Source organism: Panthera tigris, chromosome E1 (assembly GCF_018350195.1).
Source record: "Panthera tigris isolate Pti1 chromosome E1, P.tigris_Pti1_mat1.1, whole genome shotgun sequence".
Taxonomy (NCBI): Eukaryota; Metazoa; Chordata; class Mammalia; order Carnivora; family Felidae; genus Panthera; species Panthera tigris.
Window position 1 is genome coordinate 22,072,997 of NC_056673.1, and position 70,035 is coordinate 22,143,031.

At 56.1% G+C, this 70,035-nt stretch overlaps 1 protein-coding gene across 1 annotated transcript; it reads left to right on the forward strand.

The window, feature by feature from the left end:
- Positions 1–21,157: 21,157 nt before the first annotated feature.
- TMEM132E (transmembrane protein 132E) lies at positions 21,158–46,902 on the forward strand. Its single transcript, XM_042967276.1, has 9 exons — positions 21,158–21,299; positions 35,134–36,064; positions 37,514–37,660; positions 37,937–38,129; positions 38,929–39,072; positions 41,381–41,586; positions 43,123–43,411; positions 44,330–44,521; positions 45,487–46,902. The coding sequence occupies exons 1-9, from the start codon at positions 21,158–21,160 to the stop codon at positions 46,540–46,542; spliced, it is 3,300 nt and encodes a 1,099-aa protein (XP_042823210.1). The 3' UTR covers positions 46,543–46,902.
- Positions 46,903–70,035: the final 23,133 nt, after the last annotated feature.

Genomic DNA, 70,035 nt, shown 5'->3' on the forward strand with positions numbered 1-70,035 from the left:
TGTCACGGGGAGCTCGCAGCACAGGCTCACGCTCACATGTGCACCCACATGGTCATGGGCACACCCAGACATGCTTGAGAGATCAGGCAGTCCTTTGGGGTTCAGATCCACAAGCTCATCTGAGTTCCATGGCAGGGGCGGGGCGAAGGCAGTGCTTGCGATCCCCATTTTACAGATGGCAAAACTGAGCCTCCACAGAATCCTCACCACACCAGCTCTACTTTCTAACCCTGAACAGGGAAGTCTTCTTTGCTGTACCTGTCTGTCTCTCACAGGGAATAAGCACGGACATGGACAGACAGACACGTGGGCTCCCTCATCTCGAGCTCCTCTCCCCTTACTCTCTAGACCTCTTTCAGTCCCTTGAATGAATGTTCTTTTCCGTGCCAGAGCCTCTGGACATGCTGTTCCCTCTGACCAGAACACCCTTCCATAGCCATCTCCTTGCTCAGCCTTCAGGCCAGAGTCTAACCACACTTCCTCTTGGAAGCCCACCCTGATTCTCAGGTGGGCAAAGACCCACTGCCTTCTGCAGCTCCTTGCCGATTTGCCGTGCGCATAACTGTGCTGTGTGGCCTCCCGGCTGGCCATAAGCATGAGTGGACCTGGAAAGTGGGTGGCCTCTTCCCGGCCGCTGTATTCCCGTGGTCTGCTGGGAGGTCTGGGACAAAATAGGCGTTTGGTGATTTGTCAGGTGAGTCAGTGAACATACCCTAGTGCGCATACTTGTGTACATAGACACCTTCCCCGTCACTCCGTGAGTATTCAGTCGGTGCTTACTGTGGGCCAGGCGTTGTCTTAATCCGTGAATTTAACAAAAATCCCTGCACTCATGGAGGCTGTGTTCTTGTGGAAGGTGGTGAGGCACGCAGACAGCAAGTAATAAATATACTGTATTAAATAAGTGAATTGTATGTTAGAAGGCAAAAGGGGCTATAAGGAAAATAAAAAAGGTAGGGTATGGGGAATTGGGAGAGTGTGTGTGTGTGTGTGTGTGTGTGTATGTGTGTGTGTGTGTTTTGGGAGGGGTTGTGCAGTATAAAATGAATGCTCACTTGATAAAGTGTCATTAAGCACACTTGAAGGAGGTAGGAAGCGAACAAAGCGAGTAGGGGAATATTACAGAGGGTAGGCCCTAGGGCAGGAGTGGGCTTGACCATTCAGATTCAGCAAGGAGGCGAGACTGGGCTGGACAACAATGCAGGATGAGGACAGCTGCGGCAGATGGGTGGCTCTTGTAGGAACATTGACTTGTAGGCTCAGGGAAATGGGGAGCCATAGCAGGGTTTGGAGCAGGGGTGACCTGAGCTGCAGGCTTGCAGAGCCCCAGAACCTGTGGGGTCAGTGCCGCAGGGAGGGACCTCTGTCTGCTCCCTTTGGCCCATTGACCCTCACAATCCCGGCTGTGGCTGCCTTTCTGGCTGCCCCACAGCCACCCCATCGGGGGCAGGCCCAGGGTGCGGAGGGGGCAGGCTGCAGCAGAGACGATCCAAGCACTGGCAAAGCTGATTTCCAGACCCGCCCGGCCGAGGAGCCGTGTGGCTGTCCGGCCCTCCTCTGATGGGCTTGGACCTCTGGAACTGCAGCCCTGGATGCTTCCGCGGCCTCTTCTTGCCAGGCCCCCACCATCGCCTCCGTGATGGATGCCAGATGCCAGTATCTTCATCTCAGCTGGGGCATTTGGGATGCTAAGTTAGCTGCAGTTTATGTCACAGATTCTGATTTTTTTTTAACTAATTATCATCCCTTACCAAAAAAAAAAAAAAAAAAAAAAAAAACCACTCCAGGGGTCAGGCGGATTATAGGCACTTGCTTGGACAGCGATCTTCTAGACCACTCTGATTTGGGAAGGAAGACAGCCAGGATGTGTGCCGGCTCTGTGTTCCAGGAAAGCAAAACCCAATTTCCCTGGATCCCTGAACACCCTGCAGTGACTCCAGATTACCTGTTGCTTTGACCTCTCCCTCTCTGTCCCTGTTTTATGTCCGCAAGAGCTGGGTTGGTGGCCCCTCCTTCCACCACCAGCCCCCTGCCACCGCATGACCTCTGCAGCCCACGCCCCTTAGGCAGGGAGGCGACCCACCCCAGGGTGGGTGTTGGGGGACCGCACTCTCCTGGGCCCTGCCCCTCCTGGGGAGAGAGAAGTGGTAGGAGGCCTTTGTCCAATAGGAAAGAACTCTTGGATTGAAAATAGGAAAAATTACCATTTTCTCAGCTGCCAACACAGCAGAGAAATGATCTCAATTTTCTGTGGCTGTTCTCGGCAGGAGGAACACTGCCAGCCGCCTGCCCCATGCATGAGAGGTCTGAAATGCTGGAGGGAGGAGGCAGGAGCCGGGGGAGGTAGTGGAGTGAGATGCGGGGGAGGGGGGACTGGCATAGGGCAGAGGCCTGCAGCCCTCTTCCAGCGCGGCCCCCACTGACCACAAGCCTGTGTCAGAGGAGCTGTTGAATTATCTAACTGCCTCGCTCATCACTTCTGTTAACTGAGTACCTACCTTGTGCCACTCCCTGTGCTGGGCACCAGGAATTGTCCCCGGGGAGCCAGGAGTAGACTTTGGTCCGTTTTGTTTCAGCCCTGATGCCCACAGCTCTCCTCCCCTACCCTCACTTTTTCCCTGTGCTTGACTCTAAAACCAACCTGCCCGGCATCGTCACTTCCTGTGTGACTTCAGGCAAAGCCACTGAACCACTTCGTGCCTCAGTTTCCTCGTCTGCAAATGATTATAAAAGTACCCAACTTGTAGGGTTGTTATGGCTTGATAAATGAGTCATTGTTTCATGTCAGATGTTAAGAATAGTGACTTGGGGGCTCCTGGGTGGCTCAGTGGGTTCAGTGTCTGACTTCAGCTCAGGTCATGATCTCACGGTTCGTGAGTTCGAGCCCCGAGTCGGGTTCTGTGCTGACAGCTCAGAGCCTGGGGCCTGCTTCAGATTCTGTATCTCCCTCTCTGTCTCTCTTTCTGCCCCTCCCCCACTCACACTCTGTCTCTCTCTCTCTCTTTCTCTCTCTCAAAAATAAATAAACATAAAAAAAATAGTGCCTTTGGGGCACCTGGGTGGCTCAGTCAATTAAGCATCCGACTCTTGATTTTGGCTCAGGTCATGATCTCATGGTTCGTGAGATTGAGGCCTGCGTTGGGCTCTGCGCTGACAGCACGAAGCCTGTTTGGGGTTCTCTCCCTCCCTCTCTCCCTCTCCCCTCGCCTGCTCGCACACAAATGCTCTCTCTCTCAAAATAAATAATTAAGCATTAAAAAAAAAAATAGTGCCCGCCCATATACCAAGTGCCAAAACTGAAGGTTGTCAATGTCATTGTTGTTACCATACTAGCACATGCCCGGCACCTTGTTAAATGTAAAAATGAAGAAAATACGGTGCCTGTCCCAAGGGGGGCTTCTAAAGGGGTGCCCTGAGCAAATGAACCATGTCTGCACAGACTGATAAAATGCAGTCGTAGGTTGTCGGGAGGGATAAAGTCGTAGGTTGTGGAGGGAGAACTCTCATAACTATTCAAGAGGTCAGGGGAGGCTTCACGGAGGAAGTGCCGCCCCTGAAGACCAATCAGTCAGCATCTACTGTGTGTCTGATACCCTAGGGAAGACAGAAACGCAGGGCAAAAATGGTTGCTGGCCTACAATTCAGTCCAGCGAGGGAGAACCAAGCTGCCTGGGAAGGAGTAGCAGGATAGGCAGACTAAATGCAGGGTATATGGTTGGTAATTCTTTACCTGGATGATCTTTAGAGATCTCTCAGAGCTTTGACTCTATGTTCCATTGAGTGCTGGGGAGCTACTGAGTGCTCTGGAGTGAGGGAGTGACATGATCAAAGCGGGGTTCTCAGTAATGAGTTGGTTGGGGCAGTCTGCAGATTGGAGCAGTGCTGAAGAATGCTGTTGGGTGAGGGCTCTTGGGAAGGATGGTAAGTGACCCTAGCTGTCCTAAGAGGTACCACCATATGGCAAGGAGCCCAGCCTTAGAACAGATCTGAGTGCTGGCTCTGCCATTCTTCCGTGGCCTGACTTCTTTCTACTCCTTGGTTTCCACCTGTGAGGCCTGATGGCAAATGTGAGGTACAGAGCCTGCAGCGTAAGGCTCAGTGTTTGGAACTATCTTGATTATTTTAGCAGCTAAGGCCCAGGGAGGAAAGGGCACTTTGGCTCACAGCCATTTATGACCCCTGGGAGGTGGGGGGGAGTGGGGGGGGGGGTAGTCAGGAGTCCTGGAGAAAGTGGCTGGGTAGGAGGAGAGAGGCAAGATCGCCCTCAGTATTTTCAGCAAAAGCCCAGCCTCCCTCCTGTTCCCCACCTCCACTAGCAGCCAGGGCCAAGGGGACAGATCACAGGGATCCCTGCCAGCTTTGGGCTCCAGGGAACTCTCAGACGAAGCCCTGTCAGGTCAGAGAATCGGGGTGGGTTTTCAAGTCATGCAAATGTAGGTTGACATCTCAGCCCTTGCCGCAGTGCAGCCGGGTGACCCAGAAGCCTCGGCTTCCCCCTCTGCAGAATGGGAGTAATGGCATTGTCTCTCTTGAGCTGGGCTGCTGCAAGGGTATAAGGGTGGACATGCCCGGAACAGGAGCTGTGAGCCTGCCGGAGGGCTCAGCCCAGTAAATGTGGTAGGTTCTGTTTGTTTCTTCCCTCTCTTGCCTGGAGCCAGGCCTCGCTGCTGGGAAGCATGGTTAAGACAGTGCCAAAGACTTCCCGGAGATCTGTTTTCTGGTGGTTGAGTTTTTTCATTTCGTTTTGTTTGGGGTCTTATTTTTCTTACCCTTATGCCTCCTAGCAACATGCTGCCTGTTTGAAACACAGGAGTGGTCAGCAGCCGGCCCCTCGTCCTCCCTCCATTCCTCTTCCTTTCCCTTCCCAGGAAAGCCCCCATTCCCAGTGCCTCTCCAGCCTGGGGCCAGGGGAGGCGTTCCTGGGTCCCGCAGCCGGCCCCGTGGCACTGCCTGGGTCTCACTGGGCCGGTGAGGCCGTGGCTTCCTGATATTTGATTGCATTCTCAGCAGGTGGCCAGAAATGGGGTCTGGGGTTATAGACGCGGAGCCAGGGAGGTTCCCGAAACACGTGCTCTGGTGCGTCCTGCAGCCCAAAGCACGTGGAGAACCTGGTCCCAGAGCTGCCTCCTCCCAGTCCTCCGGCTCAGATTGCCCGTCTGCAAACAAAGAAAAGCAAAACCGTCCTGTAGGGGCGTTGAGGGCAGGGTAACCGAGGTTATGCACCCTGCCGGCACAGTCAGAACTCGGTACAGGTCGCGGTAACCATTTCTTATTCATCTTGAGCCCCTAGGAGTCCCCTCAGGGCCCCGGTCTTGCCAGCCTCCCACCAAATCTTCCTCTGCCTCTGGGCTGTCTCCGCCAACCACCGGCCTTAGACACAGCCTTCTTCCCACTGGAGTTCATTCTCCTTGTCTCTGAAATCGGGGCTGCTATACTGGGTCCCTGAAATCAGGGCTGCTATATTGGATCATTGCTGCCCAATGGAAATATACCACATGTGGAAGGTACGTTTTCCTAGTAATCACGCGAGAAAACAGTGAAAAGAAACAGGAGAAATGAATTTGAACATACTCTAACCGATATATTCAAAAGGTTGTCATTTCAACATGTAATCAGCACGAAAGTTAGTGAGGAATTATTTTACATTGTTGGGTGTTGTTTGTTTTTTTTTTTAATTTTGTGTTAAATCTTCGAAAGCCCCTGTGTCTAACTCTTACACATCGCGATCCCAGCCAGCCGCGTTTCAGTGGCTCAGTAGCAAAGCCTAGAGAGTAGCCACCACTCTGGACGGTGCAGGGATAGATGCTCCCCAAGGACCTTACCAAGTTCTCCCCTGGGAGGTTCCTTGGGGAGCCTTGGAGTCAGCCCTCTGGGACTGATGAGCTGGGCCACTGTCCTTTCCGCAGTCCTTGGAGATTCCCTGCCCATGTGGAGTCGACTCAGTTCCGCCCCAGCCCTGGGGTGATTCGTGGGGGACCTGGAGACCCATCCATGCAGGGCCCGGCAGCTCCCGGCAGCTTCCCCTTCCCGCTCTACCGGGAGATCCTGTAAACCACACATCACACCAAGTCCCTCTCCGGCTCAGAGCCCTCCACCTCACTGAGAGTGAAGGCCAAAGTCCTTACTGTGGCTGACAAGGCTGGCACGATCTGTCACTTTTCCCGACAATACCTCTCTGACCGGATCTTCCTTCTCAGCCACTTGGCCCCCACCACACTGTCCTCTGCTGTCCTCATACATGCCAGGCACAGAGCCTCAGGGACTTGGCCCTTGCTGTCCCCCATCTGGCCTTTTCCCCCCAGATAAGGATGACTCATGCCCCCACGCCCTTCAGGCCTCCACTCAAGTGCATGCTGCGGGAGTGCCCCTCCCTGGCCATCCCCTATCCAAACTGGCCCTGCCCACACCTCCGTCTGCCCCCCACTGTTTCCCTTCACCGACAGGTCATGTAGTTACGTGTCTGCTTGTTCATAGACTGACACACCCTTGGAATGGAAGCTCCTGAGAACAGGAGCCACATCTCTTTTGTTCCCTGCTATATTCCCAGCACCTGGCTCGGGGCCGCACAGGACAGACGCTCAGTACAAATTTGTGGAAGGAAAGAATTAAAAGCTTGCTTCTTTCTCTCCTCTCACCTTTCTCCCCAGGGACCCACTGGGAAGAGAGATCTAGGAGTTAAATGGGTGACAGAGACCAGAGGGAAGTAATTTCTTCCTCCCTGCCTCCCTCCCGCCCCTTCCTGCCTGCTTTCCTTCCTTCCTCCCTCCTTTCTCCCTCCCTCCTCCCTCCCTTCCTTCTTTCTTTCCTTCCTTCCTTCCTCTCTACCCTCCTTCCTCCTTCCTTCCTCCTTCCTTCCTTCCTCCTTCCTTCCTTCCTTCCTCCTTCCTTCCTTCCTCCTTCCTTTCTTCCTCCTTCCTTCCTTCCTTCCTCCTTCCTTCCTTCCTTCCTTCCTCCTTCCTTCCTCCCTTCCTTCCTTCCTCTTTCCTTCCTTCCTTCCTCCTTCCTTTCTTCCTCCTTCCTTCCTCCCTTCCTTCCTTCCTCCTTCCTTCCTTCCTTCCTCCTTCCTTTCTTCCTCCTTCCTTCCTTCCTTCCTTCCTTCCTTCCTCCTTCCTTCCTTCCTTCCTCCTTCCTTCCTTCCTCCTTCCTTCCTCCCTCCCTCCCTTCCTTCCTTCCCTTCCTCCCTTCCTTCCTTCCTTCCTTCCTTCCTTCCTCTTTCCTTCCTTCCTTCCTTCCTCCTTCCTTCCTTCCCCCTTTTTCCTTCCTTCCTTCCTCCTTCCTTCCTCCCTCCCTCCCTTCCTTCCTTCCCTTCCTCCCTTCCTTCCTTCCTTCCTTCCTTCCTCTTTCCTTCCTTCCTTCCTTCCTCCTTCCTTCCTTCCCCCTTTTTCCTTCCTTCCTTCCTTCCTTCCTTCCTTCCTTCCTTCCTTCCCACACTCATCTGCCACATCCTAACTTGGTGGTCTTACAAAAATTACTTCACTGCACTGTGGCTCAGTTTCCACGTCTATAAAATGGGAGAATAAGGGCACTGGTCCCATAGGGTTGTTGGGGTGAATAAACACCTTAATGCCAGTAATGTGCTCAGAGCAGTGCCTGGCTCGTAGTAAGTGCTCAGTAAATGGTAGCTCCAGTTTTACTCTGCACACATTTTTGAGCACCTACTCCACGCCTACTGTGACAAGCAGTGGTCATGCGCAGGGAAGACGTGTTCGCCAGCTGATGTGGGGGACAAGGGCGGAAACCTCCAGTGCAGCAGAATCGGTGCCAGGGCGGTAGAGGTGCCGGTGACTTTGGAGACGCGCAGGGTGTGGCTTCCCGTCATTTTGCAACAACCGCTCTCAAAGGCTCTGCAAACTGGTGACTTGAGCTCCGGTAACAACAACTGGGGCGGCCATTCTGTGCAGAGTCTTGCCCGCCCAGTGACTGTGGCATGCTCGAGAGAGTACAGCAGAGCGGTTCGAGAACCCCGTTATGAACAACACCCACCTCTTAGATCATGGGGTCCGATGGGCTCGTGTACGTAAAGGAGCCAGCACTGCCTGGATGCAGAGTGTAGACCAGAGAGACCAGACCTATTATTACCCTGGCTATTGATGTACTGGCCAGAGGGAAGGCAGACAGTGTGAATCTCCCTGCACACGGCGCCCTGCCTGCAGCTGGCACTCTGTCAGTGCGTGTTGAATACACGGAAAGCAGGTGTCCTCTGATGTCCTACCTGCACCGTGGCACAGAAGGGCCGCTCAGTAGGGTGAGATACTTAAGGTCAGAGAAGCTTGGGTCAGGGAAACTAGATGGGAGCTACGTGCCCCTCTCATGCCTCCCATCCATATTTGAAAGATAGGGACACTAAGGTCCAGAAAGGGACAGATCTTGGCTCAGCTCACACAGCGGTCTGTGATGGCAAAGCCACACCTAAGACCCAGGTCCCTGATGCCCAGCCCAGTGGGCTTGCCAGGGTGTCTTCAGAGGTTTTGCATGAGGGCATTAGAGGCGAGGGCGTGGCCAGCAATCACTGGAGGAAGCCGGTTGGTCAATAGCAGATCAGGGTAACCCCGCCATCTCCGGCTTCCCCCACGGCTGTATCTGGGGGGTAGGTCTCAGCGGGCATGGTGTTTACACCGAGTAACCAGATTCCATCTCCAATAATCACATCACAAACAGCATGAAATGCGAACTGTGGGGAAGGCTTTGCTAAATGTGCAACCGGTTTTCTGATTTTCCCTCCGCTCGCTCCCCGCCCCCACTTCTCTCGCCGCCGAATCGCACGCCCGCACATGGATGCACACATACGTGACCTGCATTCTCCAGACATCCAATTCAGGCCTCTGATCCCAGCCCAGCCAAGGTCACTTAGGTCCTTGTTCGGGAGAGCAGTTTCCCCTGTCTGGAGGGCTGGGCAGGAGGAGGGGGTGTTTGAAGATCAGGTTCTCATCCCTCAAGACCAAGACCAAGAGTGTGGTACCCTGGGCAGTTCAAAAGTGGCTACCACACACTTTATCACCTCATCACAGGTAAGCCCAGCTTGTGAAATTGGCAATCCTGATCCCCATTGTATGGACGAGGAAACTGAGGCTCAGAGAAGGGAAGTGACTGGTCCAGGTCATAGAAGGGGAAGGCTGCATTTGCCTCTTGAGAACTGTCGTCTGCTCCCCCTGGGCCCTATCTCCTGAGTCTGTTGGTCCAGGCCCAAGGCTTCTCCTCTTGCCCCAATATCAGAGGAAGAGTCACACCCGTTCAGCTTGGTCCCAGAGCCATCAACTCACCCATGCAGGTGCCCCAGTTACAAAAGGGGAAACCAAGGCATACATCCACTGGTGCCGGCTGCCCTCCTCATGTGTCACATCTCTTCGCCCACCATATACTCCCCATCCATCCATTTCCTGGGTCCCTGGCTGCTGCTACCCCAGCCTTGAGAGATTTGTCAGAGCGGGACCCTGCAGGCCCCCTCCCCCTCCCCACACCCCTCAGAATCCAGATTCTCCTTCTTGGCAACCCTGCAAAGCTGATCTGCATAAAACCATCCCCGGGCCCTGCCTTTAAAAGTCTTCATCTTTTCTCTTCTCCCTAAACGGCCCCTAAATGATTTCTGTAAATTGCTCTAAGTAGCTCAAAAAAAAAAAAAAAAAAAAAGAAATAATAATAACTCAGCGAGTGGCTGCCTGACCAGAATGTGGATGGCTCTCCTGTCTGGCCGCAGCTCCCAGCTCCTTCAGGCCCAGCACCCACGCACAGGGTCCTCTGCTCCTTAACCCAGGAAGGGGCGGCACTGCCTCTGAGACCCCACCTTGCCTCCTCCCTCAGGCAGGAGCATCCCCCATCAGACAGGAAGATCCCTGGGACACTGACATTCTCCCTTCCCCTTCCCCCACCCCTCCAGCCTGTGGACCCGCCAAAGGTAGAGCTGTGTCTCCCTTCTCAGTCTGGGGCTCCTCCCCCATTAGACATGAGGCTTTCCCAGGAGAGACTGCACCTGCCCGGTCAGGCAGGGGGTTCTCTCTGGGCAAGACTAACTCTCCTTGTTCTGCAACCAGCTGCCCTGTACAGCCTCATTTCCTTCACCCATGTTAGAAGCTTGGGCCCTGATTCCTAGACTGAGCTCCATTTCCATGACTCAGTCAAGCATGCACACATTCATTCATTCATTCTACGAAGCTTTCTTAAATACCTCCTTTGTGCCAGACACTGACTGGGCAGGTGTCCTTCTGCAGAGTTGACTCCTTTATGGTGCTCCTATAAGCAGGGCCCTCAGACATAGGCCTAGTTCTCCTGGGGATAGGGTATCCAGCCAGAGGGCCAGCCGGGGCGGCATCCCTCATGGACATGAGCCCAGCCTCACCCCTTAGCCACCGTGATGACCTCTTGGCCAAGGTGGACCAGAAAGGGGCCCCTCTTGGGGAGCAGAGGCCAGGGGTGGGAGGGAGGTGCTTCCAAGGAGACCCTGGCCTGCCCCCTGCTTCCCTCCATAAACTCTCCCCAAGCCCCCCACCCCCACCATCTCCTGGCCACAAGGGACTGAGATCAGGGCCAGGAGACCTTGATCCTAGCAACCTAAGTCCTAAAACGGTGGCATGGACTTAAACAAGTCTCTTCTCCCTTCCGGGCATCAGTTTCCCTTTCTAAGAGGTGACAGAATTGGACTCCATCAGTAATTTTTTTTTTCTGACCAGGGAAATACATAATCCATAATATATTATAATATGTAATATATATTGCCAGGGATATACATAGTCTATAATGTATCATATACTATATATTACATATGATACAATTACTATAGGATGCAGTCAAAGCAGAGCTACTCGTTAAATGGAGAAGAGAGGTGTCCCCCACTGAGGGCTCATCTGCCCCACCCTCCCCTGCCACCCCAGGGCAGCCCTAGAGACACCCGAGGGAGCCCAGCTGGCAAGCTCTGGGTCTACTTAATCCACCCCTGAGGCCCCATCCACTCTGCCTTTGGGGGTGTCTGGCTAGAGCTGCCTGATTAGGGGCAGTCCTTCCATCTCTCTGGCCCCAGTTACCTGGGGCCACACTCAGTTCCCCTGTGGGGTGAAGCCCATGAGAAGACTTTGGCTTTTGCCTGGGCCCCCAGCACCCCCTAGGGTCCCTGAATGGGTCCAGCCTCCGGTTAGAAGTGCTGGCATGAGAGCTACTCAGAAGGTGGCAGGTGGGACCGGCCCCAGGACAGCCCTGTCCACCCCTGACAGGAGGTAGATTATTCTAGATGGGATGAATCCCATTTGTCACCCTCCCTGCACTCCCGGTGATGTGCAGAAGTTGAAAGGGGGAGAATAAACAGACATAGCCCTCCGCTTCTTTTCCGATTTAATTGGAACCCAATTAAGTGACTAATTGTTACAAATGTGAAATCACCTTCCACCAACTTGGGGACATGAGCCTATGCTCAGCCTGACCCTGTGGGACCCAGGCAGAGACCCAGCCCCGGCCCAGCAGTGCAGGCTTTCCAGGGGCTGGGGAAGTGGTGACTCACAGAACTCCTGACCGCGCCCCCCAAAGCTGGGAGAGATGCGGGGGATCCCGTCCAGCCCCTGCTGCCCGAGCACAGCCTCTGGCCTCCACCCTCTGGTGTCACATTTGGCTGCCAAACTTGATTGACCCAGGATGTGGACTCCTCGCCCCAGGTCTCACAGACACTTGCTTGGTCCGAATGCAGGTGTGTGGAAGTGTCACCGTCGAGGCAGGGACGAAGGTCCCCAGAAGAATGGGGGTGAGAAGGGGTGAGGAGCAGGTGTGATGACAGTGTCTGTGGATTCAGGGGCAGGGAAAGAAATAGAACAACTCAGGTAGCAGTTCTGAATCTTGGCTGCACATTCAGGAGTTTGTAGATAACTCCTGGTGTCTAGGGTCCCAACCCTAGTGATTCTGAGGCCACCAGCTTGGGGTGCGGCATGGGCTCCCAAGTGATTCTTCAGACTCGCTACTGGGGCAAAAGGGGTCGGGGAGGAGTGAGACAACTGTCCCCTTCCAGGACCCACCCAGACCCGCCCGCCTGGCGTGGCTGGGGAGGGGTCTGGGAACCTGCATCTTACAAAGCTTCCTAGAACCTGGATGATCCCGGTGAGGATGTCCCCATGCTGGGGTCCTCTGGGGAGGGGACACTTGGAGGGCCTGGGGGCCAGAGGCGCTGGGGTCCCTGGGGAAGAGGAGGAGGCTAGAAAAGGTGTTAAGGATGGGCCTGTCTATTTTTAAGTGATTTGAAGAGAAACTTTCTCTGGTTTTCTCTCTTCTCTTTCTCTCTCTCGCGTGATCTTGTTTCAGGACCCAGAACTCAAGGTGACACTCTTAGAACTGCTGTTCAGTTTCATTACACACATAGTAGGTACCCAATAAATATTTATTGAGAGGCGCCTGAGTGGCTCAGTCGGCTAAGCGTCCGGTCATGATCTCACAGTTCGTGAGTTTGAGCCCCCATCGGGCTCTGTGCCAACAACATGGAGCCTGCTTGAGATTCTTTCTCTCTCCCTCTCTGTCTCTGCCTGTCCCCCATGCTTGCTCATGCTCGCTCGCTCTCTGTCTCTCTCTCTCAAATAAAATTTTAAAAATATTTAATAAACACTTTATAGGCAAAATCTGTTGGGTGGGCTAGCCTGGGAATGTAACTGCTGTCAATGATACTGGCTCTGTGGAGGAAGGCATTGAAATGTGTTTCTAATACCCAATTTCCAGCAAACTTTTGATGAGCAGCCATGTAGAAGCTGGTGTGTGTGTATGTGTGTGTGTGTGTGTGTGTGTGTGAGGGAGAGAGAATATTCTGCTCCCAGTGAGCCCAGCATGGACCTCACCCACCTTGGGGCCCACAGTGAGATGTGATATGGGTACCCTGATTGAACTCAGTGGGCATTTATGGAGATGGCAGAGAGAAGTGTGGTCAGACGGAGGAAGGCCTGAGTGGTGGTTGAGGAGAAGGTCAGAGAAGGGCTGAGGCATCCAGGACAGGCAGACGGGCAGGGGTTAGAGTGGCCAGCGCTGAGCTGGGGCCCGGGATGTGGCTGTGAAGGACACAGATGTCAGGGTCCTCTGCACACGGCCTCCTCCACCGGGGCGGGGTACAAGGACAGATCAAAGATTCCAAGTAGAAAAAATGGCTGGAGATGGGGAGCTGTGAAGGGGAGGCCATGAGGTCACAGGACCCCCTGACCTGGAGCTTTAGCCCAGGTCCAGCTCACTGTGGGTCTCTAACAGTGTTTGCTGTGGGAAGAGAGAAGGGACAGTCCCCACCAGGGAGCAGGCAGAACCCAGGAAAGGTTGGAGTGGGGAGGAGTCTCCTTACTGCCTTCTCATGACACAGGATTTGGTCAATGACAGCTGACCAGAGTCCTGGGAAGAGTGTCACCAAAGACCAAGGAGGGCTCTGGCTCATAACCTTCTAGGGGTTTGCAGGAGACCCCAACTTGACCATCACCCCAGCGTCGTTAAGGAATATGGTGGAAAGAAGAGAGAAGCAGAGCCTGGTCCAGAGGCCTGGCCAACAGTGTCCCTTCCCGGAGCCTCTAAAGTGCAAGAATCAGGTAGCATCTCCAAGGAGGAATGACAGTCAGCCTACTGACCATTGGTCCCCAGGGCATCACTGTCACTCCAAGGGGCAGCCATTAAACTCAGAATGAGGGGCTTGGGAGAGCCCCCCAGCTCTCTAGGCTGCCTTATATCTGGGACCAGGCTGTCTTTCCTACAGCCAGGCTCAGCCCGGCAGGGTGCTCCGACCTCTGGCCCAAGGCTGTCTTTGTCCCCATAGTCCCAGCCCTACTTCCTGATGACAGAGGACTCCAGAGAGGCAGCCATTCACAGGAGAGGTGACCCTGATGGCCTTGGGGGAGGGGGCTATCCCTGACCACACAGGGTGACAGTGATTAAATGTACCAGCAGCTGGGCCATCCGGGCCCTCCCTGCTGCTAATTTGGGTCAATTAAGCCAATTTGTCTTTGTCGACTTGAAGTCCCTTCTCTGTAATGGCTGCGGTCCCTCTGGGGCTTCCAAGGGAGGAGGGAGCGGGAAGGGAAGGAGGAGGCAGTGCCCTGGCCTCCGTGGCCATTCTCCCATCCCCATCCCAAAGCCCCAGGCTCAGGGACATTCCTGAACCTTGTGACCCCTCCCATTGCACTGCCCAAGGGCCTCTGCGGCTGTCACCCCTGCAGGGGCCCCATAAGGTAGGTCAGGCAGGGTTAATCCCTGTCCCACAGATGAGCAATTAGAGGTCCTCCAGGGAGGAGATGACTCCAGGTTAGCGGAATAGAAAGATCTGAGCCAGGCATTCAAAGCCCAGTCCAGCGCTCCTCTCCCCAGGCCGTTGGGACTTACAATTTCCTGAAGGCGCTCAGTCTGTGCTCCTGAGGCCCAGGGGAGCCCCGCTGCCATGGTCCCTGAGAGGCTCCAAGGAACACAGTTTGGAAACCACTTCCCCACTCTCTCAGGTTCCACCTTCCACAAGAAAAGGGAGGCAGGGACAAAAATCAGTGTCTCCAAAGCAAAGCCAGCTGCCTCTGCTTGGCCTCCCCGCCAAGGAGAGAACGGCCATCTTCTGGAAAGGGCGATAGTGCTGCCTGGAAGCTGGGCCCTGGGAGCGTCTGGACCTGGCCTCACCCACAAGAGGGGTGGGAGCAGCAGCACTTTAGGCAAGCACGGGGTCAGAGGCCAGATCCCCAGCCCGACATGCAGCTCCAGGTACCTGGAGTCTCGTGAGGCCCCTTCGCTCCTCTGGGCCTTAGTTTACCCATCTGTAGCATTGCCGGACCCGAAGAGGAAATTGGGCTAGGACCCTACGGCTCTCACATTTGACAAGTCCTCCTAGAGGGAGTGGAGGTCGAGGGGAAGGAAATGGAGTGCTCCCTCTCTGCCTCCGTTCTGTCGAGGTGAGAGCAGGCGCAAGAGGTGAGAGCAGTCCTGGAGGACTGGCAGGGAGGAGGGGGATCCAGAACTTCACAGTGTCCCCTGGGGGCAGCGGCTGCTCAGCTTTCATCCCCAGGGACCCAATCTGGGCCTAACACTCAGGGCAGAGGGAGGGCATCGGCCGGAGCAGTGGTTTCCGGGGGAGGCGGCCAGGAGAAGAGAATCTGGAAGGCGCCACAGGCAGGGTCAGCGTCCGGCACGCAATGAGTCGAGCTCCCCGTTAAGCCCCTACCAGGTGGCTTCCTCAACCCATCTCATGACCAGAGTCACTTCCACCAAGGGCAGAGGGTGGGGGAGCACATCCAAGTGGGATGGGGTAAGTGCACCGTCTGCAGAGAGATGAGAGTCCCCTCTCGGGAGACCTCCAGCTGCACAGGGCCACACAGTGGCTCGGCCTCCTTGGGAGTTCGTCCTGTAAGAGGCATCCTAGCCTAGGCCGGGCTCCCAGGAGAGGAGGAGGGCCAGATGGCCGGGGCGGGGCCCAGAGGTAGTTTGTTGGTGCTAAGTTCTTACGTGAAGTCATCTTGGGGCTGTGTCTTGGCCGACAGGAGACGGGATGGGTGAGGGTCAGGTGCAGGACCGTGGCAAATGCAGGAGAGCCTCACCTCCTCGGCATCCTCTCCCGGGTCATTCCCTTTGAGGGAAAGCCAGTGTTGCGTCTCAGATGTGCGTGACCTCAGAGTCTATGGTATTGGGGCCCCCAGGACAGGAGGCTAGGGCAACAGACTCACAGACCACCTGGAGCCTCGGGGCAGAGGATTCAGGGCGGGAAGGGACCCAGGGAGGGGCCAGCTTAGCCTCTCCCTGTTGTTACTGGTGGGGAGACTGAGGCCCAGAGCGGTCACAGGGCTGGCACGCCGTGTAGACATGCTCCGTGAAAGCCAGCCGACGACTCCCAGCCTTGGCCAAGTGTTGCCTTCGGGGTCCTGTTAAATAAACCTCCATGCCATGGTAGGTGGGAAGAAGGGATGTATGCCGTGCCCGCTCCTGCACAGGCATCCATTTGACAGGGGACACACGGGACAAGATGGGTGGTGGAGCTGAGCAGGCTTTGGCCTGGACCTTGGAGGGAGCCCTCAGGGGCCGTTCCTTCCCTGGGTGTGATCGGTGGCACTGTCCTCCTCCAGCCAGCTCTTTCCCCCGGGTGTCCCCATGTCCCCCGACCCTGCTTTCTCAGCCTCCTTGCAGCTTCTGTCCGTGCCCGCCACTCTCAGCCATGTGCCCTGGTGGGCAGCCCTCCCCCTCGGCCGTCTCGGCCACGCTCAGATCTCTGGGCACTGGACCCAGCCATCATCCGTGTCTCCTCACACGGCTTCCTCACTCTGGTCACCCACTGAGCCTGGTCACCCCTGAGCCCTCCGTCATTCACTGCAACTGCCCTCCTTCCACCCAGAAGCCCAAGTGGGCAAACTGCCCACCATCTAGACCTCTCCCCCTCCTCCTCCTCCTCCCTCCCTCTCCTGGCCTTGGGTCTGGTTGACGGAGTTGCTTTAAAGTGACAGCAACAAACACTATATGTTAACCAGCTTGGATTTAAACAAAATTTTTTAAACAATAAGAAAAGAAAAAGAAGAGAAGAGAAGAGAAGAGAAGAGAAGAGAAGAGAAGAGGGGAGGGGAGGGGACAGCAGCTGGTGAACGTGAAGCCAGGACCAGGCGCACATATGCCCTCGAGTCTGCGCTTCACAGTGGCTTCTCTGGAAAGGGCCTCTGCTTCCTCGCTGTCACCACCCCACTCGGGGCTCCACGTCTCTCTGCTGGACCACTGCACCTGCGTCCGGTGTCCGGGGCGGACTTTCAAAATGAAAGTCTGACCGTGTCACCACCACCCTCCCACCTTTCCTAGTTGCCTATGTATGGGGTGGAGGGAATATAGGGTGGCACCCGAGGCCCTGATCTGGCCTTGCTCTTTCTCCTGTGCCATCACCCACCTCTCTGCCCTCTCCCCCTGAACACATGCCCTCAGGCTGCCCCCCCACCCAGATCGCCACTGGTGCCTGAACTCCCCAAGCCTCGCAGGTCCCACAGCGCCTCGCTGACCCGCCCGTCCCTGACTCTTCCTGGCAAAATCCCGCTCACGGGCCCCAGCTGAGGGCCCTGCTGAGTCCCCGTCGGACTCCATCATTCCCTGTTCTGTGCACCCTCAGCAGCTTAGTTAGCTGCCTGTGAGTCTGTCCCTCTTGGAATCCAGTTATGACCTCTCTGGGCCTCACCTGCACATGGAAAGCCTTTGAAGGACCAAATAAAGGAATGGATGCGTTTTCAGGAAGATCAAGTCCTGAGCCTAATGAGAGTGGTTTATTATTAATAACCGTTGCGAGCTTTTATTACTGAGCACGTATCTGTACCAGGCACCACACGCGGAGTTTGCTTCGTATCCTCACGGCACCCCCTTGAAGCATCCACTTTAACGGAGAGGTGGCTGAGGCTCAGCGAGGTTGAGTCGCTCGCTCAAGGTCACACAGCTGGAAAGAGGCAGGGCTGGGATTCAAAGCCAGGTTTCTCCGAGTCCGAACTTGAGCTGCAGACCCTCCCACCCCCACCACTGCTTGCACTCCCGCTGCCCAGAACAGCCCAGAATAATGGGGCAAGGCTGGAGGGGCCGTGCCTACATGGGCAGCACTGAGCGGGATGTGCCTGTCCTCTGCTGCCTGAAGAGCGACTTGCAATTCCGTATGTAATCAGCCATGAAGTCCTAAGTGAGCAGACTCAGGTCCCTTGTCCCTGACTGTCACACGGGCAATTGGGGCCCTCAGAGCATGAACCATATGATGACTGAGGGCTCAGCCCAGCTCCAGAACCACGTGGTTCTTCACAGCGGAGCCCAGCGAAGGTATCTCTTTTTAGAATAAGGGGTCGGGTCAGCTGTGCTTGGCACCCCCATCTCCGTAGCTACGTGGGACAGGAGGGGCTGCCCCTTTTAGGCGAGTTCCTACGGAGACCCTTCCTTGGTCATCTAGAGCCAGCCTGGAGGAGGTGCCAGTAGCCCCCGAATACACCCCCAGCATCAGAACGGCTTGACCCCGTCCCGCTCTCCCACCTGGGCTGCAGACAGGGAACTGCGCTGTGCCTCCAATAAGCCGTGGTCTCGTCCACTGGCAGAAGAAGGGCTGAGACGATCTTTCAAAGTCCCTCATCACCACCAGGATTCCACACATCCAGGAAAGGCTATCAGTCAGCTATTGCCGTGACGATGCCGCGTAACAGACTTCCCCATCTGTCTTAAGGTGTGCCTATTTCTCGTGAGTCTGGCGTCTGGGGTTTGGCTATTCTAGACCGGGTTTGGCTGGCTGGACTCCAAGCCGCTGTTTGGACCCCAGTCTCTCCATGTCTCCCAACACCCTCTTTGGACCAGGTGCTACTTGAGGGCTTACTCTTCTTGTGATGGAAAGTCTCAGTCGTGCAAGCACATCTCAAGCATCTACGTGCATTTCCTTCGTTCAAATCTCACTAGCTAAAGCAAGTCCCGTGGCCAAGCTCCAGATCAGGAGCTGGGGAGGTATACCCCACCTACCACAAGGCCACGGCCAGGGCACAGCTGCACCATACGGCTGCAGGACGTTCAAGAACTGAGACCAATAATTCCATCTGCCACCCAGGGAGAAAGTGAGGCAAGTCAGAGCCGGAAAGGGACCAAGAGATCACAGGCATAGAAACTGAGGCCCAGGGAGGGGATAGGACATGCCCAGGGAGGTGCAGGACCCAGTCTCATGCCCTTAGTTTGTGCTTGTGTTGGACGGACCGGACCACCTGGAGTGGGGAGCAGTGTGCACCCCAATCCCATGACCTCTCCTACCAAGCAGAGACATGACTTCTTCAGTTTCTCCAGCTGCAGTCCTATCTGCCCTCCCTGCCCACGCCTGGACTGCTGGAAAGACAGCGCTGGGCCTCTTATCCCCTCTCTGCATCTCGCACTCACCCCTTCCCCCCCTCCTCCTTTCCTTTCCTCCGCCCTTCCACAGCAGACAGCAGTTCCTAAGAACGGTAGCCTCCCAGAATCTCCTGGTTGGAAGGTCATCCAGGCCAACCCTCTGCCTGTGCGGTATCACCGATGGAGATCGTCAGCCTCAGGTGGTTGGGATCCTTCTGGGAATGGGGAGCTCACTACCCCCACAAGGCAGTCCTTTCTGTTGTTGGGCAGCTCCAACCCCAAGAAATTCCCAACTCATTTTTAGTTCCAAGTCTTCTCGCCCCCCCACCCCAAATTCCATTCACTGATCTTAGTTCAATATGTAGGAAAACATACATGCCAGCCGGGATCTGGGGATACAGAGATGAGAGTCTGCCCACATGTCCAAGGGGCTGCAGTCCACATGGGAGGCAGACAAGGGTACAGGGTGACAGGCATTTGGGTGGGAGGAATCATGGTTGTCCTTGCGAGACGTCCTCACCTTCTTGGAGCGTCAGGACATCTTGTCCTCTTCCCCAGGGCATCTTGAGACGCTCTGGTGTGAGCAAAGACTGTTGAGAATGTGACTCTGTTATCTCCCTTCTGGTTGCTTCCTCTCGGAAATGAGCAGTGTCGTGGGGCCCTGAGAACGACCAGGGGGCATTAGGCCCACAGAGGAGTTTGAGCAGATCTCTTTAGCAGAGATCGGGGAGCAGGTGGCCTTAGCATGGAAGAGAATGTCATCTGCTCTTATATGGCCGCTCCCAGAATCTGAGGGCTGCAGGGAACCTCAAAAATGTCTAGTTGAATATCCATCTGGGTGCTTGGAGTCAGGAGGGGTAGGCACACTACAGACGGACACAGAAGCCACTGTTCCCCCATCCGGCCCTCACAGAAGACATTGTTCATCACGTGTGGCTCTCTTCTTCCCTTGAATGTGGGCTCAGATTCAAGCCACTCTCAACTCCGGCTCCTCTGCAGGAGGGATAAGAATTTCTTGACCAGTCTTGCTTTACAGCAGCCCACACAGGCTTCCTAGAGGAGGCGGGATTTGGGGATTGAAATGAGCAGACATGGGGCGAGCACGTTCCAGATGTGGAGTTGGGGGGACGTCTGGGGAGGGCCCTGTGCTCAGTTCTCCTGCCTTCCCGGCAGGTGCCTGTGAGATCTCTCTCAGAGAGCCTCTGGGAGGCGCTGGCGTGGAGTGGGGCAGGGACAGGGACAGGATGGGAGAGGAGGGAGAAGAAGGCAGTTGTGAGCGGAGGGGGCCATGGGGTGAGGTGAGGGGCTAGGGCAGGTGCCCGCCACAGGGTCTGGCCCCTTCACCTCAGGATGCCTGGAGCCCAGGCTGACCTGACGGGTTGTTGCAATAACATAAGCTCAGGAAATTCTTTGTAATTATGGCACTTGCTTCCCATGCCCTGTATCAGCCCCTCTGAACAGCAGTTTTATCCATGTCTCCTGCTTTTGCCTGCTGTCTTGAGTGTATGTTGGGGGTGGGGTGCCTGGGAGGCGCTGGGAGATAAGGCAGGGCCCCACCTCTGGCCTCCCTGCCTTGCTCCAAATCCCTAGGGGCTCCCCATCACCCGCAGCATCATGGCCCGAACTTTTAAAGGCAATTATTCACGTGAAAGCCTTTGTGAAAATCCCTATCTACAAAACCTGCCGAGGACCTCTGTGGCACCCCCCTTGCATCACCCCCAGGCCTTGTAGGGTCCGGGACCCTTCTGCAGGGCCCCAGGGCCCCTGGGAATACAGTCTGAAAACCATTGGGATAAAATCCCCAGACTCATCCGTCCAGCACCAAAGCCTTTCCCACGCCCTCGCTGCCACCTGCTGTCCACCTCAGCTCCCTATGCCACCCAGCCTAGAGCTGCCTTCACCCCTGGCCCCGTTGCCCACCCCCACTCGCTCCGCCTGAAAGCCCCCCACCTCCCGGGTCTCGTCACACTCCTGGGTTTATGTATTTCTTCTACCCTCCTCCAAGGCCCTGCCACTCAGTCCCTCCTCCCCGTCCCAGCATTTCTTGTGTGGGCATCTGGCTCCTCCTAGAACACCCGGGGTACCCTGCACTCCTCCTGAGCCTTGCAGCATTCTACCTTTTAGCGTGGTTATTTATGTACCTTTCTGGTCTCCCTGTTAGCCTGCAAATTCCTTCCGGGCAGAAACTATCTTCTTTATCTCTGGCTCCCTGGCAGCTCCCAGCAGCGTCTTGAGCAGAGAAGGGGCTGAGTAAATATTTATGTGTTGAATATCTTTATTGAGGACTGTTGTACTGGGTGGTCAGGTTGCAAGGTGAAAGGCCCAGCCCCTGCCCTCAGCAAGGCTTCGGTCTAAGAGGAAGCAAAACCTGTACAGAGAAAAATGCGGAATGGTGAATGCGAGTGGCTCAGAAGTGCCTAACCAGGTCTTGGGGGCGGTCAAGGAGGGCATCATCGAGGAGGTGACCCTTGGGAGGAGTCAAAGGTCAAGGAGCACCCACCAGGCGGAGCGTGTGGGCAACAGCACCACAGGTATAGGGAACAGCATGTGCAAAGGCACAGAGGCAGAGGGCATGGCTGGAGTGGCCCAGACCCAGGTGTGTGGGCTAGGGAGTGGAAGGAGGTGACTCGAGAGCAAGTAAGGACCCACGACCGGGGCACTGTGGGAATGAAACACTTGTGGGGATGTGGGACCGGGAGGAGGAAAGAAAGCATCCCATAAGGAAGAGGAATGGGTTGCACTGAGGCAGAGCAGAGGAGGAGGAGCAGGGTGTCTGTGTTCTCCAAACCTCAGTCTTCTCATCCGTAAAGTGGGTGGTTACAATCAGAGTCTTGAAGACCCCAGCCCTGGATCAGAAACGCCCATGGCGCATCAGGTAGATGACTGACCGTCAATCATTGTGGTGCCAAGAGAAACCAGGCACAAGAGGGCCTAGGCTTCGAGGGGCAGTTAGGGTAGGGCAGAGCAGATCCGGAAGGCTCCATGGGGCCGAAGGGGGACACCCGTGAGCCAGAGTCCGTGAGAGCACTCAGTAGGGATTCCCACACCTGTTCTTTATAACACCCGTATAGAGGTGGGTTTCCTTGGCCCCATTTCGTGGGTGAGGGAGCTGAGGCTCAAAGAGTAAGTGGCTTGAATCCAAGGTTGTGACACTGACCCTCTGCTCTCTTCCCAGCTGGCAGGCGAATCTCATCATCCAGGGCTCCCCACCTCCACCCCCAGGAAACCAGCCCAGGTCCTACAGTCACCCTGCGGGACACTTCCTAGTTCTTTTTAACGCCCTTTGACAACCCTGTGGGGCAGACAGAGAAAGGATGGTTAGTCTCCTTCTTAAAGTGACCAACTGTGTTTTGCCCAGGACGGGGGGTCGAGGGGGGAGGGGGACTGTCAGTATCAGATTGGTTGCACTACTCATTCTGCAGCCCCAGGTCACTCCTGGCAGGGGGCAATGCCCTGGTCCCCAAACTCGCCCTCACACACACATGTTCCAGCCCAGGGGCCAGCTCAAGAAGGGGCCTCCCTCCCCAGCTACCCAGTTCCCAAGGCCCCAAGCTGGGGGCCACAGAAGACTCTCTAGTGAAGACACTAGACAGCTTGTAAGTGAGTCAGGAAGACCAAGGCAAGGCTCAATGCCGAAGGACAATCATGGGTTCCTCCTCCAGGTCCGGATGCCCAGACCAGCTTGGAGTGCGCTCTCTTCCTTCCTGGGTGGCTCTCTCTTCCCCAGCTGGAAACTCCCCAGATGGGGCTTTGGCTGTGCAGCCCCAGCAGACCACCCCCCCCTACCGCCACCCTGCTGACCTGTCCCAGGGGCCAGGAGTCTGAGTTCCAAACCCTGCTCTGCCACAGAACCCCTGAGATCTTGGACAGATACCCTCCTGTCTCTAGGCCTCAGTTAAAACGGGCTCGGGGAAGGCCCACCTCTCGGACCGTTGTCAGAACGTCAGACCTGGGCTGTGGACGGGCCGAAAAGCCCTGTGTTCGTAATAGCGCCAGCCGCCGGAGCTGTTCTGGAAACACAGCTCAGTTGGTCCAGCATGCCAGGTCTCCTGCTTCCATTGCTCCCAGGAAATGAGCCCAGGGCTAGGGAAATCAGGAGGCCTGAAGGAGCCTAACCCCAGCTGTGTGGCCTTGGGCAAGCCTCTTAGCGTCTCTGAGCTTTGGTTCCCTCATAGGCGGAAATAGGGATGTTATTTATTTCCTGGAGTTATCGTGGGGACAGGAGTCTAGCCTAGTGCCTGCGGTCTGTAGGCAGCCTCTAAATATGAGCTGGGCCCCCCCACGGGCTTGCTCGGCCCTTTGGGGCCACTCTGTTCGCTGCAGCCCTGACCCCCAGACTGGGCTGGGCTGGGCTGCAGGGGTGAGGTGGTTCCCCAGCTGTCCCCAGAGCCTCCCTTCCCAAGGCCCAGCTCCAAACCCCACCCCCACCCCCACGGGCAGACACACACACACACACACACACACACACACACACATTCTCTCTCTCTCTCTGTTGTTTGCGGCTAATTGTTTATTAGGAGATGCGGGGCGGCTGCGCCAGTGGGAAGGCTCAGCTTGCTCCGCTATAATTAGGATAATGCCCACTAGTCATTTAGTGAAACTCAGAGAGCAGCCCCTCCCCCGCGGCTCCTGCTGCAGCTCCCAGGCCCGGCTGCCCAGCGTGCTCCAGTGCCAGGCCGCCCCACACCTGCCCTCGGCCCACCTCCTTACCCCTCCATCCCCCTGGGCACCCGCCAGGCTGAGGTTTTCCTCCCTCCCTCTCCTGGTTTCTTTCTCTCTGTCCTCTTCCTCTACCTCCCCCCTGCTCTCCTGACTCTAGCTTCCTCTCTCCTTTTCTCAACACCAACCCCCACCCCCCCCACCCAGTTCCCTCATCCTTGCCTCATGTCTGCTCTCCCCCTCCCCTTGCCCTCCTGGGAGCCTGAACCAGATTGGGAGGGTCAGCAGAGTAGGTCAAGCCTGGGTTTCCAGGCCCCAGGCGGGGGCAGTTCTAGTGGAGGCTGTGACCTCCTGGGGGACCCGCCTCCCTCAGGCCTGCTCCCTTGGAGGGGCCCTCCTTGCAGCTGCCCTCCCCTCTTCCCTGCCCGAGGCTGGAGGACTGGACTGGTAGAGCAGGGCTTGATCTCCAAAAGCCCCCTCCCAGGAGCACAGCAGTATGACTCTATTGCCCTATCCCCCATGCCCTTAGGGTCTTCCTGAAATCCCAGAAACAGGGGTGTTTGGGGGGTTAGGGGCTTAGGGTTCTGGGTGTGAAGGTGGGGACCCCCACAGGAATGGCCAAGCAGGGAGCCGTCCGCCTCACGTGGCCCGAGGTGGGGAGGGGCAGTGGGCTGCTGAAGAGTATCCATTAGTTCACCAGCAACCAGGGGCTCTTCCAGCAGCTTCCTTTTGTTCTGAGCCCCACAGCCACCAGTGGAAACCAGACCTGGCCACATATGAACCCCAACCCCTCTTCCTCCACCCTGGACCCCACCCCCCACCCCCACTCAGCCCTTTCCACCACAAAAGAGACCTCACATCAGACCCATTACAGCTGGGCAGACTGAGGGTTTCACTCGCCCTGATAGTTGTTGCAGGGGGCAGAGGTGAGGACGGGGTCCCTTCCAGCTTTTCAGAAGTCAATAAAAGAGCTGTTCCCCAGGGGTGAGAGATGCTTGCCTGGAAATACAAGGCCTCCTTGTCCTCACAAGCCTGTCTGAGCCTCTGGTCCCCATCCTGGGATCACAGATGCAGACAGACTAACAGACAGACACACACTCACGACTCATAAGGGCAGGCTCACAGAGCAGGCACTGGGAGGGGGGCCTGGGACACTGGGCATCTCTGGAAGGGGCCGGGCTTCTGTCCCTCCTCTCCTGGGCTCCCCCAGCCCAAGAACCCTGTCTCTGGGCTCAGGCTCCTCCAGCCCAAGGTCACCGTCCCACATCTTCAAGTCCTTGCCCCCAAGAGGCCTGTATCACCCTCTCTAGGGCTAACGCTTCTCACCCTCCCTCTCTTCATGGGCCCCAAGGCTCTGGACCCCCGGGCCATCTGTAGCTTACAGCATCCCACAGAGAGAGCAGAAGCTGGAAGGGAAGGGAGTGAGCCTGGCTCAACCAGTCCCTCGGGACCAGGCTTGGTCTTGCCCTGGGACTGCTTCCCTCTGGCTGCAAGGCTCTGGGGCCAGCAAGATAGTGCCCCTGGGACCAGCAGGGAGCCGGGGAACAAGAGCCCTGGCTCCAGCGGGTCTCCCATCTGCCTTGCTGTGCACCCAGGGTGTCCTCCCTGCCTGGGCCTCAGGTCCCCTGCCAGGTGCCCAGGAGCAGGACTGGATAGATGGTCAGCGCCAGCATGCAGGGGCCACAGCAGCTCCCTGGGGGGCATGGCTACCCAAACTTCCGGTGCCCTGGCCCTCCTTTGGGCCCCTGAGAAGCACTCCCAGCCCCCAAGTTAGCGGAGCTTGATACTGTCTCTCATTCACCAATACTCTCCTCCTCCCCTCTGTTTCTGCCTGCATCGGATTTCTCCCCTTGTTCTCAAAGATGACCGGTCACAGCTGAGCGGCAGGCAGCCACTGGTCTCATGGAGCAAGAGTGGCCAGGTCAGAATGCCGGCCCGGGATAGGGCTGGAGCAGGGGGCCTGGAAGCAGGAGACTGGCCCAGACTGCGTGTGTGCGCGTGCATGCGGGCGTGCGTGGCTGTGAATCAGCACACACAACCTCCCAGGGCCCCCCCCCCCAACCCCGGTCGTTCATTTGTTCATGGCTCTGTGCAAAGCACCAGAAGGCTCAGACATAGTGAGGAGGGGGAACAGTCACTGGGTTTCAGAGGCTCTCTGGGCCCTGACTCAGGAGGCTGTGTGGGTTCCCTTTGGTGATGGGGACAATGACTGCCAAACCATAGCTGACATTAAAAGAGGCTGACTGTTGGGGCGCCTGGGTGGCTCAGTCGGTTGAGCCTCCAACTTTGGCTCGGGTCATGATCTCATGGCTTGTGGGTTCGAGCCCCGTGTCGGGCTCTGTGCTGACAGCTCAGAGCCTGGAGCCTGCTTTGGATTCTGTGTCTCCCTCTCTCTCTGCCTTCCCCCACTTCCCCTGTCTCTCCCTCTCTCAGAAAAAATAAACATTAAAAAAAATTTTTTTTAAATAAAGAGGCTGACTGTGCACCAGGCATGGGTGAAGTACTTTATAGGTCATCTTATAACATGTGCATTTCCTTCTCAGAGCAGCCCAGCGAAAGAGAGACTATCGCCCCCTTGGACACTTTAGGAAACTGAGGTAGAGGGATGCTAAGCCGTTTGCCCAAGCTCACACAGCTAATTGCTGGCACAGCCAATCTGAGGGGAGTCTTCCTGACCCTCAGTTTCCTCATCTGTAAATGCAGGGTAGGGATTCTGCCATCGCTACAGCTAAGGGACCAGGAGTTCTCCGGTAGATGCAGGAAGAGACCTGGCCAATCATCAGTGCCGCAGGCAGCAGGCAATTTGGGCGGAGTGGACAGGTGCCCCTTCTACTGGCCCCTTCCCTCAGCTTGTTCCATCCCGTGTGGCAGGGGGTGTGACAGCATGGGGAGGCTGCCTCCCCAGGATTTGCAGCCTCCTGGGGGCTGTGGGATACTGGAGGCTTGGCTTGCCATGGGTCCTCTCCCTGGAGCTCCTGCTCCACTCAGCCCAGCCAGGGCTACAGGCCCACGGGGGTCCTCAGTGCTGGGGGCACAGGAGTCAGGTTCATGGTGAGAGAGCCTCACCTTGAGGGAACCGCTTTGGGAAGAGGCAGAGCGAAGCTGGGGAGGCAGGGATAGTGGGGCTCAGGGTGGGGACAGACATCTCAGGACCCAGACCTCAGGGAGGCACCCATTTCTCCGCCGGGCTCCTCCTCAAAGAGGTGGTTCACCACAGCCCCAGCCTTGGGTGGGGACATACCTATATCGACCAGCCCAGATGGCATCACATAGGGAAAAGGCAGAAGCATTTCTGCATCAGGCTCTGGGCTTGGTGAGCAGATCCCAGGGCTGGGTTTAATTTCCTGCTGGCTCCCTGGACCCAGCATCTTTGTACAAGACCCAAACTGTTTAACAGTATATAGAGGCCCTGCCTTAGGGGATACGGGAGGGCATTGTTTGGGGCCCACGGGCCCAGCTGTCACCTCTCCTTTATCCAGCTGACCCCTGCCTGGCCCAGAACCCACCAGACTCCCTGCACACATGGCCCCTGCCCACCCCTACATCCCCCATGTGGCAGGCAGCTCAGGGACTGTCCGCTTCTTCCTGATGAGGTCCAGACAGGGGAGGAAACTGCCCCAGCTCACTCAGCAGGCCACCGGCAGATCTTCCTGAGCTGGATTCCAGGGGCCCCCAAAACTGGTAATCCTTTCAGCCTCGGTGACACTTTCAAGCTCCTTGGGACACTGTGCTTCATGTGCCTGTCATCTCTGTACTTGTCCTTTTTAACTCAACAGACATTGACAGAGGGCCTGCTGTGAGCTAAACAATGCATCCAGTGCTGGAGAAAAGCAGATCAGCACTTCTCCCTTCTCACAATGAAATAACCAATACGTGTTGAGTGAATAAATGAATAAACACTGAACGCTGAACACTGACTCTGTGCCAGGAATTACACCAGGCAATTTGTTTATTTAGTCATGGCAACCCTATGAAATAGGTTCTATTATCCTCATTTCCCAGGTGTGGCAATCGAGGCTCAGAGAGGTTAAGTAACTTGCCTAAGGTCACACAGCTAAGGAAGTGTCAAAACTGGGATTTGAACGTGAGTTTGTGTGGCTCCCAAACCACACGGGTTCTTTCTTCCTTTCCTTTCTTTCTTTTTTTTTATTTTCCTTTTTTAAAAAAATCTCGGAATAGCTTCAAACACTTTCCTTCATTTTTAATGACATTTATTGTTTTCTTTCTAATTTTACAAGCAGTACATGTTCATTGCAGACAACTGGAAAATACATAAAAGCATAAAGTAAAAAATAACAATCACCCGTAATCCTCACCCCCAAGAGATAACCACTATTAGCATTTTGATGTATTTCCTCCCGGTGTCTACATCTTTTTATGTAAAATTGGTATCATGCCATAGAGCCAATTTTACACCCTTCTTTGTTTAGTTCAAACTATTTTGTGAGCATTTTCCCATCTGAGTAAATATTTTTTTGAAAACTTGATCTTTAATGCTTGCACACATCCATTCTTAAGCATTTGCTTTTATTTAACCATGTCTTGCTTTTGGACACTTAGGTGTTTCATATTTTTTACTTATAAACGTAACATCGCAGTGAATATCTTTTTACATAAATCTCTGAGCCGATATCTATGGACGAGATTCCCCAAGGGGAGTTCCTGGGGCAAAGAGCATGAGCATCGCCAAAACCTTTAAAACGTATCTTGAAAGTGCGTTCTAGAAAATTGTCTACAATACCCTCCGACAGTAGGGCGTGCAGATGCCCCGTTTCTTAAAACCCTTGCTAATACTGGATCTCACTAATGAAAACAACCACAAATGAAAACCAAAAACCTTCTTCAGGACAGGTTTTTCCCACTTCAGCACCTCACTCCGTGGTTCCTGGCATATGGGTTGATGATTGATTTTCCGTGTTACTGATATGGGGAAATGGGTCCTCAGAAATGGCATGCTTGCCCCGGGTGGGAGCTACTCGTTAGCCAAGGAAGAGCAGGACTGGAACCGGGGCACCCCTCCTCCCGGCCAGAGCCCTCTTCCAGGCACCCTCAGAGGGGAGCTTCCTCCCCTGCAGCTCTCCTGGGCCAGGGGTGTTTCACACCTCTGCTGTGGGCCTGGAGGTTTGAGCTTGGGGGGGGGGGGGGTGCCACTGTGCAAACCCATCCCTGGCCTCTTGATAGTGGACACATAGACCCCAGGATCCTCACCACCTACAGCAACCATATCTCTTGCTCCCATTCATTCATTCATTCATTCATCTCTTCACAGATTTGGCACCTGTATGTGCCAGGCACCGTTCTAGGCTCTGGGTACTTCATCACCCACTGTCAGCATCACCAAATTATGTCATACAAGTCACTTCAGTGTCTCCCAACCTTTCCCGCTGGGCGCCATGTTTTCCAAACTTCTGTGATAACAGCGCCTGGGGTGCTTGATAAACACACATCATCAGGTCTCTCCCCTGGAAACTCCGATTGTGTTAAGCCTGGGTCCAGCCCTAGAATCTGTTTGCTTTTGTTTTGTTTGCTTCCGCTGATTCTTACATTCAGGCAAGTTCAGGAGCAAGTGCCAAAGGCTCCCCAAACATTGACATCTGGTGTGGCACCTGTGTGTGTGTGTGTGTGCGTGTGTGTGTGCACACACAGGTGAGTAACCAAGCGGCTCCCAGCACAGCCCAGCACCCTCAGGCCCTGCTAGGACACCCTGCTGTGTCCCTCAGCCTCAAACTCACCAGAGCTAATGACGATCTTTTTTTTCTGATTTGCAAGCGATTAGTTTTAATTTGGGGACAATTAGAGGTAGAAGCAGGAGGCATCTGATCTTGATTAGAAGCCGGGAAATGGCCAGAGGCACCCCCATCCCCAGCCTGCCTGGCTGTAGCCTCTGTGTAGATTAATTTATATTTTCAGTAGGTTTGTGAGGGTGGCAGGCTGGCCTGTGTGTCTGGGGAGAAAGTGGGAAGGTTTTGTGGGGGTGGCCAGAGGCCCCTGCTGTGCTCCCAGACCACAAAAGCCAGACTGAGTTGAAGAGGGAGGGCCTCTGTGGGGCACCTGGGTGGCTCAGTCATTTGAGCGTCAGACTCTTGATTTCAGTTCAGGTCATGATCTCACAGTTTTGTGGGTTCGAGCCCTGCATCAGGCTCTGCGCTGGCAGCTTGGTGCCTGCTTGAGATTCTCCCCAACTTCCTGCCCCTCCCCCATTCATACCCTCTCTATCTCTCAAAATAAATAAACCTATAATCTTAAAAACAAGGAGGGGGGAGGGCCTCTGTCCAGCCACTGGCCCTGCGCAGGTGTCTCATAAGAGGGTAGAACTGAGATTTGTTAAGCACCCCAAGTGCCACCCTTTGCGCTGCGCAAAGCTGGTCCAGGCCCCGTGTCTGCCTGTATCGCCATTGAGCTGGAAAAGCAAAAGCATAAATAAGTAGGTGCCTTCTGGTGTCGGGGGTGGCTTGGGAGACTTCTGCACAGGTGAAGGGGCACATAGGCCAGCGTCCTGCCTGCGGAGAGCATTCACTGAAGTGACTAACGAAGCAGTTCGATGGTAATTTGCATGTTACACCCAGACCAAGGCCAAGCTCCAGATCAGTCGGACCCAGAGCTGGACAGAGCAAAGCAGCACCCACGGGTCCTAGTGAGAGGCGTGGGGGAGTGCTTCAGGAGGAGGCAGAGCCGGGGCGGGCGTGGAAAGAAGATGGGACCCCCCACACCCCATCCCAGCTGAGCATAACCCCAAAGTGGCCCCGGGTCGGTGCTCCCCAAGGGACTGGGCAGATTCAGTGCCCAGGGAAGCCGGGTGGGGGGAGAAGATTCGAGGAGGATGGGAGTTCAGGCCTGTTGTATCCACAGACACCCCATTCTTCGTTACCAAGCTGTAAAGAGCTGTATGTGCCTTCTGGGGCTGTGGGAAGAAGGAGCTGGCTCAGCTGAGTTGGGAAGGGTCACACTCTGGGTCTAGTCTCAGGGAAAGGCTGGGTCTGCCTCAGCCGCCATCATTATCCCTGAGCACAAAACCAGCATGATCCCCGCCCAGCTTCTTCCCCTGGATGGTGTCTCCGCTCCTGACTGGGGAAACTGAGGCTGTTGGGGGGCAGAAACAGCCAATCCCCATGTGTTCATCTGCTTGGGCAGCCCTAACAAAGCACCACGGACTGCATGACTAAAACAACAGATTTTGGCTTCTCGGTTCTGGAGGCCAGACGTGCAAGGTCAGAGTGGCAGCAGGGTGGGTTTCTCCTGCGGCCTCTCTCCTTGGCTTGCAAAGGGCCGTCTTCTCCCTGTGTGTTCACGTGCTCTTCACTCTGTGTGTCCGTGTCCTCATCTCCCTACTTGTTGGGACACCAGGCGTATTGGATCGATGACCTCGTTTTACCCTGATGACCTCATCTTACCCGGATCACCTCTTTGCAGACCCTGTCTCCAAACACAGCCACATTCTGAGGTCCTAGAGGTCAGGTCTTCCACGTATGAATTGGGGTGGGGGTCACAATTCAACTCCTAACACCCATCATGCGCCCGAGAAGATGTGGAGAAGCCCTCTCTATCAGAAGGCGGCTCAGTCGGTTGAGCGTCCAACTTCTGCTCAGGTCATGATCCCACAGCTCGTGAGTTCGAGCCCCATGTCGGGCTGTGTGCTGAGCTCAGAGCCTGGAGCCTGCTTTATACTCTGTGTCTCCCTCTCTTTCTGCCCCTACCCTGCTTGTACTCTGATTCCCAGGGCTGCACCCAAATGCCTCCGGAGGCCCAAAGCTGTTTACACAGAGGGAAACCTAGCTGCTGCTCCGGGGGAGAGTCAAGGCCACTGACAGGAACACAGTGCAAAGGGTGGTCCACAGGGTGAGCTGGGCCCAAACACAAGAGCAGGAGTTGGGAGCCTGGAGGCCAATGCTCTGGGGAGCAAGTGAGAGGGTGAGGGGCAAAGAGTGGCCAGGGTTCAAAGCCAAGCCTGAAGAACCCTGTGGGGTGCCTGATGTGGGGCCCGAGGGGCGGATGTGCGCCAGCCCGTGAGATCAGCCCCCCTGTGTTGGGGGGGGGGGGTGTCCAGGCTGTCATGTCCATCCCAGCCACACCCCTTCAGCACCTCTCCCCCACCTCTGGGCCCAACCAACCTCAGTTCTGTGTAGATCTTCCCCTCCCCCGACTGTTGTCATTCAGGGAAACTGCCAGCAGCTCTTTCCTCCCAAGGCCAGGCCCTGCTTTATGCTGAGATAACAGGCCAGTGCACACATTAGCACACACACACCTTCCCAGATAGCCTTCCAGAAAACCTGACCTGTCTGCCGACAGCTCCACGGGCCTCAACTTCCTCCCCTCCAGCCCCCCCACCCACCCCAGACCACCTCCAGGGCCTCTCCCACCTCCCTGGGGAAACTGAGGTCCAGAGAGATCAAGCAGCTTCCTTTATGCTCCAGAGTAAGTGGGCAGGAGAGCAGAAGTTATAGTGCTGGGGCCTCAGAAACACTCACCTCCACCACAGAGGAGGCCTCAGGGCCTCACAGAGGATAGAATGACTCACAGTGGTGACTGGAGGGGGTGTCGTGTGTCACGATGACACAAATACGAAAATTGCACCACCCTAATACTGTCTTTTCTGGCTCTCCTTTCTGAAAGCGAGCTGTTTTCTTAGCACAAGTCGCTTCCCCTTTCAGAAACCCAGACTCTTTATCTGCAAGGTTGCTGCCTGCCACTGAGAACCGTCCCCCTCAGCGGCCATCCGGTCTTCTCTTGGATGCCTCGTGGAGGAGGCCCTTGTACCCCACAGAGCATCCCAGTCATCGGGTTCTGAGAATCCCACTCATTCCACAAAAATCTATGGAGGGCAGAGGGGTGCATGCGGACATGGCCTCCAGGCCCCTCCCCTGTGCCCCTCTGAGTCTTCTGCCCATCTGGTGGCTCCTGCCCCCACTGTGCCTCCAAGGGGTCCAGATGGCCAACTGTGGGGTGGGGACAATGAGAGTGTCGTCAAAGGGGACTAAGTGCTTACTTAGCAGCCTTTGGGATCTCCTGAGGACAGTAAGCAAGGCAGGGTCAGTGGTTATGAGTTCCGTGCCCCCAGCCTGTCCACCCCGGATGCTGAGCACTTACTGCTATGGCAGCTGCCCTTCCCCAACCCCAGCGGGACAAGCACGGTGGCCCCTCCCCGCCTTGGCCCAGTGCCCACAAGCCCTGGACATCCCACCGCACAGAGCAGTGCCCCCCTCCTCCTCTCCCTTGGCCTTTTAGCCACTCTCCACATCCTCGTGGAGGGGCTGATGTCACCATCTCAATTTTAGATATGGGAACCAAAGGAAGTATCTTGCCCATGAGTGTCACGGGGAGAACCTTGCACCTGAGTCCTGGATTCTTTGTTTGCCTGCTTCCTGCCGCTTCCAAAGCAGTTTGGGTGGTTTCTGAGCTCTGGCTCAGGCTGTTCCCCTGGACTCCAACATGTGTCACTTGGACCAGCCTCCCCCTGATGGCAAGGACAGTATCTCAGAGACTCCAGGGGTAACTGTGGGGCAGGGACTGCGGCCAGGAAGGCTCTTCCCATCTCTCCAGACATCTTCCTGTCCTCGTCTTGGACCTAGCTATCCGCCCCGCCACTGCAGCCAGCATACCTTGCAGGGTTCAGAGCATCTAGTGGGGAAGGTGGCCTGGGAGCAGAGTTCTCCGGGGAATGGGAGGAGCAGTCTGGTGATTAAAGCATGGGCTGCCTGCCGCACGGGCCTATGCCCTGCCCCAAGCCAAATGCCTCTTTTTTTTGAATGAGGAAATTAAACCACAGATTAAAAAAAAATAATAATAAGCCATAGGTGCCAGAGCCTCAAGAGCGGGGAATTTTTAGTTCATTGCCTTTATGAGGAATTGGATGTGAAGGTCTGTAGAATTATCAAGGTTTCATTGATGATGGCAAAATAATAAATGGGCACAAACTGCAAGGAACCACTATAGCGTTGCTTAGAAGGCTCTTCCTTGGGACACAGGTCTCTGCAAATCACTCCGCGTAAATCAGGCATGATTTGTCAGAGGCTTGCTCAGTGCACGGCCTCCTAGATAACTAACTTCCATACAAGACAGGATGCGAAGTCCCCTCTGAGAAGGAGAGTCCCAGGGATTTGAGGTCATACCTTGGAAGGCTTCCTGGAGGAGGTGGCATTGGAGCTGGACCTCGGAGGAGGATTCCGATGTGGATGCGTGCAGTTAGGAAAGGGGAGAATTTGATGCAGAAGGCACAGCATGAGCAAAGAGGGCAGATGGGGCAGAATCAGCAAGTGCTACAGGCAGAGATGGTCCAGTCATGCTGGCAGCGCGGGTTTGGGAGGGGGAGTCCTGGGGCAAAGGGGAGCCTGGAACCCCACAGTAGAGGACCCTGAATGCCACACTCAGGCCCAAAGTGAGTCTGGATTTTGTCTTGTAAGCAGAAGGGAGAGAGTCTATAAAAATGCTTACAGACATTGGCATTGCGATGCACAATTTATAGAGTTCTTTCTTATTTGATTCTCGAAAACAGAGCAAGTGACAGCACAACATCCTTTAAGACCGGTATTATTATTATTATTATTATCAATTATTATTATTATTAACTTGATTTTAAAGGTGAGGAAAGTGACTCAGCACCGATGGGAAGATGGGAAGAGAACTGCTTCTCAAACCTCAAACCCCCACAGCTTGGTCCTTCCTATTCCAGAACAGTGTCCAAAGGGAATTGAGCTGGCGGTGAGGGGCCAGCAAGGTCTCATTTGTGTCCAGGAGAAACAAATCTCTCTGCTGCTGTGGGGGGGAGTGGATGCCAGGGAGGTGGTTAGAGGGAGAGGGGAGACCCAGTCAGACCGTGTTATGTTGTCATAGCAGCGGGATCAAGGCAGGGTTCTGGGGATGGAGGACAGGGGGCAGCTCAGGACACCTCACAGAGTCAAGAGGTAGAATTGCTTTGGGCAGGGTCCTGCTCAGATGTGGAGAGGGGATCAGAGATGGCAGACCCAAGGCTTGAGTTGGGTTTGGGAGAGTGGGGTCCCATTCCCTGTGTATACAGTGCATGGGGAGAGGGCGTGGGGGTGGGGGGAGACAAGGGATCTCTGGGGGCCCTGCACCGTTTGAGGCAGCGGGAGCAGGAAAGGGCTTGGGTTTGAGAGTCAGGTGGCCCTGGGTTCGAAGCCTACTGCTGGCCCCTTTGGCTCATGTGGCTCGGGCAAGTTGCTTAAGCATTCTGCACCTTTACCTGTAACATGTGAGAATAAGCTCTCAAAAAAGAGAAGTTGTTGACAGAACACGATTGAATCCGTGGAAATGGTAGACTGTGTAGCTCAGAGGATCCATCTGAGGATCAAATAAGCTAATGCCGGTGGCGTCAGCGTGGAGCAGGTTGGAATGGTAAGAGCGCTTTCTGGGGGCCCCCTCTCCGCTCTGGGCCCTTTACCCGCACACACTACTCTGGAAGTCTTAAGCAACCGCACCTGGAGGCAGAAAGCAATTTCATCCTCATTTTACAGATGAGGATGTGGGGGGATAAACCCTCTTTAAAGCCTCACAGGGCTTTGCGCTAGTGTCCGGTTTACGCGCACGCTGCAGCAAAAGAAACCAGGCAACGGTGAGCGGAAGGTTAACACAGCAGCACAGGGGGGCGCGCTTGGCGCGGACGCCCGCTGCGGGGTGGGAGGCTGGGGTGCCCTGCCGTGCCAGCACAGCCTCTGCTCACCCCTCTGGGCTCTTTCCCCTGTCTGTCCCCAGCCTCCGGCCGCTCGCACCCGGCCAGCCCCAGCCCACCCGGCCCACAGGCCGGCCCGGTGCTGCCGGTCAGCTACCGCCTGTCGCGGACGCGGCTGGCCTTCTTCCTGCGGGACGCGCGGCCCCCGCCGCCTGCGGTGGCCAACGGCTCCCTGCAGCGCTCCGAGCCCTTTGTGGTGTTCCAGACCAAGGAGCTGCCCGTCCTCAACGTCTCCCTGGGGCCCTTCAGCACCAGCCAGGTGGTGGCCCGGGAGCTGCTGCAGCCGTCCAGCACCCTGGACATCCCCGAGCGCCTGACGGTCAACTGGAAGGTGCGGGCCTTCATCGTCCGCGCCCGCGTGCCTGCCTCGCAGCCCGAGGCCCAGGTGCTGTTCTACGTGGCCGGCCGCGACTGGGACGACTTCGGCGTCACCGAGCGGCTGCCGTGCGTTCGCCTGCACGCCTTCAGGGACGCGCGGGAGGTCAAGAGCTCCTGCCGCCTCAGCGGGGGCCTGGCCACCTGCCTGGTGCGGGCGGAGCTGCCCCTGGCCTGGTTCGGGCCCCCAGCCCCCGCCGCGCCGCCCGCCGCCCGCCGCAAGTCCCCGGATGGGCTGGAACCCGAGGCGGCCGGGGAGAGTCAGCAGGCTGAGCTCTACTACACCCTCCACGCCCCGGACGCGTCTGGGGGCTGCGGGGGCGCCCGTCGGGGGACCGGGCCCGGGGCAGGCGCCCGCGCGGAGAGCCCCACCCAGCACCCGCTGCTGCGCATCGGGAGCATCAGCCTGTTCCGCCCGCCCCCCAGGAGGACCCTGCAGGAGCACAGGCTGGATAGCAACCTGATGATCCGCCTGCCTGATCGGCCCCTCAAGCCTGGCGAGGTGCTCAGCGTCCTCCTCTACCTGGCCCCCAACTCCTCCTCTCCCTCCAGCCCCAGCGTGGAGCATTTCACACTCAGGTAGGGGGCTTGTGGGGGGAGGGTCCGCCCGCATCCCAAGGTCAAATGCATACCTGGCCGCTTGCAGGGGTGAGCCAGCACCCTAATCCGACTTCTTCCGTTTCTCACTTGAGCTACTTCAGGAAGGCACCTTACTTATCTGAGCCTCAGTGTTCTCATCTGCCCGGTGACAACAAAAATTTCTGCCCTACCTCCCTAGCTCACAGACATGGGGAAGGAGAAATGTTCCTTTTCACAAGCATAGGTATCAAGAATGATAGAATGGGGTTGGAAGGGCCCTTGGGCCTTAGCTGGTGTAACTTAAAATGGTGTACCCATTTTGCAGATGAGGAGACCAAAGGCAAAGAGAAGAAATGGAGATCAGACAGCAGCCCGTTGGCTGGGAGTCAGAAATGAGCAGTAGTGTGCCCATGTGTCAGGACATTTGCCCAATCTTGGAATTAAGAGAAAAATTTTCAGGACTCCCAGCCTTTTCTGTACCCTGAACAGGATACAGTCCACAAATTCAGAAATACCTTAAGCCATATCACATCCCCACAAAACAGAATGGAATTTAAACCATGTTGAATGATTCTGAGAATGTAGCAAAGGCCCCACCAAAATATCCCCCCCACCCCAGGCACTATGCATAGGACCCACAACATTGCCGTTAACCTCCGACTTCTTTGAGTTAAGTATTACCCTCTCTCCTGAGTGTACCACCTTAAAGTTCAGATCTTCCTGGAAGGGATGAGACCTGATTCAATGATTGATACGTGAATGTGAATATGAGTTAAATCAGTCATCACAGATCTTGGGCTACATTAATAGGAGTAAACATGTAGAATTAGGGAGGTGATCACCATTCTGCTTTAGCCAGTATGAATCGGAGCATAGCTGAAGTGTTGTATTTGGTACAGGGCGCTACAGGGTACTTATGTGTGCAGTGTCCAGAGGACGGTGACCTGAACCTGTGGCAAAAAGTAACAATTGGAAGAGCTAGAGATTTTAGGCCTGGAGAAAAGAGAGACTCAGGGAACACCCGCTCCCCTCCGGCTGTCTGAGAACTGTTACAATTGAGACGAAGGAGGATTGTTCTCTCCTGCCCCAGCAGAACCCATGACTAAGTATAGGAATGGGGTTTCCAATCTTTAAGGGCTTTCTGAGAATGGAATGGGATGTGCACAGTAGTGAGTTCCCTGTCACTAAGGTATGCAAGTAGAGGTTTGGTAAAACTTGGCAGAGAGATGGGGTAGAAGCGATTGTAGCCTCCATTGAAGGTCAGCATTTTCAGTCACATGATACCAGATTCCCCAAGTTCATCTCAAGCATGAAGTCTAGGACTCAGGGTAATGTACTCACCTGCTCCCCCTACTCCCAGCCCCAGCCTGGGGGGTGGGGATGGCCAGGTGGGCAGTCATCGGGCCCTAGGCTGACCCTCTCGCTCTTCTCCCTCCCACTTTGTCCCAGGGTGAAGGCCAAGAAGGGTGTGACCCTTCTGGGCACCAAGTCACGGAGTGGCCAGTGGCATGTGACCTCGGAACTGCTGACTGGGGCAAAGCACTCAACAGCCACTGTGGATGTGGCCTGGGCGCAGGGCACACCCCTGCCCCCCTGGTAAGCTGAGGTGGTGCCTCTGCCCACCTCTTTGCAGGATAGCACCTGGGAGGGGTGGGGGAGTTCTTGATGGAGGAAGCCAGACCAACAGAAGGGCTGGGGCTCAGATTGTGGGGGCTCTGGGGTCCAGGTCCGGGCACCTCAGGTAGCTGGAAAAGGCTCAGAAAGCTCCAGGAGGCAGGATGCCAAGGAGGGCAGGGGTCCTCATCGGGGTCCTCATCCCGAGCTGCTCCCAGCTCTTCCTCCCGGGCTCTGCTTCCTTCCTCCCCCCTGCAGGGAAGGCCAGGGGCCCCTGGAGATCCTGCAGCTGGACTTTGAGATGGAGAACTTTACCAGCCAGTCGGTCAAGAGGAGGATCATGTGGCACATTGACTACCGCGGCCGCAGCCCCCTGCCTGACCTGGAGCGGGCGGTCACCGAGTTGACGGTCATCCAGCGGGATGTACAAGCCATCCTGCCCCTAGCCATGGTGAGCGGGGCAGGTGACTGGGCCAGTGGATGCATACATCTGTCACGGGCGCGTGTGTGTGACAGGCACGTGCACAGCTGAGTGTGTGTATAGATCAACGCATGTCTGTGTGAGCCTGCGGCCAAGTGTGTGCCTGTGAGTAAAGGTGTGTGTGTGTGTGTGTGCGCGCGTGCTCACTGGAGGCAGGCGGTGCTCTGTGCCTGGTGGTCGAGTAGGACAGCAGAGGCTCACGGGGACAGAGGTGGGAGAAGTCACCCATGGAGAGGGCACTCAGGAGAGGCTTCCTGGAGGAGGCGGCCATGCAGTTGAACCTGGAAGGAAGGGCTTATATAACCAGAGATGATGAGGGTGCTCGAGGCTGAGGATCATGTGGGCAAGGGTGCGGTGATGGGAACGTGAGTAGTTTGTTCTAAGGAGCAATGGACTTGGGGGTGCCATGGCTGGAGTCACTGGGCCAGCCTGAGGGCACCTGGAATGGTCAGCAAATGTGTTGGATGTGATGCTGAGAAGCATGTCAGATGTTGAGAGAAGATGGTGGGGGACTGGCGAAGGGTTGTCTCCTGGTGGCACAGTGGCTTCCTGAAGGCTGTGGCAGGAGGCCAGGTGAGCAGAGCACCTGAGAAGGCAAGTGAGACTGGGCGGAGGCCCCTCTCTGCACATGCGTGCTGGTGTCCCCAGGGAAAGGACGCGCATCTGAGGAGCGGGGGCTCCAGGAGCCTGGGGCTTGGCTGGCCTGTCGTGGGAGAGCAGATGACCACCATAAGCACCCCAGCTCATCAGGGTCCCACCCTCCCTGCAGGACACAGAGATCATCAACACGGCTATCTTGACGGGCAGGACGGTGGCCATCCCTGTCAAGGTCATCGCCATCGAGGTGACTGGACTGGTCCTAGATGTCTCTGCCCTGGTGGAATGCGAGTCTGACAATGAGGACATCATCAAGGTGGGCGTCCTGGAGATGGGCCCCCCACACACAGGGAAAGAGGCCTCAGACCTTCAGGGGGAGCGGAGCCCCAAGCCAGTGGGGATTCACATCCCAGGCAGCTCCCCTTGGTAGGCAAGTGGAGGAGAAATGGGGGTGGGGGAGAATAGCTTCGCATCCCACGTCTAGCTTGAGGGGGGTGAGGAAAAGCCTTGGGTACTGCTATCCTAGAGGGCTTCCTGCAGGAATTTGAAAGAGGCCATTTGGCAGGCAGAGGGGAGAAGTCAGTGTTGACAGCCTGAGCTCAATCCAATCCAGCAAGTGATTATTGAGCCCTTGCCCATGACAGCCATCAGGGAAGGCAGTGGGGGTAGGGAGGGAGCCTACCCCTCAGGGACACGCCCTGAACCCAGATGCTGGTGACCTAACGGAGAAGCTTCAGCTCTGGGAGGAAGCCCCAGAAACATGCGAGTTAGTCCAGGGGTGAAGGTCGTGTAAGGAAGGACTCTCTCAGGGCACACGCCCCCAAGTCCTCCAACTCCTGAAGCCCCCCACCCCCCGACCGCTAGAGCTCCTCCCCAGAGATCCACTCTGGGCCCCCGGTCCTCACAACCCAGCAAACAGGACATCGGTCTGACTCACATGTCCCAATTTGCCACCTCCCCAAGAGGGCCTCCAGATTTGCCCCTGCCCCTGGTTTTGGATGGTGGTCACAGGCCATGATGCACAAGGGTGCAGCCCCAGTATCTGTGTGGTGGGTGAGCTGTTTGTTGGGCCAGCCTCCAGCAGGTGCCAAAATCAGATGATCAGACAACAGAATCTGTTCCCTGTGTCTGTAAATAGCTCAGCGTGAAGGAGAACGGGAGGAGTGGGCCGTGGGTGTCCTTCTCCTCTGGCTAACTGGGGCTAGCCTGGAGTGTGCTCGCTCTCTCTCCCCACATTCTGTCCCAGATCCCTCCAGGTCTGGGGAGCTGGAGCCTCACTTCACCCATTCCCCACCCAGGAAGAATGCCCCCTTTAAAGTCAGTCAGAGCAGATGGCTGGGTACCACAGCCCCATCCCCTGCAGAGCAAAAGCCTTGCCCAGGCCCTTGGGGCTTCCCGGTGCTGGCAGGCTGCATCAGGAAGAAATAGACCTGTTCTCAAAGGCTGTCACCCAGCACCTGCCCCTGCCCCCCACCACCACGCTCCCCGACCCCGGCCGCAGAATGGACCAGAACAAAGTCTTGATGGCTTAGATACCAAAGGGGAATTCGCAAAGATGCTAAGTGGAATCTGTTTCCGTTCTCAATGAAATACACTCAGGTTCTTTATGGAGTTGGCCAACACTCTGAATGGACTTTGCCAGCCTTCTGAAGTGGGAAATGAACATTTCTGGCAGAGCTGCTGTCCCACGTCCACCACCCCCATCTGAGATGCCTAAGGGAGCTGGCAAGAGTTTGGGACGAGCCAGGGGCTCATCACAGATGAACCACAGCCCCGGCCCCCTCCCCACCCCCACCAGAGCCTCCAGAGTGTCCTATGCCCGCAAGCCGCATGATTAGACCCTCCTCGCACGTGCACGCGAGGGTGGGCACCCAGTGGCCTGTAGCGGCAGGAACACTTAAATGCGTTGCACACAAGATTCACTGCTGCGTGTGCCGGGTACATACTGGGCACACTTGACGTGCACACCCACCTACATCTGCCCTGAAGTACCGGCACAGGTGTCCACCAGGATGTGTTCAGCAGGCATGTGCCCACCCAGCGAACCTCTAGGAGTATAAGCCGGTGTCCTGGTGGGCATGCATCCGTAAAAGCTGCACCCACTGGTGGCAACCATCCACCTGTCTGTCCTGATTTTTCCTCTCCCCATCCCCCACCTCCACCCCAGGGCTAGAGCAGTCCCCGCGCCTGAAATTAACTAGCGGCTCATTTTCCTGGGGCCACAGGGCCAGATGGGCCGTTGAGGAGTCGTGGGCTCAGGACAGGCTCCCTGCCTCCTCTGCACTGTGGAGGGTCCTACCAAGTGACACCTGCACCAGAGCGCAGGCAGTCATGCGGGGGAGGGGAGCCAGCCCCCGGCCGGGGGGGGGGGGGGGGGGTCATCCACCGGAAGTCTCCTCTGAGGGGTGGTCTGTGTAAAATCACGGGCACGCTGGCTCCTTGCCAGGGAGCAAAAACCTCCCATAGTAGCCACTGAGAGATGATGCTTGGTGGAGAAACAGTGGGAACAGGGACACCAGAGGCTGACGTCTCCCGGAGGAAATAAATTCGTCACCTCCCCTCCAGCCCACAGGATGCCCCCTGTAGGGCAAGACAGGCCAACCAACCTCCCTCCCCCTCCCCAGGTATCCAGCAGCTGTGACTACGTGTTTGTGAGTGGAAAGGAGTCTCGCGGGTCCATGAACGCCAGGGTCACCTTCCGCTATGACATCCTCAACGCCCCCCTGGAAATGACAGTCTGGGTCCCCAAGCTGCCCCTGCACATCGAACTCTCGGACGCACGCCTCAGCCAAGTGAAGGGCTGGAGGGTACCTATCCTCCCCGACCGGAGGTACAGCCCCTCCACACACAGTGGACACTCGGGATACTCACAGGTGGACACAGCCCTGGCACATAGTCTGATCCACGCATGTGTGTAAGACCCCAGGTGTACACAGTCTGCAGGTCGGTGATGCAATCAGCAAACTTATATTGAGTAGCTTCCTGTGTGCCAGGCACTGATGGGTGCTTGAGACATGGGGTGGGTGTGGCCAGTGCCTGACCCGGCCACGCCACGAACATGGTAGACACGGAAAGCCCTGTGCGCAGGGAATCGAGTGGCACTAAAGGAGACAGCCACCTCTTCCTCCAGGAGAAGTCCAAGCAGGCTTCCTAGAAGAGGTGACTCTGGGTATGCCTCTCTGGGGCACGTCCTCCACTCACCCCTCATTGCTGCTGGAGAGGAAAGTCAGCAGAGCAGAGAGAGAAAGAGTGGCAGGCAGCTAAGAGGGGAGGGGAGGGGCTGGGGGAGAAGCAGGCAGCCAAGGGAGAGCTGGGCTCAGCTCAGTTCTGTAGAGATTGGGAAAAGCAAGGCCCGGTGGGGTGGATCGAGCCTCTCAAATTTGAATGTGCACATGAATCCCCTGAGGGCCTGTTCAAATGCAGATTCTGACCCAGTAGGTCTGGGAGGGGGCCTTCTGCAGGGGAACCAGCCCCTGCCGTGCCCCCCCCCCCCCACCAGGTGCTGCTTTGAGTCATGACGGGGGAGTGAACTCTGCAGCCAGACAGGCTGGGTTTAAATCCTGACTGCTGTTTACTAGCTGGGCCACCTTGGACTACTTACATAACCTCTCTGTGCCCCCGTTTCTTCGTCCACAAAACGGGCACGTTAACACCTCATAGAATGGTTGTGAGGATTCATTAACATGGGCACAAGAGACCTGTGTGAAGGGATATTCTGGTTGCTGGATGCGTCCAGAGCAGTAGCAAAGCACGAGCCACGCCCTCTGCTCTCTCTCCAGAGCACGCTTCCCTGACAGTGAAATCTCCTGGTTTTAGCCTCTTAGGCAATCTGGATAGGCTGAATTTCCCAAATCCTCAAGTCCTGGCGCCCTTTTGCTTACTAGTGCCTCCCTCGGCTCACCTCTCTGCTCTCAAGTTTCACAATGAGCAGCAAGGGGAACCAGGCCGCACATTCCACACGCTGCTTGGAAATCGAAATCGCACCAGCTAAACCTCCGAGTTCATCTGCTTGCCACAAGGCTGTAAGGATACAATCTGGCCGAGCGTTCTGGCAGTCTGTAACAAGGCTGCCTTCGCTCCAGTTTAGAGCTGAGAACAGGGCCAGGCGCATGCCTGGCGCCGAGAGAGAGAGACGGCACTTGTCAGGATTTGACATCAGCTTCTCCCGGGCGTGCCCAGCAGAGGCCGGGAGGCACAAGGGAGGGTCAAGGAGGTGCCTTTCTAGGAGAGGAAAGGCTGGGGACTCCGGGCTCCAAGCTTGTCAGAGACAGAAGGAACGGGGCAGGGAGGGGGCTTGCCCCTTTGCACGGCTCCCACCCACAGCGCAAGGGTGAGGGAGTGACCCCCCTGTGCCCCGCCCCCCCAGGTCGGCCCGGGAGAGCGAGGACGAGGACGAGGAGGAAGAGGAGCGTAGGCAGAGCGCCAGCCGCGGCTGCACCCTGCAGTACCAGCACGCCACTCTGCAGGTGTTCACCCAGTTCCACACGACATCGTCCGAGGGCACCGACCAGGTGGTCACCATGCTGGGCCCGGACTGGCTGGTGGAGGTCACTGACCTGGTCAGCGACTTTATGCGGGTGGGCGACCCCCGCGTGGCACGCATGGTGGACAGCAGCACGCTGGCGGGCCTGGAGCCAGGCACCACGCCCTTCAAGGTAGGCACACGGCCAAGGCCAGCAGCTCTGTGGATCTGTGGGCAGAGAACACAGACGTTCCCGGGACGGGATCTCTAGGGCCTCTGGGGTCCACCCCAGCCGGCCCCCAAAACACACTCTCTTCCCCTCACCCTGCCCCTGCCCCCCCCCCCCACCACCAGAGGTGAGCTCCTTCACTGCCCCCTTGGTGAAGGCTCTCCTTGCAAGCCCTATCAACATTTACCCATCCGTGTAGATGGCTCGGTGTGTTCCCTGAGAGCAGGTGTGGATGCGGAGAGGCGGCAGAGGAGAGGACCCAGGAAGGGGAATTCAGGGACCTTAGGAATTCAACTCTGACCCTCCTACAGCGGGGTGCCTGGGCAGAAACCATCCATCTAAGAGGTTGTGAATAATGGCCCCTGGGCTAGGATCTGCCCGCAGACGTGATTTATCTGTAAAGCAGTGGATCCAGTGTTGAAATCTTGGGAGGTTTCTCATTTTTCAAAATCTAGATTTCTGGTTTTACAAAATACCAGGCCCACAATCCCACCTCGCAATCATCAGCTGGTCGGTACTGGTGCCTCCTTGACATGAGCGTTGAGTTCTATCTGCCAAGGTCCCTACCTTCCCCCTTTGTCTCTCTGACATCGAGGCCAAACATCAATGGCTATTTATCGCTGTGGGGGGCTGTTGTTGACCTTAAAATCTGCCCACCTGTCTCATCCATGTTCCTGCCTGGCTCTGGCAAGCCCCTGACCCTCACCTGGCCTCTGGACCCTGGTTTCCTGTTGCAGCCCTAAGGCAGAGCCCAAGAGTCTTGCTCCCCCCAGCCTGCCTCCAGGGGTGGGCCTCTCTTGCAGCACTGGCTTTTCTTCCCAGGCTGGGAATTGGGGGGGTGCTCTCCTGGCCTTCGCCCATCCCTGCCCCACTCTGCCTCAGGTGGTGTCCCCGCTGACGGAGTCTGTGCTTGGGGAGACGCTGCTAACAGTGACGGAGGAGAAGGTCAGCATCACACAGCTGCAGGCCCAGGTGGTGGCCAGCCTTGCCCTCTCCCTGCGGCCCAGCCCGGGGAGCAGCCACACCATCCTGGCCACCACGGCCGCCCAGCAGACCCTCAGCTTCCTCAAGCAGGTAACTGGATGCCCAGCCGGCCAATCTGGGGGCTTGCGGTGTGGAAGGAAGAAGGAAACTCCAGTTTTCCCTGGGGCCATGAGTCCCCAGGTTAGGGCTCAAATGGAAGATCTGTCTGCCCTTTGTGCCCTACACACCCGACCCACCCCATTCCCCTGCCATCTGCACCGGGAGTCTGGCCAAGGTCCCGCTTCTTGCATCTGCCACCAGAGATGCTCCTGCTGAGGGTTCCCCCTCCCAGATTCTCAGAGAACCCCCGTCAGCTGTGCCTCCACCCCCAGGAATTACCCTCAGTCATCTCTGGAGCCCCAGTTACAGCCGCCCACCCCCCCCCCCCACCGGTCCACCAGGGCGTAGGCTACAGGACAGAGGTACAAAGGTGACAGGCAGGAGCACAGGGAGCCAGGAGGCTGCTGTTGAGCACCGGGCCAAGGGTCCCCTGCCCCTAACCTGCTCCATGACCCCAGGCCAATCCCTTCTCCCTGGGCCCTGCTTCCTCATCTGCAGGAGGGGCAGTGCTCAGAATGTTTTAACGGAGGACAAGGGTGGGGTGGGGTGTGTGTTCTCAATGTCCACGTGTCTCATGGGGATGATCCCAAGGTCAGGCATGGAGATATGGGGTTGCTCCTGCAGCAAAAGGGACTTGAGGTAGACCCAAGGCAGAGCATACGTTCAGCCCATCGAGGGGCGAAGGATAAAGTGGGCGAGGAAATTCTCAGGGCCGTATGAGGCCATATTGAGCCCCTGACGCTCCCCACAACCTCCAGAGGAAGACTTTCTGCTCCAACAATTCCTCCTAAGCACCTGCCACCCCGTCAGGCACAGTTCCAGGGCTGGGAGTGACAGCAGGGAGGCAGAGTACCCCAGTCCCTGTCCTCATAGAGCTCAGCATCTGCTCGGCATCTCCCAGTGAAGCCAGCCAGGACTAGCTCTCTGACTCCTGTCCCCTTCTCCTCCTCTTCCAGGAAGCCCTCCTGAGCCTCTGGCTCTCCTACAGCGATGGCACCACAGCCCCACTCTCCCTGTACAGCCCCCGGGACTACGGGCTGCTGGTGAACAGCCTGGATGAGCGGGTGGCCACGGTGACCCAGGACCGGGCCTTCCCGCTGGTGGTGGCCCAGGCCGAGGGGGCGGGGGAACTGCTTCGTGCAGAGCTCACCATCGCTGAGAGCTGCCAGAAAACCAAGCGCAAGAGTGTGCTGGCCACGACCCCCGTGGGCCTGCGGGTGCACTTTGGGCGGGACGAGGAGGACCCCACGTACGACTACCCCGGGCCCAGCCAGCCGGGCCCCGGCGGGGGCGAGGACGAGGCCCGGGGAGCCGGCCCACCGGGCACCGCGCTAACCCCAGCCGAGGCCCCGGGCCCGGGCACCGCCAGCCCCGCGGTGCCGCCCACAGAAGACTTCCTGCCGCTGCCCACCGGCTTCCTGCAGATGCCGCGCGGACTCACGGACCTGGAGATCGGCATGTATGCGCTGCTGGGCGTCTTCTGCCTCGCCATCCTCGTCTTCCTCATCAACTGCATCGTCTTCGTGCTGCGCTACCGGCACAAGCGCATCCCGCCCGAGGGCCAGACCAGCATGGACCACTCTCACCACTGGGTGTTCCTGGGCAACGGGCAGCCGCTGCGGGGGCAGGCGGAGCTGTCGCCGCCCGCGGGCAACCCGCTGGAGACCGTGCCCGCCTGCTGCCACGGCGACCACCACAGCAGCGGCAGCTCACAGACCAGCGTGCAAAGCCAGGTGCATGGGCGGGGCGACGGCTCGTCGGGCGGCTCCGCCCGGGACCAGGCCGAGGACCCCGCCAGCTCGCCCACCTCCAAGCGCAAGCGGGTCAAGTTCACCACCTTCGCCACGCTGCCCACGGAGGAGCTGGCCTATGACTCGGTGCCCGCCGGCGAAGAGGACGAGGAGGACGAAGAGGACCTGGGTTGGGGCTGCCCGGATGTGGCGGGCACCACGCGGCCCACCGCGCCCCCAGACCTGCACAATTACATGCGCAGAATCAAAGATATGGCGTAGAGGCGCCGTCCCGCCCCCTCCCCCCGGGGGGGTGGGCTCTGTGTGGGACGCGACCGGGACCCCTGCTCACACTGACGCAGGCGGGCCGAAGCGGATGTCGTACTCCCTGCCCCTGCAGCTTTGCTCTGTGCTGGGCGGCCGCCTGCCCCAGCTGGGCCTTCCCCGCGGCCACCTTGCACCATACCCAATTGTGCCACCGAAGGCGGAGGGCTCCTTCCTCAGGAGCTTGCTAGGAGGAAAGCAATCCTTGTTCGACTCTTTCCAAACCTCCTCCCATCTTAGACAACCCCCTGCCCCAAAAGTGAGGCATGGAGGCCAAGCTTGGGGTGAGGTGGGCCCACACTGTGCCCCGCCCCTGCCCCCCCCCCACGTCCCCTGTCTTCCCCCTGTGTGGGGGAGCTTTGGGGGGGGTCTTGTGTCACAAGCTGCACAAAGACTTTTCTCAAACCAATATTCAGGGATTTCTGTCCTGCAGGGTGGGGAGACGGCGGCTGCCCGCCCTGCGGAGGATCTTGCTGTGGACAAAACATGTGGGGAATGGGGGAGACACTTGTAGCATCTGCTGGCTTCCGGGTGCCCCCTCCCCCTCCAGTCCCTTCCCAGGACCTGGGAGTTGACCCTACAGAGGGGTCTGGGACCAAGCCAGGCACCTTCCTGAGATCTCAGGACTCCCTCCTCTATCCCAACCGGCTGTGGGCGGAGCCTAGAGGGGGAGGAGCCCTGGGCCGGCCCTGAGCAAGCCACACCCCAGCACTGTGGTCTGAGCAGTCCCGGGGAGGCCCGGTCCCCCTGCTAAGCCCACAGCAAGGTCAACACTACGCCTTAGCCCTTAGCCGCTCCTCTCGCTCTGCTGACCACTCCTCCCTCTCTGCAGGGGCAGCCACCCATCCCCCCAGGGAACGGAATCGGTGGGAGGGGGAGGAGGCACCAGGGGATGCTGTGGAGGACCTCGGGACGGGCAAAGGCAGCGGGGAGCCGGGCGTCTCCCTTACCCCTCCCAGCCCACAGCCACTTCTCTCTTGGGTTCTACCCACCACTGTGTCGGATTTTCTTAAATAAATGGGGGTGACCAGACTGGAGCGGGGCAGCAGCTCCCGGAGAACAGAAGGCGTGTGGTGGCTGGCTCTGCGTCTGGTCCTTGTGCGTGTGTGCACATACACACACACACACACACACACACACACACACACATGCGCACTGTGGACACACTAAATGACAGAGATCGACGCCCGGCTGAACCCGGTTGCCCCTTCCTCCAACATCCACATCCCTTCGGGCCCTGTCTTGCCGAAGCGGGTGCCCACGTCCGGTGTGAAGGATTTGCTGGCCCAGAAATGTGCCCTTACAGAGAGGTAGCTCCCCTAGGAAATGCCAAGGTTGCCTCGGGAGGGTGGGGCAAGCCTCAGGGCCTCGCCTCGGGAGAAAAGGCTTGGGGAGTGAGGGGGCACAGAAGAGTAAGGAGAGGGGTGAGAGCAGGTTGGTGTGCACACCTGAGCTGCTTCTGGATTCCCTCTCCACCTGTAGTCCACCTTCCAGAGACAGTCCCTCCCCGTCACTGTCACTGTCACCACCTCCCAGGGAGGCCTCTCTTCTGCATGGATTGATGAGGAAAGCCTGCGGCGGAGTCTCCATGTCCAAGCTGTAGGCAAGAGAGAGCGAGGGCTGTTGGGTGAGCACATGGCCTCCGACGGCCCTGGGGCACTGCTCCCCAGAGGGGCACAGGGGACCTGGCCAGAGCAAGAGCCCAGCCGAGGCTGCCTGGCCAGCCTGCAGCGCCCTGGACGGGTGACTACAGCCACCAACATCTGTTCTAGAAGGGACCAGGGAGGAGGCCCGGACCTCCCTCCTGGCTCAGAACCAGGGCTGCATTGGCATCCGTGCCCAACATGCTGTTGCCCACCACGAAAGGAAGCCTGCTTTCCTCAGTCCTCTGCTCAACAGATCATGGTGGCCCTGGGGTTGTTGTGAGGACCAAATGACACCACATATGCCCGGCAGATTAAGCTCCTAGCGCACACCTGCTCCTAGAGGTTCCCAACAAATGGAGTTTCTCAGGCCTCAATGTTCAGGATCCATTTGTTTATGCAACACATTAAGCTCCTGCCGTGCACTGGGCCCTCCTGGGGAGCGTGGAGGCAAGATCATGGGCCTGTCCCCCAAGGAGCCCCAGCCCCGCTGGGAAGATGGACGCGTCAACTGACCACGGTTATCTGGAATGATTGATGCTATGATAGCTTTACCCTGGGTTGGTGGGACGCAGGGGAGGGGGGAGGAGACATTCTCAAACTGAGTTTGCTGAGGATAGGGCCAAGGGCATTCCAGGAAGGGAAGGGAGCGGGTATAAAGGCCCAGACGCCACCTACTCAATACCCTGTACTTTCTTTTGCTGCCGTGTCTTTGCGCATGTTTTCTTTGTCTCTCTATGCGCATGCTTCTGGAATATGAGTCCCAGGTGGTAGGGGGAACACAACAAACATACGCAAAGTTGTGGAGGCCAGAGGCAGTGCGGTGGGTTCAGCATGGACTGGGGAGTCAGGCTCAGACTAGAGGTTCAGACGGTCTCTGACTGGGTGCCTACAGGGGCACCCAGCTGCGGAATTGTCAACTGCGTCGTCCTACCTGGGGATGAGGGGGAGGAGACACGAGCCACTGCTTGCCACAGAGACCTCCTTCCCTAATGAACCTCAGAGACCAGGCTGCCCCAGAAAACAAGGTGGAAGCTTCCACAGAGGTGTCTGTCAGCATCCAGGCTTTCACAGACAGGGAAACCAGGACCCAGAGAAGGGGAGCCGTTGGCCAAAAGTCACACAGCAAACTTAATAACGGAGCCAGCGGCCTGCCTCCTGCTCTGTCCTATAATTTGTGTCCCTTTCTGTTCATCCCTCACCCCCTGTCCGGATGCAAGAACTCAGAAGCAATTGCTAGAAACAGCGAGCCCTGACCCTCGTGCAGTTCAAGAGGGAGCAGGCTTGGAGGGAACGAGACAGGACATTAAGTTAACAGCCCCTCTGGAATGGCCCTGGCACCGAACTTCTCTTTAAAAATTTGTCTTCAACCCCAAAAATGAATCGAGGGACCTTGTAAAGAATAGTTATTGACGGAGAGCTGCTCGGGGAGCACTGAGACACCGGGCCCATGAATCAGCTTGCGAGGGAAATGAGATTTCCCAGACAGCCAGGCCTGGCAAAGGCAGAGCCAGAGGTACAGAGAAGCCACCTCGAGCCTGTCCCCACCCTGGTGCTCAGCTCCTTGCCCCACCCCACACCGCTAGCTCCCCACCCCCACCAGCCCTGCATGTGTCTCCGTGCCTGCCTTCAACAAATATTGACGGGCACCTACTATGTGCCAGGCACTACGTTCCCCCTGAGAGAAGTCTTCAGGAGAAGAGGGAGAAGCCATGGAGCCTGTTGAGAAGGCTGAAAATAGAATGCATGGGTCGGAGAAAGGAAACTCTCAACTGAAAGGATGATTCTTCCCAAGACAGGTTGGCAAGGACTCCTGGGTCTGACAGTGCATTTGCTGTGTGGCCTTCAGCCAGTGTATCACCAGCTCTGGGCCCTCGTTTCTCCTTTTGTACAAACATGGAAATCACTACTGCTAGGCCATGTCCACTGACCTCCCTCACAAGGCCCCAACTGTTTCAACACCTGTATCACTACAAAGCGTCTAGAGAGGTAGGAATTACTACTCCCATTTCCAAGAGACCATAACACAGAGAGGGCAGGTAACTTGCCAGTGGTCTCCAGCTCAGAAGTGACCAGGCGGGCAGCTACAAATCTATCCTCCTTTTGCTACCTCCTTAAGCACCATTGGCAACTGAAGGGGAAAGAGGTTGCAGAGATTTGAGGGAGGTTAAGAAGGGGGTCTCTAAAGATTTGATGGGCTGTGATGGGGGCAGCCTGTGGGGCCACCATTCAAGGCATGGATAGATCACGGAAAGTGTCTGGGGACAGATGGAACATTATGAACACTATGACCTCTCTGCCATCGTCAGAGGGACAGTACTCACCTGCTGAGAGAATTCTATGACTTGCCTCGTGGCACATAACAGATAAACGGCAGAGTCCGGATGCAAACCCAGATTACATGGTTCCGAGTTCCAGGTCTTTCCGCTGCCCCGCACCGCCCTCCTCAGCGGGCATCTGGACTCCAGAGGATCGTTCTGATGAGGCCGAAAGAACAGCCAGGCTGGGAATCCAAGGGCTTGGTGCAAGTTCTCAGCCACGAGTCTGGCATGGCCATGTGTGGAACAAGCCAGGACCCTCAGCTAGAATCCAGGGGTCAGATGGTCCCTCCAGTCCCTTCAGTCTTGACGCTTTGTGTATCTTCAGGTGGGAATCCCTGGGCACCACCCAGCCCTGCCAGGCCACACCTCCCCCACCTTATAGAGATAGTTGCTGTGGGGTAGAAGGGAGAGTAATGGGCCTCAGCGGTCCTCAAAGCTCTGCCAGCCTCTACCCGACGCCAGCATGGGTTTGGATTGGCCGTGTTGGGGTGGGAAGAGCATGGTGAAGGAGCAAAGGGGGGTGGGAATGGTAGCTATCCCTGTGTGAGCCAAACAGGCAGTGGGTCTCGGGGCTGAGACAGAGCGTGAAGGGTCCCCTGCCCACAGGGAGCTCCCAATCTGATGGCAGAGACCAGAATCTGTTCCACGGGAGCTCCCGGTCTTGGGGGAGGGGGCGGGAAGCCACCTGCCTGTGATAAATGATCAATCTGATCAGGGCAGCAGGTCGCACCCTGAAGAAAGGACATCATGCATTCAGAGAGATATAAGCACTGAGCCCACAGAGCAGAGGGGATGAAGTGGACATGGAAAGCAGACAGCTCATCAAGGAAGGCAGAGGGGAGTGTCAGGGGCGCTGAGGGGAGTTGTGAGGAAGGGTCTACCAGATGGCTGGGACTGGGAAATCGGGACCCAGCACTCAGAGGTTTGGGAGATGGGATGGATTTCTCCTGGAGGAAAGGGATGGAGTCCTGCGGGGTCCTGACCAAGAAGAGTGGGTATGGGGAGGCAGGATGTGACCCTCCCTCGGTGACCCTGGAGAAGCCCTGGGCTGCTGGGGAGAGAGCCGCTGTCCAGGTCTGGGAGAGGCAGGGGAGAGGGCCCCAACCCTTTACACCCTTAGGGGAGGAAAAGGAGACTGGCGCATAGTGGGGAGGCCTGGATGGGGGCCAACAGGCTTGGATTCCAGCCCCCTGGGCATCCCCATTCGCAACGGGCCCTGGCATGAATCTCTGGCCCTCCTCTGGCCCCCTCCTCTGGCCCAAGGGATCTGGACTGGATGGCATCAGAGGGCCCTCCCCGGACTGACCCTCCCATCAGGAGCCCCGTGGTGCCCCGTTTGCAGACACATATACATCAATTCGAGCACAGGGATCACTGTGCCAGGCAGCCCCTCCCTGGGCAGTAGGAGGGGACCTCAGGGAGGGGTACTGTGGCTGCTCCCCATAGCTCTCCCACTCCCTCCTGGAGCGGCCCCGTCAGCCAAGAGAACTGATGGCGAGCAGAGCAGGGCTAGGCACGGATCTCTGCGCCCTGCCACCCAGCACTTGCCCTGAAAGTGGCCTCCACCTACAGACCTATCCGGGAGGGGGGTGGGAGAAAGCCACAGCCAATGGAAGGAGGCAAGCGAAGGGTCACCTAGGCACCCCCTCTCTGCCCTCCTTATTATCTACTCCCCACAACCACCTGCACAAGACAGAGTGGAGCCCACCCCAGGGATGCACTTCATCAGCGCTGACTGAGATAGAACGCTGTTCCAGGCCCTCCTCCCTCTCACACTTTTGCCCATGGGGTCCTGCCTCTGCCCCTCTCCTCCCGGGTGCTCTGGTCCCAGTCCCTTGGTGGGAAGACTCTCTACCCAGGGAAGGGGTGGGCCCAGAGGAGGGGAGCTAGACTGTGGTTGGCCCTCGGGTCGGGGACCACTTCCTCCAGGGAGGGAAGAGGGGAGGAGGGAGAGCGCAGACCACTCCAGCCGCTGCAGCTCAGCCAAGGAAACCTCCAGAGACGCCAGAGTCATGAGGCGACCCCTCCACCCCAGCAAACCAGGCTCCAGGAACAGACACAACAAAGCACCAGAAGCATCCAGTGATTAGAGAACTGCCTTTGTCAAAAGATGAGGAGCCAGGCTCTGGTGAGTGGTGCGGGGCAAGCAGATCACACGTACACACGCTCCCCACACGCGTGCAGAGCACACATAAACGCACGCTCTCTGAGCACCGCTGCGCATCCACACACCTGCTGAACTCGCTGCCCCCCAACACGCATGCACACACAATAAACACATGCACACATGCACACACAGGGCGCGTGCACACTATAGCCCCAGCGCAGTAATAAGCAGAGGCAGCCAATGTTTTTTTCACTATTTTTTTAATGTTTGTTCATTTTTGAGAGACAGAGACAGAGCGCAAACAGGGGAAGGGCAGAGAGAAAGGGAGACCCAGAATCAGAAGCAGGCTCCAGGCTCTGAGCTGTCAGCACAGAGCCCGACACAGGGCTTGAACTCACAGACCAGGAGATCATGGCCTGAGCCGAAGTCGGAAGCTTAACCAACTGAGACAATGTTTGAGCATTTGAGGGGGCAGAATCCTCCAGGCCCTCCCCGCCCCCAGGCAGGAAGGCCCAGAGTTTGAGAGAAGGTCTGCAGGGGCCTCATGAAGAGGGGCTGGAATGAAGACAGGTGGCACACTCTGGGCTCCAGTTGTCCCCAAGGGGTCTCTGCGAAGGGGTGCTGTTGCCCCTCTGTGGAAGTACCCTGGGGCGGACGGGGGAGTGTGGTCGACTGTAGAGCAGCTTGTCTGAGGGAGGGGCGGTCAGGAACATCTTTACCCCACACTTAAAACAATAAATAAATAGTCTCAGGCACTCAGAGGAATTTCCATTTACATGCAAGCCATAACTGAGTTAATTACAAAGATTCTTATCTGTTCATTAAAGCAGACTGGAGGGCCCTCTATTTGGAAACACTTTGCAGTTAAAGGGACCATGTTATTAACTCTAATGAAATGATTTATTTTGGACTCGTGCCTAGTGAGGTAGAACCTGGGACCAGAAGCCCTCATAGGGTGGGGAGGGTGTGCCCTGGTTCTCTGCGCTGACGTTCTTGGTCCCGGAAAACCTCTGTGGGAAAGGGGACAGGGATCCGCAGAGATTAACACCTCTCCTGTGGATGGAGGGAGCCCCTCTGAGGCTGGCTGGAGGGGAAGGGCACCCAAGGAGACTTGGGGGCCATGCTGGCCAGTCTGCCTTTGCCGCAGAAGGCAACCGAATTGATTCCTCCCTGAGCTCAGTTCCTTGTCTATGAAATGGGGGTAAAATAGCACTTAACCTCATTGGGTGCTTGTAAGGATAAAATAAGTTCTTGCATGTGAATAACAGAAAATGTCCGGCCTACAGCTCACCTGAGTAAATGCCAGCTATTATTTTATCATCTTCCAGGGAAAGATGAATTTTCTAAAGTGATGTGACACCTGATCTGATCCTCCCTATGATACTCCCAATTTTTTTTTTCCCAGCTTGGTGTTTAGATGTGGGACTTCCCTCTTAGGTTAAACCACCTCTCTGGGGTACCTGCACAATTTGGAGGGGAGGCTTGCAGTCCCTAAAAGGAAGATATCGATGTTTTGCTAATTTGGGGCAGGGGGAGTTCAGTCAATTCATCTGAGAGCCCAAAAGAGATCTGAATCCAGGCTGGTGTCAGAATACCTACATTTGAAATATTTTTCAGGACGGACTCTCTACTGATATTCCTTGGAGCCATTCTAACATTAGGAGGTATGAACTGAATCTTTTGCGTGTGCTGGGAGCAGAGGGGTGGAGTAACTCGATTCTCTTGGTCCAGGTGACCTCATCAGGAGTAGGAATGCTTCAGGAGAGCAGGCCCCTGGAGCTGAGGCCAGGGACAGTCGACTCAGAGAAGCAGGATCTCAGCTAAGGCGGGCCAGGGGGCAACTTGCCAGGCCACACAGATCCTGCTCCCGCTCCTCAAGCTGGCATGGAGCTCAGAGGACCACTGTGGGCCATAAGCAGGCAGCCAGGCGGAGATGTATATCTGCAGGGTGGAGATAAGGCCCAGCCCAACAGCAGGGGGCTTATCTCCCGCTGGCCTGTCTCTCATGGTGCTCACTGGCTGGTTGGCCTGCTACCATGGCTCCCCCCCATCCCCAATTCCCAGTTCCAATCCCCTCCTGAGGCTTGCATCTCGGTGAGCCCCCCAATGAGACCCTGCACCGGAGAGGGTGTGTGGTTCTGTTTGGGCCACTCTGTACTCCAGGCTGGGAGGGAATGAATGTATAGCGACTTTGTTTCTCGGCCACTGGGGCCCATGGGTTGGGAGACAACCCCCGGCTGGTCCCCAGGGACATGGTGGGCGGCTCCTGCCTTTCCTGGCCCACCCGGGACCGACAGCCCATAGGAAGGCATGGCAGGAGCAATGCTCAAAGACCAGACTGGAAGAATCCCTCCCTTCGAGTCCTCAGGCTCAGCCCTCCCTACCTGTGCTTCAGTCTCTTATAAAAACAGGCTCTACCTTGGGGTGCCTCAGGTCTACCTTCCGGAGGGTTTCCTGAGGGGTGCGGAGGGGAGTGAAACAGAGTCCAATGGCCAAATAGAAAAGGCACTGAGAAGCTCAAAATTTCCTCCTGGAAACCACATTAGGAGAACTCTTGCTGGCAAGGGAGGAAACCCAGACTCCAAAGAGATCAGAAGTAAGAGAGAACCCAGGGATTTGGAAACACAGAAGCCTTCTCCCCTACCTCACCCCCACCCACCAGAGCTCAGCAAGCAAAGAGGCAGGTGAGGCTAGGAGTGTGGGCTATATCCTGGGGCCCACTGAGGCCTGAAGTTGCACTAGGTGTTACCTGAGTCTGGGAAAGGGAATGCTGTCCCCCAGAGCTCTCTCAAGGCTCCCAAATACCTCCTTTCCATTATTTAAAAAAATTTTTTAATGTTTTTTATTTATTCTTGAGAGAGAGAGAGAGACAGAGACAGAGCATGAGTGGGGGAGGGGCAGAGAGAAAGGGAGACACAGAATCAGAAGCAGGCTCCAGGCTCTGAACTGTCAGCACAGAGCCGGATGCGGGGCTCGAACTCACAAGCGGTGAGATCATGACCTGAGCCAAAGTCGGACGCTCAACCGACTGAGCCACCCAGGCACCCCACCCCCCCCAACCGCTTTTCCATTATTTACTTCTCCATGAAATTCCCTAAGTTCCAGGCCCCCAGGTGTCTCCGCACCCTGGGATGAGCACATCATTGAATAAAGACTGTGGAGCCGACAGGGCTGGGTTTGAGTCTTGGGTCTGCCATTCACTTCTCGAAAGTCCCTTCAAATCAGCATCTCAGTGATCCAAAGTGTAAACCAGGGCTAAAGTGCTCTTGTGAAGACCAGCCATCTTTTCCATACTGTCTAAGGCACACAGTAAGTGCTCAATAAGTGGTGGGACATTCATATCGGATCTTTCAATCACCAGTGCATCATCTGTCACCAGCCCTGGGAGGAATCCATTCCAGTTGTGGAAGAAAACAAGACCCAGAGCGGTAGAACGATTTGCCCCAAGTCCTAGAATTTCACTGATTCGAATCCGGAAGGAGCCGGATTCAGATCTGGGTCTCCAGACCACTGTTCCTTCTTCCCAGCTGCCCCATCCCCAGGCGGACCTGACCTTCGGCGTTTCCGTGAAATGACTGCCCTGTGTCAAGTTTTAAGATTGGGTAAGGCTACCAGGCCCGAATGCAGGGCCTCATATCTCCTCTCCCCTGACCACAACCTCATCCTCTCTCTGTCTTCCGAGGCCCAGGGCGGGCCTCCAGCAGAGCAGGAGAGAAGGAGGAATGTTCCTCTTGTCTCTCGCTCTCCCCTGGGCCCTAGAGCGGGGCTGAGGGATAGGCCAGTGCTCTGTCAGCAGCCCCAGTCCAAGATGGATGTGGAACCTGGTAGGATGGTGTCGGCAACACTTGGTGAGATTCATTTTCCCCGCTGCTAGGGGAGAAAAATGTGGCCTCCGTGCCATTTATCTGCTCTGCAGCGAAGTGGTAAACAGGCAAGCCTCTCAGAGAACAGCCTGGAGCGGAGCCCAGCTCAGCAGGCCTCCCACAGGGGCTGGGATAGTAGGAGAAAGCACTGGGACTCATTTCCCCGGGGCGCCCACGACTGGAAGGACTCCCAGGTGTAGACCCATGGGGTGGGACCCTCGGGGGAGCCACACACACCCTCAGGAAGCAGAAGTTAGGAAGTCAGATGGACCATCTGGCCGCCGAGATGGATCCAGGAGAAAAATGGCTGGGTGCCCCCTGTCCCTGAAGCCCTGCCTTTGCCTGTGCTGTCCCCTGCATGGGGTGTTCTCTCCGCATCCCTCCTGGGAATACCTGGGGCCAGCCCACAAGTCACCTCCTCCGAGGAGCCTTCCCAGATCCTAGCAGCTTTATTTCCCACTGCTCTTGGCATATATCCTATGAGCAAATTTGGCTTTAAATGGTTGAATAATTTTTATCCCACTTCTGCTCCCCACAACTGTATCATTTCTGAGCTTGGTCCTCCCGCGCTTCCCCTGTAGTGAATTATCTGTATTCCAGGGCAGCCCAGGACTAGGCTAGAACATGCATAAAATCAAAGTTCACTATTTCCTTCCCAGGTCAAAGGCTGCCTCCTTCCTGGCCGGCTCTGTCAGATGCCCTTGTCAATTCTATTGTGCTTCCGGGAAGGCAAGTAGACACGCTGAGTGGAGTTTGATGCTTCCTTCTAGGGCCCTCCCTCTCCCTTCCACACTCCCCGTCCCCATCACTTCTTCTTATACAACAGTCCCACATCTGTTCTCCATAAGCATCAAAGTGCTTTCATGCCCACCCTCCTCTCTTCGGGCCTTGCTTGCAAAGAAGAGTTGCTACTATGATTCCCATTTAACAGATGAGAAAACTGAGGCCAACACATAGAGAAATCTTGCCTGGAGTGACAAGAAACCAAAGCACACACGAGGACTAGATTTAATCTGAACCTTCAGAAGCAATTCCTTTCCACAGTTTTCAAGTTCCCAGCCCCAGCATGAGATCCGCCCCTCCCCCCTTTGTCACCGGCAGGGACAGGGCTGGCTCCAATGCTCTTTCTCTCTGCCTTCCCACCTGCTAGGGCTCACCAGCACCACTAGAACACCCTCCTACCTGGCTTCCACCGCAGCCTGTGACCTCCACACCCCTCAGTGAAGCTGCGCTATGTCCCCTCCCCCTGCCCCACACAGGTGTCTTTTGGGGGAGCCAAGATCGGCTGACCCAGGCGAAGGGTCCTCACAGGTTGCCAGCCCTAGGAACCTCGGTGGAAGCAGTCAGGGCAGCCCAAGCACACACCACACATCAGAGGCTTTGCTGGAGGCCCCTGGTCTCACTCCGCCTCCTCCCCACCCCCACCAGCCCCTTCACCCTGTGGTTCACAAGGAGAAAGGCATGCAGGGAGGCTCAAGAAACCAGGATTCTCTCACTCGGCACCCCTCTTTAGCAGAGATCATGCGGACGTGAAAATGAACACAACCCAGCCCAGCCTCCGGATCCATCCACACACGTGCCATAGGACATGGGACAAGCCCTTCTCCCTCCCCATCTGTTAAGCAAGAGGGCAGAATCTGAGAGATCTTGGGGTGGGGAGTATGAACCCTTTAGAGAAACCATGAACCTTCCCCAACCACACACACTTCTCTAAAATAAATTCCTCCTCATACAAAATTTCACCTGCCACTCCGTGGGGGTGGTGGACAGACCCCTGAGGATCCTCCTTAAAACTCCATGGAAGCTAGGGGCACCTGGGTGGCTCGGTGGGTTGAGCATGTGACTCGATTTCAGCTCAGGTCATGAGTTTGGGCCCCGCGTCGGGCTCTGTGCTGACAGCATGGAGCCTAGTTGGGATTCTCTCTCTCCCTCCTTCTCTCTCTCTCTCTCTGACCCTCCCCTTCCCCCACTCATGCTCTTTCTCTCTCTCCAAAATAAATAACTAAACTAAAAAAAAAAAAAAAAAATACACGTTCACAGAGGCCACTTCGGAAGCTCTTGTAAGACAGTTCCTAAGAAACTTTCCAGCTTCAGCTCTCTGACATGGTCTGCTTCCGCACGACCAGGAGGAGGCCAGGCGGACAGCAGTCTCTCCCTGGTCCCTGGCGGCAAGCCCCAGGAAAGGCTGGGGGCGGGGGGGGGGGGGTGCCTTTCTCACCTCATCCCTCACCAGGGGTGTTAGCGGAGATGGCCATTACTCACTGAGCCAATCTCTCACTCCGACACAGGCCCAACCCCACCCCCTCCTCCAGAGAACAAAATTAAAAGAGATTTGTCCTCCAGCCGAGACAGCTCATCTCTCTCACCACAGCAGCGACAACTTTCCTGGGCCCGCAGCTCTGCGCAGATTGCCGGGTGAGCCTGGGCAGGAGGCCTGAGAGCCCATCTCCTTGGCCTTGGTCCCCCCTGCTCCCCGAAGCCCCTCCCAGTTCAGCCCCCTCCCTCCAGGCCTCTCCTCTCATCCTAGTTTCAGCCCAGGAACCTCTTAAAAGGATCCAATTTAAAACTTCAGGAGGAATCCCTTCCCACATTTTTAAAGCTCACAGCTCCAGCATCAGGCCCTCATCTCTCATTTGTTCATGCGTTCGTTCAGCAAGTAGCCCAATTTGTCACCCTTTGCCCAAGCATTCCCATCCCTGCAAGCTGAATTAGGGTGTCCTACTTGGAGCTCTTAGAGTGAGTGCTTCCTTGAGGTTTCTGCCCTCAAAGTCAGGGCCCAAGCTGCTGGCCTCTCTGTCTCTCCCACAGGACAGTGAGCTACTTGGGGGCATGGACCCTTTGGATTCATTTTTGTACCTATGCCTGGCATAGGGCACGTGCCAAGATGGCTGACCACATGTACTGACTGTGGAGCTCCCATGTGCCGGCCCTGAGTAGGCCCACAGGGGGCTGACCAAGGACGATGCATCCAGTAGAGGAGACAGATGCAGAATCAAACAAAATGCTTCTGTGACCAGTGCTGCGATAGGGGTGAGCAGCCCCCCGCCCCAACATTTTGCCCTCTACCTCTGGCCACATCGTCTCCACAGCTGAATCAGGCTTCCCCAGGCACGCAAGGCACCCGGCTCACCAGCATAGCTTGGTCATTACCACCACCATCCAGGACACTGGGGCCAGAAGACCGAGCTTAGTATCAGCTCTGCTCCTTGAGAAGGGAGTGGAGAATTGTGGGAAATTCCATCATGGCTCTTCTTATAAGGGATGGGGAGTGGCTGACAGAAGCAGGGAAGGAAGAGAACCTTTCTCTTGATCAGCCCCAACCACTTGGCCATGGGTACAGCAAATTCACTGCAGAGAACACCTGAGGCCCTCAGAATTTAATTTGGAGGACCTGCCTTGGGGGACCTTCCTAGCCCCCCAGATCTCCTCCTTTAAGGGGCTCGCAACCACAGCAGAAGTCTAGACTGGATCTGGACTACACAGGAGATCACAGTTCGAGGGCCACCAAGGAGAAGAACCACTCAGACCCAGGCAAGATCCTGCCCTGGATCGACACATTATCTTAAAGCACCAGATAACAAATATTTCAGGCTTGCCAGCCACACCGTGTGGGCTCTCTCATAGTACAAAAGCAGCTACAGACTATACCTGAGCAAATGGGGTAATTCTGTGCAGTACAACTTTATTTATGAACCCAGGTAGTTGTCTGCTGGAACTCAAATATCACACACATGCAGGAACACACACACATGCGCACACACACACACACACACACACACACACACACAGCCACACAGACCCTTTAAACAACTCAAGGCCACCTCTTATCCTCAGGAATACTATACTATGCTCAGTGCCACCATGGTAAACCCCCTAATCCTAAAAACCCTCACGATTAACACTGTTCAGGCCCCAGGGATGTGCACCTCCACGTGGTTTGGTCCAGGTTTGCAAAATAAAAACCAGCAGATTGCTGAGAAGTTTTCTGGGAGCCGCTGCAGCTGACATCACTCTCCACTTGATGGAATGGGGAACATGGAAAGCAGCAGAAGCCCTTAGGTAACCAAGAAGAAGAATTAATTAGCTTTTCAAAGCCTTGCTCTTAGATAGCAAGAATGCAATAGATTCTTGAAAAACAAACATCGCTTCCAAGTAATGCCAAGTGTCCTAGCTATCTGACTGCTCCAATTAATGGTTCTGGAAGTACCCACAATTACCAAGTTATTACTTGTAGCATTTGCTACAGTCGGCACAGCAGCTAAGGAACATTTTGCTACATTGAGCAATTCGTATTAATCACATGTTATATGTGTAGGGCTAGATGTAAAAAGCGTGATACTGATTTATTTCATTAACCAAAAAATTGAACAGTTAATGCTGTTTTCTCATAAAAGTTTTTAGACAAATATTTAATAATATTTAAATATCTTTTCCAAAAAATTAGAATAAAATTTCAGCTTTGTGTAAATAATTTTGATTTAGAGTTTTGATCTTCTTTAGTTACAATAGGAATTACATTGTTTAATTTGGATAGACCATTTTGAATGCTTTTCAAAAAAGCATGAAAGAATTTAATTTCTGACTATCGGTTGAACTGAGGTATTTAATGAAAATATATCCAAATTTCGTACACCTTGGGTTAAGATTTCATCCCTTAGCTGAGCTGTCCCACAGAGTAGCCACTCTATATGTGATGATCGAACACTTGAAATGTGACCAGTTTGAACTGAGAGGTATTCCAAGTGTAAAATGCACACTAAATCCCAGAGCTCTAGTATGAAAAAAGGAACACGAGATATGTCGTTAATAACTTTTTATATTGATTGCCTATTGAAATCACATTTTGGATACCTTGGGCTGAGTAACATGTATTCCTAAAATTAATTTCACCCATTTATTTTGACTTTTAAAAATGTGACTGCTAGAAAATTATACACGCGACTCCTATCTGTGACTCATGCTATTTCTATGGGACAGGGTTGCCTTAGCTCAGTCCTGTAAGTAGAACACGAATTATATAAAAATCCTGATTGTAACGACAAGATTGGCGATTTTGCTGACATGATGGCAAGAAAAACTTTGGGGAGTGGATACGTGATAGTTGAAGCATTGTGCACAGCTATTTTTGTGTGATATTTTAACACTGAGTTGTTCTAAATTTCTCACGATTCTGATGTTCAGTTTTCTGTTATTATATTCGAGGCATAATTTACATATAGTGCAACGCCCTCGTTTTTAGTAGAGAGTTGGATGAGTCTGGATGGGTGTATACTCCCATCTAGATATGAGACAACCCCACACCCCAGACTGGTCCCTCGTATTCCTTTTCCTTGAAACCCACCCCCTAGAAACAACGGATTTTCTGATTCCTATCACCACAGATTGATTTGACCTGTTCTTGAACCTCCTGTGAGCAGAATCCCGTATTATCTACTCCTGTGTGTCCAGCTTCTTTTACACATTTTTATTTTATTCCTCATTCAGACATCAACCCACCAACAGGACTCCGGGACAGCCACGGTAGTAATTAAATTGTTTGATGTTTACCACCAAAGCCTTATACATTCTTTGCAATTTTGTCATTACGAAGGTATGTTTGCCGGTCTGCTAGCTGTCTCCGTGACATTGAGGCGCTTTGATGTGTGGTGTGTGGGCCCCCCTTTGCAAGGCTGCCCGGGGCCCCACAGATGGTAGGCATGGGTGGGTCAAGGAGGGAGAGAAGAGAGGCCAAAGCGGCAGGGGAGCCTCCTCCACCCTGCAGTGCAGGAGCCTGGCTGGGTGAGGAGACTCAGCCCTGAGTGGCTGTGTAGGGAAGGACCCTCCAGCTATCTGAGAGCCAGTAGAGAAATCCTTACCAAGGAGGCCGGGGTGGAAAGTTCAGGGTGGGTGGGAGGGAACAGATCCCGGTGCTAGGCTAAAACAGGCACTACTTATTCAACTGATCAGTATCGAGCATCTCGTTATGCCCACAGTGTGCCAAGTTTGGGGAGGAGATATGAACAAAAGATGTGCCCTCTACTCTCCTGGAGCTTACAAATTGGTAAGAGAGATCTTAATCAAATAGTCACAAGCACAAGGGATAAAACCGACCGGATCCAGCCCAAACTTTCCAGACAGACATTCAAGCCTTTATTGCTGCCTCCCCTCTGCCGGAGAAGCCCCCTTCTGGTTCTTTCTTCTGCCTGCAGAAGTCCCTACCCATTCAGGAGGCCCGGCTCCAAATGCCTCCCCTGTAAGCAACCTTCCCTGCTGTCCCCATCTGAAGCTCGGGCCCCGCCCCCTGAGTTCCCAGGGCACCTTCTTCTCCCTCCCTGCATCATACTAGGTGGGGGTCGTTGGTCACCGCATCTGTACCTCCCACCACTGAGGGTTCTCTGGTGGGGGGCAGGAAGGGGGCGGTGTGATGAGCTTGAGGGCTGCCTTTGTCCAGGTGAACTGCTGTCTCTGAGTCTGCTTCCTGGTCTATACAATGGGAACAATGACCGTTACTTCCTAGGGTCTTTGTGAGGATTAATGATGTCTATAGGCACATACAGACCCTGAGTAAATGTTGGTGTTCGCCTACCCTCCCCCGACCCTCCCCTCTTCCCTGTGGAAGAGGAGCTGACCCCCTCACCCGGCCATAGAACCCTCGCATAGCCTGGCAGCGCAGACAGGCAGCTAGAACAGGACGCGAGGGGGGCAGAGGCAGGCTGGAGCTTCGGGGGCCCTGAGTTCCCCTGGGGGGCATTGGTTCCCATCTTTAATGTAGCTGAGGGTAGGGAAGAAGCTGCTTCTCCAGGCAGCATCCGAGCTTGGAGTCAGCTGCCAGGATGGGCCCTGTGTGGTGGCAGGACAGGCCCAGAGCAGCTGGGATCCAGGTGGGCAGGAGGCAGGCTCAGGATGCTGGCCGACTGCCCAGGGCTGCTTCCCCAACCCTATCTTCTCCCCACTCCCAGGGTGTGGCTGCCACACTGCCAACAAACCTGGCAGCGCCTGGCTCCTCCGTTTCCAGAGCAGCCTGGGAGGCTGGGACTCTGCCAAGCTAGTCGCCGGTGGGGTGAGGCGCCCCTGCCTGGGCCCCGTGGTTACAGCCCCTATCGGCCCCGTCACTAAGCTCTGGGATCCAAACCTTGATTACAAGCAGCCCCGCCCAGGCCCGAGGACAGCCCCCCGACGCCACACAGAAGACTGGGGTCCCGAGCTGGAGCTCACGGCTCCGCTGCTGACTCATTTCTCGAATCCCGGCTTGTGCACGCTTCTTCCAAGCGTCCGTTTTCTCATCGGCTCCGTCCTCCCTAACCTCCGCCACTCTGTGGTTGTAAACGGAGATGGCGCAAGACGATGCATTTTACACATGGCTCAACCTACTGCGTGACCTTCACCCGGTCGCTGACTTTCTCTGTGCCTCAGTTCCTATGAGGCAGCGCTAGGCAAGAGGCTGGTAAGTGTATTCCCCCTCCCTGCCCACACCCCCGCCTCAGGGAGAGAGGAGAGAACAGCTCCTAGCTGGAGCCGCCTGGGATGAGCCGCAGGTTTCTTTCCCCCTCCCCACCCCCACCTTCGAGAAAGCCAAGGCTTGATTCTCACACACACACCCATCTCCGTCCATCCTTGGACACGTCCAGGGAAGCTCCTGTGTCCTGGAGAAAGTCCAGAGGGCTCCTGCCCTGCGAGATACGTCCCCAACCAGATGCCAGCTCTCCTACCAGCAGCCAGCCGTAGTTGGGCCCCACCCCTCCCTCCCGAGCTAATTATCACTGTCCCTGCCAGCTCCTCTTGGCAGCTCAGACCCCCACACCTCGCCCAGCCGGGCCTCTCCTCCTATCGGTCCTTCCCCGCCGCTCCACTTCTGCCATTTACTTCCAAAATCACTGCATCCAACTGGGATTCACTGCGAGCTTGCTAAGGTCCAGGCACCGGACCAGGCTTGGAGGCACACAAGAAAATGAGACACAGCCCCGCTCAGTAGGGCAGACAGATACCGCTGGCCCCAGCGACCAGAGGACAATGCGCCTTCTCACAGGTGTAGAATAAGAACAGTTCACATTGATTGGGTGCAGCCCAGGTCCCAGGGCCTGAAGGGCTGAAGGATTTACAGGCATTATCGCCGCCCTGTGAGGTGGGCGCCATTACTGGAATGCAATGGTCCCATTTTTAGGCACAGGATCACTGAGGCTCAGAAAGGGCACCTCCCTCCCCAAGGCGTGAGGTCCCAGGAATCATTCCACCGTTCCGTGTGGAGTGCTCAGGCCACACGCTGCTCACCAGCAGGTAGAACGCAGGTCTCCGATGGGCCCCTTGGCTCAGCCCGCTTCCAGGGTGCGCACAGGTGCGCTGCGCACAGCACGTGCCGGGGAGCCCCGCCCACTGGGAACGGGCCTGCGGAGCGCGGGGAGACTACCCTTTGCAAAGGAAAAGGCGGGGCCCTTCCCATCTCCTTCCCTGGACCCCCGCCCTGCTGTCATTCACGTCCCAAGTGATAATAATGCAAATACTGCTTGCCCATACAAATGCAAATTACTTTCGGAGGCATGCAATTGATTGTTGTTCTGCGGACACCGACTAGATTTGCCCGTGTTTGCATCTATTTGTAAATTCACTCTAGCAATACCTTCCCGGACTATAGATGTGAGGTACTTTGAATTCTCCTTTAAACAGGTTGTAACATCTCACGGGGTCCCTCGCTAATTATTGAGTTAAATACAATCTTGACACATGTTCATTTTATTTCTATACGGGAGTCATGATGGTCCTTTTTCAAAATAAATGATCCTTTATTAATACTCCCAAGATGGCTGGCAATTTCTCATCCGGAAACTGGAATCGTGGGGGTTAGGGGCAGGGTGCACCCCAAAAGTCCCAGTACTGCTCCCCGCTACTTGTTCCCCTGCCATGGGGCCTGGCCAAGGGGGTGGGGGGCTTCTAGTGATCTCTCCCAACATCTGTTCCACTACGTTTCTTGCTAACAGAAACATGGAAAAGAGATCAGTGTTCCCTCCTGATGGGAGGCCCCAGCCCCACATTCTGAGCAGAAAGGGGCCTCCCTCTTTCCAGTTGTGCCCAGTCTGTGAGCTTCACAGAAGGGGACTCTGGAAAGCAGGGAGCTCGGGATCTTTTGCTGGGCTCCTCGGTCCGTCATTCGAGCCGCGTTAACTGAGCACCTGCTATTGCCAAGTGCTCTGAGAGCAGAGCCAACCAGGAGGGCTCTCCCTTCAGGTCTCTTTCAACTTCCCTAGGCCTCAGCCCTGCTGTCATTCATGTTCCAAATGGCCCTGGCATCAGGTAGGCCCTTAAGGAACCAGAGAGACCCTATGTTCCAGTCCCCCACCCCTCCAAGAAAGCCTGGCCAAAATCCTCTTGTGGGAAGCAGGGCTCTCCAGACTCCAGGGCAGCTGGCCTGCCTCAGTGGCCACGGCTTCCACTTACAGGGGGGCCTCCTTCCCCAGAAGAGGAAATTAGCACCTCTCTCCACCAAAGCTCCTGGGTCTCTAGAGCCCCCAGTGTGGTTCAGTGAAAAGTGTACAGGGCAGCACGTCAGATAGCGTTGGGGCCTCAGCTCCTCCACTAATTACTCGCTGTGTGACCTTGTGCCAGGGGCTTCACCTGTTTTCCCACATGGAGGATGGGGACCATATTAGCCCCTACTCATAAGGTTGTGAGCAGTAAATAGGACCATGCAACAAAGCTAAACTCCGAATAAACGCTGGCTGGTATTACTGCGGTTATTAATTATTCATCCACCCCCCATAAAAGGCTAAGTGGGGTCAGGGTTGTTAATTCCATCCTATAAACTGGCAAATTGAGGTCCAGATGATAAGGAGATTCAAAATGTCTCTAAATGTAAGTTCAAGTACAAAGTCAGAAAACGAGATTCAGGGACCCCCCCCCACACACACACACACCCTATTTGAATTCCCCTCATCAATTCCCCAGGAAGGAAAAACGGCAGGACTATTTAATGAGCGGATCAGGCAGAATAATAAGGATGCCACAAAGACCCAGGAGCCCTGTGCCCAGTGTGCCGTGTCCAGCTTGGCGTGGTGAAGGAGCTGGCTTGGAGCTCCAGACACCCCGGCCAGGGTGCATGGTGCGCGGGAATGTCTCCTCCACCTGGGGCTTCCCATCAGGGTGCTCTACCCCAGTCCCCCCCACACCCCCTCTGGGCTGTTACCAGCCCACAGAGCAGCACGGGGGGGGCCTCCTGGCCCCCATGGAGGCTCATTAAAGAGCTTTTGGGAGGCTCCAGCTGCGCGAGCCTGCATATGGACAGACGGATGAGCAGGAACGTGGAGAGAGGTCTTCCCAGGAGACCACAGCCCACCCCACCCCACCCACCATTCCCCCTCCTTCCAGTCATAGCAGATATGACAGGGATAAAGGGGAACTCCCAGAGTGGTATGGGAGGAAGCAGATCAGTGTCCACGGGGGGGCGGGGCATACACGGGACCACATCCTCCTGCAGGCCAGGCATTGTGCTAATAACAGGTGAGCCTCATGTGAGGCACATGCCTTACCAGGCAGCGGTCCAGACGCTTTACAGGTGCTCCTTCGTTTCGTCCCCGCAACCACCGTGGGAGGTGAGTGCTATCACGATCCCCATTTTACAGGCTAGGAAACTGAGGCTCAAAGAGGTCCAGTGACTTGTCCTAGCTAAGCACGGTGCATGTAAAAATCTCACTGAACTGTTCTCACCAGTCAGTAGGGAAAGGGACTGTTTTAATCACTATTGTATAGAGCAAGAAACTGCCAAAAAAAAAACACGGAGAAAGAAACAATGTAACTTGCACAACACCACACAGCTAAGAAGTAGGGGAATATGGCCTAGGACACAGGCTTTTTAGTGATCCCCCACCCCAAGTTTGGGCTTTTATCACCATGTGATTGCTATCAATCCAGAGATGTAGGTGTATTATCACCAAACCCATTTTCTAGAGGAAGAAAGCAGGCTTTCAAGGACCAAGTGACACGGCTAGTAATGTACCAATCAGCACTGGAGCCCAGCCTGTCTCCACACTCCAAAGACCGCTGTTTTCTGGGATACCACGGACTGGGGGTGGCTCAGTGTAGATAGAGATGATGCTTCCTCAGGCACAGCTGCCTGAAAAAGAGACTTGTGGGTTCACAGTAGGGCTTCCCATCCCTGAAGGTCCACATCAGACCTGAGGGAATGACTGGGGTGCACTTGGTGGGCTTAGTTTTGGACAGGAGCCTGTTTGGTGTGAGCTTCAGTGGACCCGATCTCAGAGAAATTTCACAAAGTTCTGCCCAGTTCCTAAGAGCTTCCCCTGTTATCCTTGACCCTGGGGAGCCTCTCGTGCCCCCTTAGGACCTATCTTCTGTTCCCGTGAGTCTGAGCCTGAGGACAAGAGCTTGAGGGGTGCACTGGCTCCCAGCCTCGCCTCTCTCTGCTTGCGTACTTCTCCACTGAGTGACCTTGGCCAGGGGCAGTGGGGGAAGCCTCTTCCACGATGGGCCTTGTCTCTGCAGGGGAAGCAGAGGGCCCTGCCCTCAAGGCGCCACACGCATGGAGCCATAACATACTCCGGCCAGCAGAAGCAGCCAGCCCAGGACATTCAGGAAAGCACCCCAGCGGCCACTCACATGGTCTCACACTGTCCTAGGAGGCTCATGGAAAGGGGCCCTTGTAGAGAGGGGCTCACCACCACCACATGCAGCCAGACAAAACACACAGGGTACATACAGCAGGAGAATGGGAGGGAGAAGGGGAAAGGGAGAGAGGGGTAGAGATAGAGACATGGGGGAGAGAGGAAGGACAGAGAGACAGAGACAGAGAGGCAGAGATAAAGGAGAGATAGAGTGACACAGTGGGAGGAAAGGCAGAGAGACAGAGAGATGGGGGAGAGACAGTGAGGCAGCCAGAGACGCAGGCTTACCAAGACGGGAGCAGAGATGAGGAGAGCCAGCCATTCAGCATGACAGAGAACACAGAGAGAAACACCCAGAAAAGCAAATACAGAGCCCAAGAAGGCCCGGCGGCAGCGGGAAGCGGGGAGCAGCCAGCTCAGGAAGAGAGGGGAAGGTGGAAGGCGGAGGGCGAGGCGGAGAAAGCTAAGGGGAAACTCGGCAAGGAAACCTGACAGGAGACGCGGAAGAGAAGGGCCGAGGCCGGGACCGTCGGAAGAGAGGCGCAGGGGCGGTGGGAGGAGGGCGGGGGCGCAGGGGCGCAGCCCGCAGGGAGCCGAGCGGAGGCGCCCCGCCCGCCGCGCGCCTGGGCATATGGCTCCCGGTTTCCTAAAGGCACGGGAACGATAACCATTCATCTCTATAAATAATTTTATCCGCCGAGCGTCCTAAATGGGTTCTGTGTGTCTGTGAAAGCTTTTAAAAACCATTTGCTTGGTAAACAGGCGGGCGGCGAACAAAGGCCTCTTCCTACCAGCGGGAGGGGAGGCTGGGAGACCAATTAGGCCGAGGGGGTAATTAAAAGGGAGAGTGCGCTCCGCTAGGCCCCTGCCCGCCTCCTTCCCTCCCGGGGGCCTCGGAGCCAGCTGAGGCTGCCAGTCCGTCTCAGACAGCGGGTCCCCACCCCCCACCCCCCCCCCACCCCCCCCCCACCCCCCGCTCTTCACCCCTGTCCCCTCCGGGTCCCTGGCGCAGTGGCCGGCCGCGCCCGGGGGACCGGGGCTGGAAAGGACACCCCCGCGGCACATGGGCCGCCCACATAGGGAGGGCATCTTAGTCGTCACAGAAGCCTGAGCCTGGTATTCCAAACGGTTTAGAAATGCCTCTGTCTCTAGCCTGAGTCCCTCCTGCGTTTCCATGCCTTACAGCCTTTACCCCTGAGGTTTTCTTGGTCACAGGGGTCTAAAAACAGACAGGGGGTGCGGTCACATAGGATGTTTCTTATCCCTAACTCTAAACCTCAGTGTGTAGTGTCAGGCCCAAGACCCTAGGTGTTGGGGGGTGAGGGGGCAACCCTGGATACTGATATCCCACTTTGTCAATATCCTGTGCTGAGTATCTGTACCTCCCCCCAAAGGAATCATTGCTGCCTGCAGCAGGCCCTCTGAGTATTTGCTAAAGCCCCTAGGTCATCGTCACCCCTGCTGGGGCCCGCCTTGGCTCTTGGGACACCCAAAGCAGATGTCCCCTTTGTCCCTGTTAAGTTTCGTCTTGTCCGATTCTGGTGTTTGCTCCAATCATCCAAGATCCTCTTGGACCCTGATTCTATCATCCAGTTTATTCCCCCAGTCCTTTCTGGCCTCTATTCCACCCCTGGGGGCTGGGCTCCTGAGCTCTGCTGGGGACGTGCTAGGTGTTATTGGGCACAAGGCACCCATATCTCCACTTACTCCTCAGGGATGATCCATGTGTTGGCTGCTCTGGCTCCCTGGACTGCCCACTGCCATCACGCCCTCCATTCATGCCACCCATGGTTGCCTAGACATGCCAGAGAGCCTCACTGGGGACCCTGGCTTCACAGGACATGTCCCCATGTGGCCCAAGGTGGTCCAGTGGTGCCAAGGCACCTCCAGCCAGCCCTCTCTGACCCCAGAGCACCCACAGTTCCCTGA

Bases quoted from the DNA above. Each gene is read 5' to 3' on its own strand.
- TMEM132E (XM_042967276.1), top strand. From the start codon at position 21,158: ATGGTGAATGCGAGTGGCTCAGAAGTGCCTAACCAGGTCTTGGGGGCG. The intron at 38,130-38,928 runs GTGAGCGGGGCA...CCCTCCCTGCAG, and splicing joins CCATCCTGCCCCTAGCCATG to GACACAGAGATCATCAACAC. The intron at 44,522-45,486 runs GTAACTGGATGC...CTCCTCTTCCAG, and splicing joins CCCTCAGCTTCCTCAAGCAG to GAAGCCCTCCTGAGCCTCTG.